We start from the raw sequence: 72089 nt of genomic DNA on the forward strand, positions 1-72089 counted from the left end.
TTGTGGTCTTTTCCAACTCTATGATTCTATACTAATAGGTAGAATAACTCAATGGTGTTTTCATGTTCAGAAACAGAGCACATTTTGTACCAGATGCTGAGAACAAAAACAGTGGTCTTCTTGTGAGTTCCTGAATAACATCTTGCTGTAGAAGCTGAGTTGCAGTCAGTTGAAATCAGAGGGGCATGGTAGTGGCTTTCAGCTGCTCTCCTTTCACCTTTGTTGCTGCTGCTTGTAGAGGAGTAGAGATGAAGCATAAGTGAAGTCGGTGCAGTGCAAATGCACTGGCGGATCCAATCCTGTGCTCATGCCAGTCCATTTATACCATGGTGAACTTGCCACTGCTCACTTCACCCTCTCTACCTCCCGGAAAGCAGCAGTAACACAGGCAATGCAAAGAAAGGTGTGTGTATCATTGCCCCACTCTCTCACCCACTGCTGGCTGCAATGCTATACCCAAATACCTGAGTGTAAGCCCCACTGAATTGTTAATGCTGGACTAGATGGACCTTACTCTGATCCTCAAGACTGTTCATTTGACATAGGCATAGATGTTAAAGTAAACTGTCATATTGATTTTGTCCTTTGAGACAATGGGACTTTCCTTAAGTAACATGAATTTAGGATTTTACTACATTTTGTTGATTCAAGACATCTGACTGAAGCAGTTTAATAGCACAATCCCATGCATGCCTACCCAGTAGTAAGTCCCAATGACTTCAGTGGGGCTTTCTTCAGCATTAAGTGTGCATAGGATTGCAGTCCGTTAAATGTAGCTGCAGATAACTAAAGCAAAAATAACAGATAGAAAGTAGGGGCAGTAACTTCATCTACTGAAGGATTTAATACCCATTTTTGTTGCCAGGCAGTTCTCTATTGATTTTAGTTCATCAAGTATGGTGGGCAGTTCCAACCTCTTCCATTGTGAAAGGCCAGTAGACAATTAATATAACACACTAAACATAATTGGGAAGGCTAGAGAGACAGACAGACAGAGAGAGAACTTGATTGTAGAATCAATGAAAATTAATTAAATACAAAGCAATATGCTCATCTTATCTAGTCTCCATTTTTTTAAAAGGATTGCAACCATTTCTGCAGTCCTTAGTCAACCCACCAGCAATCCATTGAGTATTAATCTGCAAAAGTAACTTGGCTGGGTAGCAAAAATGCTTTGAACCAACCACTTCATGCTTAATAAGCAATGGAAACTGTCAGGCACACTACCCATTAGGTAGAAAACAGACTACATGTTGATGTGTTCTCATGTGTTGTGTATCTTCTTAAATATGAGTTTTCTTTATATAAAGTATCAGTTATTATTATAATCATAGAATTGTAGAGTTGGAAGGGATCCTGCAGATCATCTTGTCCAAACCCCTGCAATGCAGGAATATGCAGCTGTCCCCTACAAGGATCAAACCTGCAACCTTGGTACTATCAGCACCATGCTCTAACCCACTGAGCTATCCATGATTGTTATTTATTAAATTTGTAATGTAAACTGCTCTTCACCCAAAGATCACAGAGTGGTTCAGAGCATAAAAATACAAAATGAGAATATGAAATACATAATAAAGCAAAAACAAAAACAAACCAGTAACGCCATCCCACAAACACATTTTAAAAGCCATTAAGGGAAAACAAGAGTGGATCTGTGCCAGATGCCAAATGGGTGGGCCCCCTCCACCCTCCCTCAACTGGCTGGTAGTAAGAAAGCAAAAGGCAAGACTTGAGAGGGTTGGGTGATATGAGCTAGAATCTAGAAGAGAAGTGGCAGATTGGAGAGATAGAGATTTCTGTAGCCTTTGGGGTGTTAATGATATGAACCCCTCCATTACAAGCTCAAGTTGTATATATGTGTAAATAAACCGTATCCTAAAGAAACCACAATTTTGTCTGTCCCATATTCCAAAGGGGACATGAACCTTGGGTAAGCGCCTGGAACCCCTGGAATCTTGCACACCTTGGAGTTTGGGGTGGCGTATACTACAACAATATATTCGCCCCCTCTCTCTTTCTCTCTCTCTCTAAAAAAAAATATTTTTGACTTCTCAAGTGCAGAACACTAATTTAGAGTTGCTTGTGACATTATGAAGTCTAAATCACACTTCCTTGCCTAACTCTGTCTATAGCCTTGGGATTTACAGATAAGAAAGTAATTGAAGCAGAGTGGGTGGGGACTGACTTTTACTTTATTAGAAGAAAGGTTGATTTTAGCTCAATCTACTAAGGGTTTGGGTTGCTTGTATGTTATTGTTGATTAGATTTTATTTTTTTAAAAAAAATTGCTGGTGATTTTTTTAGGATAGTTTTGATTTATATGTTGTAATCTGCATTGAGGTTTTTTCCCTTTGAAAAATATAATACAAATTACTATTTTAAAAGTATTATCATTTATTATGTCATCTATATACTGTTTATTTTTTTTTATTTTTTTAAAATAATTTTTATTCAATTTCCAATTTATCCGATTAAAATAATAAAAAAAACATTCTTTTATACACAACATTATAAATTTTCATCTAACATTTTGCTCTGCCGAGCTACGACTTCCCCCCCTCCCTTCATGCGGGTTTCTTGTTTACTACATTTTTGCAGTTCCTTTTTGACTGTTTGGTCAATTCATAGGATTTATTTCAATCCTGCAAGTGTTTTTAAAGATCTACAGTTTTTCTCCATATAATCCACATATTTACTCCAGTCTTTTTGAAACCTTGTCTCCCCCTGGTCGCGGATCTTGCAACTCATCCTTGCGAGTTCAGCATAGTCCATCATTTTAATCTGCCACTCCTCAATCGTTGGAATTTCTTGTAATTTCCATTTTTGGGCTAACAAAGTCCTAGCCGCGGTTGTCGCATACATAAACAATACTTGATCTTCTTTTCTAATCTCTCCTCCCATTATTCCTAGTAAAAATGCTTCAGGTTTTTTTGGGAAAGTATATCTAAACATCTTTTTCAACTCATTATATAACATCTCCCAAAATCTTTTTACCTTATCGCATGTCCACCACATATGATAAAATTCACCATCTCTCTCTTTACATTTCCAGCAAGTTTTGTCACTCATTCTATACATTTTGGCTAATTTAACTGGTGTTAAATACCATCTATACATCATCTTATACACATTTTCTTTCAAAGCAGTACATGCTGTAAATCTCAACGTTTGAGTCCATAATTTCAACCACGCGTCATAATCAATATTGTGCCCAAAATCTTTTGCCCACTTGATCATCACTTCTTTTGTCAACTCATCCTTCGTATACCATTCTAATAACAAATTGTACATTTTTGACAGAAGCTTTGTTTTGCCTTCTAGCACTTCTATTTGGAATTTGGACCTTTTGTCCTCAAAACCTATTTTCCTGTCTTCCCTAAGAACATCATTTATTTGATGGTATTGTATCCATCCTGTTAAAACTCCTTTAATTTCTTCATAGGGTTTAAGTCTCCATCCTTTATCAGTTCTTATCAAAATTTCCTCATAAGTGGCCCACCTCCCCTCCATATTTACTTTCTTCACTGTTAATACCTCTGCTGGTGAAACCCACCATGGTTTTTTGGTCTCTAACAGCATTTTATTTCTTTCCCACACCTCGTACAGAGATCTTCTTATCACATGATTGGTAAACCCAGTATGAGACTTCTTTTTGTCATAACATAAATATGCATGCCACCCAAATCTATTGTTAAAACCTTCCAAATCTAGCAGGTCAGTATTCTTCAACGTTATCCACTCTTTAATCCAACACATACAAGACGCTTCATAATAAAGTCTTAAATCTGGCAGGGAGAAACCACCTCTTTCTTTTCTGTCTACCAAGATTTTATGTTTTATTCTAGGTTTTTTCCCCTGCCAGAGAAATCTTGACAAAATCTTTTGCCATTCTTGAAATTGTCTTGTACCCTTCACCACAGGTATAGTTTGAAATAAGAATAACATTTTAGGTAGGATATTCATCTTAATTGCTGCTATTCTTCCTAAGAATGACATGTTCATATTAGTCCACCTTTCCAGGTCTTTCTTTATTTCTCTCCATACTGGTTCATAATTATCACTATATAAGTTAATGTTCTTTGCTGTCATCCATATTCCAAGGTATTTTACTTTTTTTGCCACATCGAACCCATATTTTAGATGTAACTCTTGCTTTTCCTCTTTCGTCATATTCATTGCCATCACCTTTGTTTTCTGTCTATTTAATTTAAATCCTGCTAATTGTCCAAATTTCTCAATTTCTTCTATAGCCGCTGCAACACTTTCATTAGGATTTTCTAGAGTTAAGACCAAATCATCCGCGAAGGCTTTCACTTTAAATTGCTTTGCACCTACTTTAATTCCTCTAATAGTTGAAAGATCTCTTAATCTATTCAGTAGTACTTCCAGGACCATGATGAATAATAAAGGGGATAAGGGACACCCCTGTCTAGTTCCTTTTGTGATGTCAAAATATTCCGTTAATGTGTTATTAATTATCAATCTTGCTTTTTGTTCTGAATATATTGCCTCAATCCCATTCAAAAAAGAATCTTTGCCAACCATTGATTCCAGATTTTTCTTCATAAACTGCCAAGATATATTGTCAAATGCTTTCTCTGCATCCACAAACATTAATACTGCTGGCTTATCTATCTTGGTTTCCAGATATTCTATTACATCTATTATATGTCTGACGTTGTCCTTTAACTGTCTACCAGGAAGAAAACCAGCTTGATCCTTATATATCATTTCATTCAAAACTTCTTTCAATCTCTTGGACATAATGTCTGCAAACAGCTTATAATCGTTGTTCAATAAAGAAATTGGTCTATAATTTCTGACTTCTAAGCCATCCGCTCCTGGTTTTGGAATCAATGTAATATACGCTTCCTTCCATGTATTTGGGATCTTTCCTCCTGCAAGAATATCATTCATCACTTCTTCTAAAATCGGTATCAGCTGTCCGTTTAAAACTTTATAATATTTTGCTGATAATCCATCTGGTCCTGGGGCTTTTCCTACTTTCATTCTCGTTATTGCCTGGTGTACTTCTTGCCTTGTTATCCTATTATTGAGTTTCTTTCTTTCCTCTTCTGGGATTTGTTTCAATCCATGTTTGCTTAAATAATCACTGATCTTCTTCTCCTCTTCTTTCTTTTTACAATACAACTCTTTGTAAAACTTTTGAAAGGCTTTCTTTATTTCCTTTGGCTCCTCAGTCACTTTTCCTTCCATATTTATCTTCACTATCATATTTTGATTTTGACGTTTCCTTAATTGCCATGCCAATAATTTTCCTGTTTTGTTCGCTGATTCAAAATTTTTTTGTCTCATCTGCTTTATTTTCCATTCTATCTCCTGACTGATCAACATAGAGAATTGTGTCTGTAACATCTTTATGTTATGTTTGATTTGTTGATTCTCTGGTTTATCTATCAGGTTTTTCTCATTTTCCATGAGACACTTCAGGATTTCCTCCTTCTTCTTTTCTTTCTTTCGTTTCAGGAAACTATTTTGCTGTATTAGAAAGCCTCTCATTACTGCTTTACTTGCATCCCATACCATATCAAGTCCAGTGTCTTTATGTAGATTCCAATGAAAATAATCTTTCAGGATATTCTTAGCTTTTACTACCACCTCTTTATCTTCGAAAAGCTCCTCATTCATTCTCCACCTAAAGGAATTCTGATCTTTGCTTTTCATTTCCATAAATATTGAATTGTGATCTGATAGTGTTCGTGGTATTATCTCTATTTTACTCACCCTGGGTACTAGTTCTTTGGAGATCCATATATGATCTATTCTTCCAGAACTTTGATTTGGTTCTGAAAAGAATGTAAACTGTTTAAGCGTAGGATGCTTTAACCTCCAAATATCCACTAGGCCCAGGTTTTCTACCAATTCAAAGAAGGATTTTGGTAACTTGCCTTCATTCTTCCTTTTCTTTGTCCTGTCCAATTCTGGTACTGTCACTCCATTGAAATCACCCATAAGCACTATCTTTTGGTCCATATACTCTGCTAACCTTTCTTCCAAATTCTTGTAAAATTCCGCTTTGTTCTCATTCGGTGCATAAATTCCCACCACCAACATTTTTTCTCCTTGGGTCGATATTTGGACCGCTATCACTCTTCCTTCTTCATCTTTAAACATCAGATTTGGGTCCAATTTGTCTTTTATGTACAAAACCACTCCTCTCTTTTTATTTTCTACTGAATTTATAAATTCTTTACCCAACCTTTTATTTCTAAGAATATAATTGTGTTTTTTCGCCACATGTGTTTCCTGAAGACAGATTATATCCAAATTTTTCTTCTTCAGAATATGATCAATTTTATTTCTTTTCGCTTTATTATTCAATCCATGTACATTCCAAGTATGTATCTTCAATGATGCCATTTTACTTCCTAATATCAGGAAGATAGGGTTTTATCTAGTCTTGGTCGGGTTCTTTACTTAAATCTTTATCTTCTTCCTCTTCTTCACTCTCTGACTCTTTATCCTCTTCCTCTTTTTCCTGTTCTTCTTCTTCTGATTTCTCTTCCTCTCCTTCTTTTTTCTTTCTTCTCCTTCTTTGTGGTTTTGGTTCTTCTTCCTCTTCTGCAGTCGCTTCAGCTAGGATAACCAGGTCATCTATATACTGTTTAATCACTGAAGTTTCTAACTGGTGAACAGCAAAACTACAAACAATATAATAAACAATATATAAATAAATGGAACATAGGAGTCAGACTGCTTTTAGGGTCTTTTATTTTTTACTGGAGATGGGATTTCCATTTCCCCATCCTTTCTTCTGCTTCTTATGTGAATACAGACCCAGAATTGAACTTAGTGTTTTATATATATATATAGAATGTTTTGAGGTGGAGAGTGCAACTGAAGTGTTACAGCCATGATTTCTATTTAGCTGATTTCTTTTTTTAAGGTCTCATTAAAAAGTGTTGCCTTTTCATTACTGTTTGACCTAAGGAATTACACTTGGTGATTTGCAATTTCCAGATTCTCAAAGCTTACAAATCTCATCCAGCTTTGTAAATAATGACTGACCAGTAATGGCTCGTGCCCATAAAGTGGTAGGGTGCAAGACTTGCTGGATCTGGCCAGTGGCCCATCTAGTCCAACATCCTGTTCTCACGGTGACCAACCAGATGCCTATAGGAAGCCCACAAGACACAGAGACCAATAGCAGGCCAAGCCAGAGCCAATGACAGACAGAGTCAATCAATTCTAGTTTCCTTCTCCTCTCTGTTGAGTTCTAGAAGAACAACACTAAGACTAAGGAGGAAGCTAATAGGTAGATCTACTTCCTAGTTGTAAATAAGAAGTTAGGAAGATGGAAATTGGCTAGGGGTCGACTGAGGTTGTTGGGCAGTGTCCCATTTTGCTTAAGGAACAAGTCTCCACTGTGACCAGAGCTCCCCCCCCCAGCTGGATTTCACTGGAGTTCAGCTCCGACACCTCTTAGGTGGGCGCCATTGCCATTCTAAGAGAACAAGGGAGAAGTTCGTGGTGAGCTCTGGCACCTCTTTTTCTAAAAAAATAGCACTGATTGTGACTGACACTATAACATTTCTGCAGCCTCAGGAAGTCCTAAACTTCACGAGGGGCATTCCAAAGGGAGAGCTTTTTGGAAAATGGTGTTTGAAATTAGATCTCATACATCTGAATCAAACATACTCACTACTGTACAACAGTGATATGGTGATTTCAGTGTCTGTTGTTGCTGGTCAAGTTTGCTAGCGGAAGCACCATGGAAATGGTTTATGTAGATCTCCTGGAAATAATGACTGACTGGGTTCCATTAAGTAGTTGAGCTAACAAGAGCCAAGGACTACTGCAAGCACAACAGGACTTTCTTCCCCTCCTCACACTTATGCCCCACCACAGTCCCCAAAGTGAGCTCTGGGGGATCAAGAGAACTCTCAAAACATCACACAGGGAGAGGGTAGTAGGAGAGATTCTTCTGTCAGGCAGCTGTAAATGCTTGTGCTGACTGATTGCTTGAGGTAACACAACAAGGAACTCCTCCCCTGATTTCTGACATTCAAGGGATAGAATGCATACCTATTTTGAATATTTTCTATATCAATCTGCCTCGCAGTGCAGGATGTTTCTCAAATCAGTGAAAACCTTTGGGCTAGCTAAGCAGTCAATTTCCCTGCCAATGCAGAGAAAAATCAAGTTAAAAATAGATTGGAGAGGAATACAGCCTCACAAGAACAGGTGTATTGTCTAACATATTGGATCTCAAACCACTGAAAAGCTATATACCCATTTGCAAAGCTAATCTAGCATGTGTTCCTGCTCCACAAACCCACTCAAGTTCATGCAGTTGCCCTTCCTGCAATGTCAGCTGATGGATAACCAAACAGGTGCTCCGGAAGACCATCCCGTCAATGTTGTTGCCACCCCCAGGTTTACCTTTTTATTTTCAGGCTGGATTAAGCAGCTGCTACCATCTCCTCTGTCCCACAGAGTTTGGAAGAGGCAAGAGGAGATGCAGGCAACAAAACAAAGTGGCTAATGAACCATGCCATATTTGCCGGGACTTTCAAGCGGTGCTTCCCATAGGCATCTGGTTCGCCACTGTGGGAACAGAGTTGTGGGAGTGGATGACTATTTGGCCTGATCCAGCCCACTTCTGCTTATGCTGTGAAGTTTGCAGTTTCTGAAGTTAAATCCCAGGAACTTGCTGCCTGAATGGCCACAAATGTATTGCAGAAGAAAAAATATGGAGTTGTATGCAGTATAGAGCTAAGGCTAAAATCCCATCAGTGCAATAATTTTCCTTCTCCCCCTCTCCTCCCCAATAGTCCCCTCTAAATCTGTTCTGGGAATTCCCCTCAACCCTCCAGAGCAGAAGTGGGGATGCCTCAGGGCACCTGTGGGGAAAGTCCCTTTGTGCTCATGGAAATCCTTCAGCCAGCTTCCACTCATGCAACAATTTAGTTGCATATGGCTCATGAACTCTAGATGGGAATCTCTAACTTGGATGAAATCCCCATACTATCACTATTAATTTAACCTTTCCAGGTCTAATGGGCACAGACTGAACAGCAGAATTACAATCTCTTTCAATTTAGAAACCAAAAGTACAAATCATAGTCAAGTACCTCCAGATGAGTTTTCCAGCTGATGGATCCTATCAGATGAGAGTATGATTTAACACAGAAACACACTGGTAGGCATTCTTTCTCTTTCACTCTTTCCCCATCAATGAGGCTTCTCTCTCCCTTCCTCTATTCACTTCCTTACCATTCTCATTTCCTTCCCATTGCTCACCAAGAACTTTCCTGGTAGGATGGATTCGTTCAGCACATAGTTAAAACTATGGAATTTGCTCCTGCAGGAGGCAGTGATGGCCACCCAACTTGGATGGGTTTAAGAGAAGCTCAGACAAATTCATGGAGGAGAGGGCTATCAGTGGCTACCAGGCACAATGGCTGTCTCCACGATCAGAGGCAATACCAGTGGCTGAAAACTGCAGTAGGGGAGGAGCACTCTTGTGCTTAGGTTTTGCTTTTGGGCATCCCATAGGCATTGGGTTGGCTGCTGTGAGAGCAGGATGATGGACAAGACATACCTTTGGTCTGATTCACTATGTTCTTCTTCTGTTCTTATCCTGCTTACAAAGACACGGTCATACACCTCTGCTTAAAAATGTACTGTTGGGAAGTCATACACCTTATAACTGTTTTTCAAAATGGAAAAAGAGCAGGGCCAGCTCTAGGTAAGGTCCCGGTGGCGCGGTGTGCCAGGGCGCCGGGCTGGGAGGCGGGGCGCTGCGAGGGTGGGGGCGCCAGAGCGATCTCTGCGCCTCAGCGCCAGGGCGCCCGACCTGCTGCAGACTGCCCTGAAAAAGAGCTTCAAGTTAAAATGGTAACCACAGACTACAATCCTAGTTTCTAGCTGTGTGCCATCCACTGTTCTGGATATACTTTTTATTTTTAAAGTATAGGCACTCTTTTCAGAAAATCAGTCATAGTGGCACAGCATCCATAGATGTTCAGCTATTCTGAAGTGGCCAAGCAGTTCTGACTTTTCTGAGTCTGGACCTTGATTATATTGACTTTTGGGGGGGGGGGTTCCAAAATGTGACCAAAGCATACCTAATCTTTTATACAACAATACTGAGGTTGAAATGCCTCTGAACAGTGCTTCTCATTTTGAAAATAAACTAAAATAACAAGATAGCTGAAAGGGCGTGTGGAATCTGTGTTGATATATCAATTAGAAAAGATTGCCTGCATATTTGAATTTTGGAGAAGTGACTATCACTGGGTGTTATAAACAGTGATAACAAATGGCAAGGTTGTATTTTTATAGGAGAGAAGACTCTTTTATTTAAGTCTTAATAAGCTTGGCCTATACCAACTTTTTCTCATATCAGTCCAAGTGTCACATTTGGGTTGGGAGAAGCTTGTTAGCAGTAATTACCAGCAGTAGGTTCTATTATTTGCCAAAGTAATTTTCACTGCTAAGTACCACCAAAACTGCCTCAAGCCTTTAATTCCCCTCCCTCCCTCTCTCTCCTTCCTCTTGCCTTACTTTGCTTCCTTTTAAGTTCGTGCATTTTCCCATGATACTGCTCTCTGTGGTGCAGGGCAGGGCATAGACAAGGCGCTGGGTATCAATGTGATCTTGAGAGATGGGGTCAGGTCCAGCGAAAGCCTTTCACAAACAGACCCTGAACTCTATTAGAGATGCAAATCCACTCTCTGAGTGAGGATTGTTGAAGTAATATAATGGAGCCCAAGGAATGCCACAGCAGCCGCTTTTCAGCATAGGCCTTTTGTCTGCATCTTAGCAAATTTCTGCAGCCTGTTTAAACCGCAGCTATTGTCCTCGTGGCCTCACCGATTTCTCTCCCTGCCACTAGCTCACAATGGCTTGATATGGACATCTTTGTTACCTCCTTTGTACTGTATATCAGAGTAATGTTTCAGCAGATTGAGGCCTAGCAGGAAGAATTAAACCTGTACTACACAGCGCATGATGAATCGTGGGATTTACATATCATTTTAAAGGGTGTCTTTTCTGAAGGTTGTTTCTGAATAGTGTTGTGTCTCCAAGGATGTGGTCTGAGGGTGGAGTGACAGAAAAGGAAGTGATTTAGATGCTCACTGACAGCTTAATACACAAGGTGCAGGCAAATAGTGGAAATTCACACATCATCTGCTTCTGCACTTTTCACCGAGAAAAGTTTAGGATTTGCATCGGCTAATGCAGGAAGAAAGATGAAACCAGTCTAATTTATGTAGATGGCAGGTTGCGTGAGAGCAGAAGGCATCAGGGCTCAGCACCCTGGTGCCTTTGATCCCACTGCTTTCTACTAAAACGGAAAGTGCTGATTGAGTCAGGTCTTGACATTACACAGGCAACATATTTCCAGGTCTTGACTGCTGTGCAACACATTCCTGAGAGGAACTGCTGTGCTTGGAGAAGCAGCTTCATGAGGCAAAGGCAGCTGCGGAAGCCTACCAGGAATCATTCTAAGAATTCTAGAAAATTCTTTTTTTAAGGCAAAACAGTCCAAGCCCCTTAAAGCCAATGATATGTCATTATCTGTCAATCTCCAAGAACGAGAAAGAACAGGAAGCAGTTGTGTCTATGTACAAATAGGCAGATTGGCCTTATTTCTTGGCTTCAGGATGGTGGACTTAATTTTCAGATGTTTAAATATACAAACATGAACACCACTAAATCTATTTGTGGTGGATACATGAACTGGCAGTGAAAACTGTCAGCACCAGAGAAAATAAAACAACTTTAGCAGAAGTAAAGTAAGAACACAAGTAATCTCTCTTGTGGTCTACTTTCCAAAGCCTTCTCAGGTGCCCACACTTCCTGAAATACCCATGACAGCCTTGGCTGAGATTTCCTGTAAGTGTGGGAAGGCAGGGAGGCTGTCTATTGTGCACCTGACAGCTGCTCATTGCTTTTTAAAAAACGAAGTCTTTTTTTAAAAAATTCGAAGGGATTTCCCTTAAAACAAAACCAGCCAATCCCACGCACTTGGCAGTCAGGCTTCCTGGCTTCTTACACGAAGGGAAGATGTCATGAGAAAACTCCTCCCATGGGACATTTCAAACCAAGAAGCAGAGGCATCTGGGAAGACTGTAGAACTTCAGAGAAAGTTTAACAGGAAGAAAACCACAAGTCATCCTTGATCATCTTCCAACAAAAGAAGCTCAACGCACACCCACCACCATTCTAAAGGAATTCTAAATCACCCTGCAAATGAGGGAAAATATTGGAAGCCTCTTTCAGGGAGAAATTTTTTGAGAAAGCAGGGCACATGTTTTGCCACAGTACTATAGTGGTGCCTTGGTTTGCGAACGCAATCCGTTCCGCGGAGGCGTTCGCTTGCCAAGGCATTCGCTCGCCTAAGGCACGCTTCTGTGCGTGTGCGAAGTGCCGATAGAGTGCTTCTGTGTGCACACACGCTGTGCAGATCGTGTCTGTGCATGTGCGAGCTGTGCAGATCGCGTCTGCGCATCCGACGCCGCGGAACCCGGATGTAAACACTTCCAGGTCCGCGGCGTTCATAAATGGAGGTTTTTGTAAATGGAGGTAGTCGTAAACCGAGGTTCCACTGTACTGCAGTCCTACACATATACTGGTACAAACTGGTAGTAAGCCATATTAAAAACCACTAGATTTAATTATAGGTTGACTTGCACAAGCTTTAAGTATTACTCCTTGCTTCGTTAGTATCCTTCATGTCTAAAGCGGATTCCTCTACCTTTTTTCCTGGGACAAGAAGATTTATTTAGGGGAACATTCATCGCTTAAAGCATGCACGGTCTTGTCAAACTCTCCATTTGACTTTTCTGGCTTCCCAGCAGTTACATGCAAGTCTGGGTCTTTAATTAGGATTTGAGCAGAAACGTGATTTTCTGCTTGAGTAGCTCTTAAAAATTAATATAGGAGGATTATTTTAAAGAGGTCTAAAGGTGTTAAGTCAATACATATAGTTTTACCAAGTTATTCTCAGGATAGAGATCCAGTATCACTAGGTTAGCTCACAAAACAATTTGCCTCACTCCTTCCTGCCCTGGAAAGAGAGAGATTTCCACAAATCTGTATTTTAGAAGCATTTCTTTCCAATTAAGGAAGGCTAAGGTTCTCCAATGTATAATAATTGCCTAGCTAAGCTTGTCAGAGTTGCAGGATCTTTGTGGTTTAGTACAATGCCATGATATATCTAGAATGCTGGTAGAAGAAATAACTGATTGATACCATACATCAGAAGCTACTTTTCAGTACATAAAGAAAATACAAATTAATTGGGGGGGGGGAGTCTACATTGCCATCATAAAGAAAATATATATCATTGCATTGAACACAGTATATAGTAAACAATAAAATCACAAAATGACTTTACAATGTGATGATTCAAAATACATCACAAATCAGTAGGTCAGATTAAGACATCAACACTGCTAGTTCATTCCTTCAAGGAAAGCCTGTGTGAACAGACCTTGATGGAAGGACTGGATTCAGTGGTCAAACAAAGTTACCTATTTCAATCTTTTCTCTCCCCACCCCACCACTACTTTAGGGCAGAATCACATGCACATATGAATCAATTATAACCTGGGGGGGGGGAATGAATGTTGAAGGCAAAATCTGGTGAAGGTTTAATCTGCATACCTGATAAAATATGGTAAAAAGGTAAAGGGACCCCTGGCCATTAGGTCCAGTCAGGCCAACTCTGGGGTTGCAGCGCTCATCTCATGTTATTGGCCGAGGGAGCTGGCATATAGCTTCCAGGTCATGTGGCCAGCATGACAAAGCTGCTTCTGGTGAACCAGAGCAGCAAACGGAAACACCGTTTACCTTTCCGCTGTAGCGGTACCTATTTATCTACTTGCATTTTGACGTGCTTTCGAACTGCTAGGTTGGCAGGAGCTGGGACCGAGCAGCAGGAGCTCACCCCGTCACAGGGATTCGAACCGCCGACCTTCTGATCAGCAAGCCCTAGGCTCTGTGGTTTAACCCACAGCACCACCTGTGTCCTGAAACAAGGTAGAAGTACACAAATAGGCATGTGTGTAGAAGGGGCTTCCCATCCACATCCTGTTAATTCCTTGGTGGAACTAGTTTGATGCATGTTTTTGTACATGAATGCATGTTCACCAACTTCCTTCCTAGTTTAGTATGACTGGGTTGGCTCAAATACATAGCTGCCAAGTTATCCCTTTTTTACAGGGATTTTCCCTTATGCTGAATAGGCTTCCTCGCGAGAAAAGCGAAAACTTGGCAGCTATGCTCAAATATAATACTAATCTTGGGGTTCAGGTTTTCCACATCGCCAGTGCTCCACTTGACTAGCTACTTCCTGGTTTGCGGAAAACCATAGTTTACCTTTACATACAATACAATTTACTCTCCAAAATGCAATTGCAAAATAGGTTCAAACCATGTTTGCATGGAAGTCAAGTGCAAACTATAGTTTGCTAAAAGTAACAGCAAACCATTGTTTCCAATAAAGCAAGATGTAACCAAGCAGGGCATATTATGGGAAAGCGTTAGGGAAGGATGCATGGGCCTTGTTCCTGTAGCACCAAATCATGGTTTGGTGTTAGATGTGAACTAACTTTCTGTTGATCTGTCCTTCGCTTGCGTTATCTTTGAATACTTGCATGGTGAATTGGCTTTTGAATAGAGGAAGTATCATAGGCTGTAGAAGCTTATGCATTTATCAGCTGCATAAGATAAAATACCCTTTACCATAATAGATAGTCAAATTGGGATGGCCAGGTGAAACTAGGACAGGGATCCTGCTCCTTTAATACTTGTGTACATGAAGGAATTTTTGCAGGCATAAGTTTGTCATACAAATTATAAGTCAGGGCTGGGTGTGACCTTTTGCCCCTCCAGATATTGTTGGATTCCAACTCCCCATCAGTCCCAGCTAGCATGGTCAAAGCTCAGGGGTGATGGAACTGTGGAGTCCCAACACATCTGGCAGACCAAAGGTTCCCCAGGCCTGTTGTATCAGCTCAGATTCGCTCTTCTGTTGTTGTTTAGTCGTTTAGTTGTGTCCGACTCTTCGTGACCCCATGGACCATAGCACGCCAGGCACTCCTGTCTTGCACTGCCTCCCGCAGTTTGGTCAAACTCATGTTCGTAGCTTCGAGAAGACTGTCCAACCATCTCATCCTCTGTCATCCCCTTCTCCTAGTGCCCTCAATCTTTCCCAACATCAGGGTCTTTTCCAAGGATTCTTCTCTTCTCATGAGGTGGCCAAAGTATTGGAGCCTCAACTTCACGATCTGTCCTTCCAGGGAGCACTCAGGGCTGATTTCCTTAAGAATGGATAGGTTTGATCTTCTAGCAGTCCATGGGACTCTCAAGAGTCTCCTCCAGCACCATAATTCAAAAGCATCAATTCTTCGACGATCAGCCTTCTTTATGGTCCAGCTCTCACTTCCATACATCACTACTGGGAAAACCATAGCTTTAACTATACGGACCTTTGTCGGCAAGGTGATGTCTCTGCTTTTTAAGATGCTGTCTAGGTTTGTCATTGCTTTTCTCCCAAGAAGCAGGCGTCTTTTAATTTCGTGACTGCTGTCACCATCTGCAGTGATCAAGGAGCCCAAGAAAGTAAAATCTCTCACTGCCTCGCTCTTCTATCCACGTATTAAAGGCTCAGGACCCCTAGGTTCTTTTACATCTGGCTATCCCATGACAACTCCTTATTGCTTCTTCTTAGTGAGTCTTTGAAAAAGTTAACTTTTTAAAACAGTTAGGAGGTGCTATAGTTTATACAGCCTGTAAACTAATTATTGATTCCCCCCTAAAGACACTGAGCTTATTCCAAGGAAAAGAGATAATCCTCTTAATAAATTTTGCTATGCAAAATTCTAGGGAACATTTAGATAAACCAATGTTACAAAATAGTCATGCACCGAGAATTAATATGTAGTGCAAAGTGGGATTCAGAATAAGCTCCTGGAATAGGTTTTAATAGAAAGCAAGATTCCATAGTAAATATTTTGTTACCTATATAATATCAAATTCTTATCTTATGCTGGGTTGCTCAAATTAAATACACTGGGGTCTGTTTTTTAAAAAAAGCATTGCTTCCTGCTAGATTGCCACCTTCCTGTATGTACTTTTCAAATACAGTTGTACCTTGGTTGTCGAACGCCTTGATACTCAGATGTTTTGGCTCCCGAACACCACAAACATGGAAGTAAGTGTTCTGGTTTGCGAACGTTTTTTGGAAGCTGAATGTCTGCTTTGGTTGTTGGCACTGTTTCCGGAGCCAATCACATAGCTGCCAAGTTATCCCTTTTTTAAAGGGATTTTCCCTTATGCTGAATAGGCTTCCTCGTGAGAAAAGGGAAAACTTGGCAGCTATGGCCCATCAGCCAATCAGAAGCCACACCTTGGTTTGTGAAAGTTTTGGAAGTCAAACAGACTTCCAGAATGGATTCCGTTCGACAACCAAGGTACAACTGTATCTTGCTTAGGAAATGTTTTACTATTCTTTTTTTAAAAAAGCAACTATTAAAATAAAGTTTTAACTATTAAAATAAAGGAAATCTCTTTGTTATTTATTGGCTCTACAGTGGTACCTCGGGTTACAGACACTTCAGGTTACAGACACTTCAGGTTACAGACTCCGTTAACCCAGAAATAGTACCTCAGGTTAAGAACTTTGCTTCAGGATGAGAACAGGAATTGCATGGTAGCGGCGCGACAGCAGCAGGAGGCCACATTAGCTAAAGTGGTACCTCAGGTTAAGAACAGTTTCAGGTTAAGAATGGACCTCCAGAACGAATTAAGTTCTTAACCCGAGGTACCACTGTATTCTATCTTTATGCTTAAATAAAATTTTTGCTTAGATCATGATTATTGGCAAAAATCTATAATTTATCACAGAAAGAATTATTCTACAGAAAGAACTGTGCATTGTAGCATTGTTACAGGCAGATGTATTTCTGTGATTGTCAGTTAGTGGTAAGCAGTTCTGAAACCAAAGTTTCAGCAAAACAAGTTTCTTTCTTATCTTTTTTATTTTATTTTATTTTTTATCTTATTGTATTATTTTATTTATTATTATCTTTTTATTCCATATATTTTTATTATATTCTTATCTTTTTATTTTATCTAAACTTTTCTAAATGCTGAATATTCTCCACTCTTTAAAGCAGGAACAGAACTTCTAAATTATAGTTTCAACAACATTGGCTGCAACCCTAATCCCACTCGCCTGGTGGTAAACCTAACTGAATTCAACAGAGTTTATTTCTGAGTAGACATGATTAGGGTTGCAGCATGGTTAGGATGCAAACACATGTAGGAAAAGGCCCAGTGAATTTCATCGAAGTTATTTATACAGACAGTAAACAACAACAGGCCCAGGAAAGACCCTGTGGCAATCAACTTGTCAATTTTCTCAAAGATGATAAGACGTCATTAGTGATCACTCTTTGGGTTCAATCAGGCAACCAGGTACAAATTCACCTAACAGTTCATTTGCCCAGCCCACATTTTACCAGCTTCTCCACAATATCATGGAGTGTTTTATTAAAACACTTTATTTTTAAATGTCAGTATTATTTTATAACAGAGGTTAAAGAATGTTATTGTATAAAACTTAAAGTACCTTGTTAACAGTTAAGACTGGACATTTAAGCATTTTTGATAGTATATTCAGCTTTAATATTGATCAACGTTATACATAAATATTAGTATTTATTTATTTAATTCATTTTATTCAGTCCTGTCAGTCACTGAATACCAGGCACTAAGGTCAAAGTTCAGATCATGTCTGAATACAGAGTGGTGTTTATCCTCCAAAGCAAAACCTAATCATTGGCATGATCTCATGTACTGTGTATCCATCATGTTAACACTTCTCCAGCATCCTTATCTTGGCAGCCAGGAAAATTGGGTTTATGATATTCTTTCATTACCCAGAAGCAACGGTGTTCAAAGGTGAAAAAGTCCTTGATGAGAATATGGAAACACAATAGGAGGGGGCTCAGGTCCAACAGACATTCAGACTGCCAAATTCTTTGCATAAGTAGCCAAACATCTATCAACAAAACTTTGTCACACTTGATATTCTAAGCAAACTAGAAACAGAATCTTGTTTCTAGTTGAGTATATAGGTTGTGCAATGGATATGGGCTGTGCAATGAAGTACCTATGAGTGCCTGTGGTGTGCCAGCACTGAGAGAAAATATAACATTGTGTGCTCAATGCGAACCTGGAAAGGGACTTCACAGAGAATGTATGCAAAACAACGAGTGAAGCAAGAATGTTACTCAGGAACAGGGCCGTCTTAAGCTTGTGTGTCGAGGCTTACCAGAAATTACCTCAGTTGTGACACCAGAATTATGGTTTGGTTTTTGGCAAATAATTTAGGGCCACAACTTTATTTAAATACACCAATTTTAATCCGAGTGTTGGCTTAGGCTTTTGGTTATGCACTCATCCTTCCTTAAGAAGGACTATCTCCATCTGTCCATTTAGGACAAGACTCAATCAGCTGTCCCCTTTGGACAGGACTCACCTCATCTGCCCAGTTGGGGCAGGACTCACATCAGCTGTCACCATGGGACAGGACTCACCACTGTCCGCTTGGACAGTTCCTGCTCCGACTTCCTGAAGGGAAGTCAAGTAAACATACCTGGGAGAGAGGAGGTGGCTGAGCCCAGTCATTCCCTCCTCTCTTTACCCAAGAATGTTCCCCAAGGCTCTTACTCTTATAATTGGGCCCACCATCCCCGCCAATGGCGGGATGGTAAGGACAAGAGCGTAAGCCCCGAGATTCCTTTAAAGGAATACTTCTATATGGAGCAAACGGAGGTGGGGGTAGGCATCTGTGTGCCACACCCCTCTACCAACCGATTAACCAACCAAAAGCCTAACCGCCAACCTAAGAAGTTGTGGCAATTTGCTAGTGCAGTAGGCAAAAACCAAGAGGCAAAGCCAATCAGCCAATTGGAAAAATTCCTACTGGCCCCTGAATACAGGCGGCCCCGAACGCAATAGCAATGTCGTGCTAACCTGTAAGAAAAAAAAGGGCGGGTGGGAGGGGATTCAAACGCCAAGGCAAAATGTGACTGTAAAATGGAGGGCAAGACTTTAAAAGGGCCCCCCCCAACCAATTAAAACCCTGGGATTTGCATACGCACGCCCCCATTACTCAGCATGACCTGTGGCCTGTACACTAACCAAACCCTGAGCTAAATTTCCTAGCAGCCCTACCACAATCCGCTTTATATTGTATGATATAAAGCACTATATCCGGCGCAGTGGTGCAAATGTCCCCCTTTCCCAGAGTTGACCTTTTTTTAGGGCTGGAGGAGGCAGGCAGCAGCTGGAGGGCAGCTTTTCTGACGGCGGAGAGGCGGAGACTGGACGTGGCACCTCCTGGCTCAGCTGGCCACGGCAGGCAGCACACCGAACGAGAAGGCCTGCGCTGAGTGAGCGGGAGCGCGTGTGCCACTCCCGCCAAGCGTCAGCTCAGGTTTTTTTCCTTTTAACCTTCTGGCACCCCGCAGAATTTGGTGGCTGCAGACTAAAAGGGGAAAAACCGAGCCGACGCTCGGTGGGAGCGGCACATGCACCCTCGCTCACTCAGCGGGCTCATTCGGTGTTCCCTGGACTCTCACATGGCGTTCTCCAGAACTTGGCGCCCCGGCGCCCCGTGCCACTTGCCTCAATGGGTAAGACGGGCCTGCTCAGAAATGAACAATAATAACAAATGATGCACTAGTGAGTGGAAAACTAAACAGATGCAGGGCTGCCAGAAACGGGGGGGGGGGCTTAAAGTGCACATCCCTATCTATCAAAAAAGCTTACATACAGGATGGGGAACCTGCAGCCCTCCAGATGATGTGGGATTGCAACTTCCATCATCCCTGACCACTTGCCAAAGTGGTTGAGGCTGATTGAGGAATCCTTTTCTGTAGTGGCTCCCCATTTGTGGAATGCTCTCCCAGGTACCATCATTATATATCTTTAGGTTCCAGGCAAAAACATGCCTCTTCTCCCAGGTATTGGGCTAATTATAACCTTTAAAGCTGTGTGTTTGGAGGCATTGTTTTTGTTCTTGTTGTTCTTGTTTAGTTGTTTAGTCGTGTCCGACTCTTCATGACCCCATGGACCATAGCATGCCAGGCACTCCTGTCTTCCACTACCTCCCGCAGTTTGGTCAAACTCATGTTGGTAGCTTCGGGAACACTGCTTAACCATCTCGTCCTCTGTCGTCCCCTTCTCCTAGTGCCCTCAATCTTTCCCGACATCAGGGTCTTTTCCAGGGAGTCTTTTCTTCTCATGAGGTGGCCAAAGTATTGGAGCCTCAGCTTCACGATCTGTCCTTCTAGTGAGTACTCAGGGCTGATTTCCCTGTTTTGGTTACTATGGTCTATATTTTTATATTGTAAACCGCCCTGTGATCCCTGGATGAAGGGCAATATAGAAATATCTAACAGTATATTTACAAATAATAGCGAACCCATTCCTGATTTACACCGTGTAAGAAATGTGATACACTTCAAGTTGCACAGAGAACAGAGCTGTCTTGGCTTCTGCTGCATTGTGAATCCTTTTGCTCGGGTATGTTGAGAGATAAATGCAAATGGTTGACAAGCTGTTTCGTTTTGCACCTTGACATATAGAAATGTTGCTATGCTATTAGGATCTGTGTTTGTTTTATATTTCCAGTGTTTACAAAGGTGAGGCATATGCTATTTTCTCATTACATGCTTGAATGTCTTTTTGTGCCTTATTCCCTAGCAGAACTTTACACCTTCTAACCACCTATCTGCACCAGTCTTTTAAATTTTAGTGTGCCATTCCAAAAGTTAACATATGTGCAATGTTTTATGGTGTGCATTCATTTCTTCGAGAGATTCTCTTTCTTGCATGTCATTGAATTTTATTGAAAACTACTACTTCCAGTCACCTTACTTAGCACATCCAACAAGTTCTAAAGACACACATGCCTCTTGGATCTAGTTTAGGTGGGGCTGTCAGTAAATCTATAGATGTGCAGCTATTAAGATTGGCCACCAATGGTTTCTTAAGGTATGAACCTGATGCACTTGTATACCTTTGAATCTTGGGCACTGATATTTCTAAGCAGAGGTGACTATTTCCTATATGGAATAGCTAATAATTTTATGCAGCCTGTATTGGGAGTTAATGCAGATTACCGGAAGGAAAGGTGTGTGTGTGTGTGTGTGTGTGTGTGTGTGTGTGTGTGTGGCAGTGTTGTGATCAGCACAGTGAAAATGCACCAGTGCAGCCAATCTGGAATTCCTGGCAAGGCATTTGTGCCACATTGACTTTTCCATCGTCTCTCACCTCCCTCCCTCCCTAGTAAGCCATAGTGTATAGGAAATAGCTTGGATCCTGTATGTGGGATCCTGTGTGTGGGATCCTGTGTGGCAATTCACATATAGAATTGCTGTTGGATTCTACAGGACAGGGGCGTAGCCAGGATCAAAACTAGGGGGGGGGCAAGCCATGGACGTTCAGGGGCGGGGCCAAGGCACGGGAGGGGAGGGGCCATGAAGTGGGAATGTAGGCGGGGCTACAGGGCCAGCGGGCCTGATGACATCGTGGCGGCAGCGGCAGCGGCCACCTTGTGCTTCTGGGGCTGGCAGCGTTGGCGGCTACCCTGCTTGGCTGGAGAGGACGGGAGGGTCGGGCAGGCGAGAGGGGGTGGCAGGGCGGGCAAGGGCGAGGCAAGGCACGGCCGCAGCCACGACGGCTCTGAGGCGTTGCTGCATATCAGCATAATATTTCAACCATGGTTCAAGCCCCACCTTAGGAAAATATTCCTGCATTGCAGGGGGTTGGACTAGATGACCCTTGTTGTCCCTTCCGACAACAATTCTATGATTCTATTGATATATTACCATAGCATATGCATCATTCTGCTTTCTTGAATTGTCCTACTCCTAGGCATAGCAGCCAACTCCTAGAGGCCTAGGTGCCCCCCCCAATTACTGGTAAATACCATATTTGAAAAAGTCATCCCCCCATGTTGATGGGCTTTCTATGTGGTGCTTATCTGCCCCCCGTATTTTATTAAGGATGGAAGAGGGAGGGAAGGAAGGAAGAAATAGAGAGAGGGATAACTCATATTTGTGGGTGCCTCTGGGTGATGCTGTGATGCTGGAACTCTGCATGTACAGAAGCCTTGTAAGCAGCTTTCTCTCTGCTTGATTTACAGCAGGCACGTCCAACAGGTAGATTGTGATATACCAGTAGATCACTGGATGTCTGTGGTAGATCACTGGTAGGTCACTGGCACCCCTAAAAAAAGCTCACCCAAAATTTTCCTCCTCCCTAAAAAAAGTTGAACTGTGACCTAAACAAAAATGGGCCTCCCTCCCTCCTAAAAGAAGCTCAACAAGTTTGACCTAAACCCCCCAAAACAGGGCTTCCCTTCCTTAAAAAAAACTCAACAGCTTTGACCTGAACCCCCCAAAAGGGGGTAGATCACCCCCCCCCCCGTTTTAAACTCTGTGAGTAGATCAGAGTCTCTTGGGAGGTGGCCCCCCCTGATTTACAGTATACAGATGCAGGAGGAGGGGCAGACTGGAACACCACTGCTTTTTATAAACATCACTGTGTCTGTCAAAGCTACAGCCCCCCCCCTTCTTATTCACTTCCTTTTAGCATTGCAGAGCCACCTTAGTCAAATTGAATCCTCTGAGTCTGCACCCTCATTAAATCGCCAATAGAACTCTTAATGCTCCTGAATGCTCATTAACAACTCTCACTTAAGAACAATAGGGTGAAATGGTCAGCTATCAAATCTTGCCTGGGGATATATGCTCCATTGTCTTAACTGCTTAACTACTGGTAGCCACTTTGCTTTATTTATTTGATGTGTTTTTGTTACAGCTGTGCCCCCCCCCAGCAAGCAGAGACTTAGCTGCTCTTGCTAAAGCAAAGCCCTTTCCACTTCAGTTTTTGGAGGGGGAAAGTGCTGGTTATGGTCTGTAAAATACATTAATTTTTTGCTTCTAGGGGGGCAGCTGCCCCCTCCTGCCCCCCCTGCCTACGCCCATGCTACAGGAAATCAGTCAGTGCATGATGTGACATTCTCTGCAGACTTTGACATCCTGGGAAGTTCGGGTTTTACATTTCTTTAATAATGCCAATTCCATGATGCCAGACAAAGGTTTCAGTAAGCGAATACATGTTGTCACACAGGTGGCTTAAACAAACCAGACTTGCTTTATGCTCTATGAAATCTCTTGTCTTGGATTTAATTTCATCAGCTCCTCGTGTTCATTCATGCCCAACATTTTTACTCTGGCAATGTGCATCCACAAATGTATTGCTTTAAAGAAAGTGTGACTATGCAACAAACGAAAGAAATTGCTTCTTCATATATTTGGAGCCTATGATTATAATCTGCCTCTCGGGAAACCCATGGGAAATATTGCAAAAGAAAGGCAATGGGCTTATGCTGCCTTTAAAGAAAACAGGTCAAAGCTACAGGTTACTTACTGCTCCCTGAAAGGTTCTTGTAGCTGCAGGATAGGCGGATTCCACTTGTCTCGTGATGATTATGCAATGCTGGGAAGTACTGTACCTGTTGAATTTCTGTTTCTCAGAGAGCTGCTGAAGGTGTAGGAAATGTTATTATGCTGAACATGGGTTAAAGCACATAATCCAGAGGGAGCACTTTACTGCTTAGAAGAAGCCACAGTTAGCTGGAAATGATCATCCATAATAATGTAATAGGTGGCTTTTTACAATAAAGATATATTTAACACCTAGCCAACTTCCGTCTCTGCCTCACAGTGCTGGTGCCAAACCAATTAGCATCCCGAGCGTTTGGGGAAGGACAATAACCCAGCAGCCAACATGCCATGGAGCATTGGAGTATGGTAAATAAATAAGCAGAACTGCGATCATTAGGACTTAAGACGCTTGTAGGATGAAAACCACAGCTATAGCATGCAATTCCGGTTTTCTGTGTTGCAGGAAGGAAGGACACAGAGATTGAAAAGGTCAGCCTAAATGATAGTAACTAATTCAGAAGCAAGATGTTAGTGCGGAAGCTGTAGAAGTAAGGATTAGCCAATACGCAATTCAGGAAGACATTTTTATACACAAAGGGTAGTTGAAATGCAGTATGGCGTAAACTGACAAGGTCAGCAGTAACCTGTGCTTTAAGGAGGAAGTCGGTGGAATCTTAAAATGCACACTGGCTATATACATTAAATAAAAACTCACTGCCTTTCTTTAGAGGTGACTGCTGGGAAGAGCACGCAGTGATGCCTTCTTCCCTTAGTCCTTGTGAGTGGTTGCCGCAGGAGTTGCCAGCCCTTCTGGTATAGTGGGCACATCTGGAATTTAGAGAAAGTAGCATGGGTGCTGGTCAGAAAATGGTTGCCATGAGATTATGGCTTGACACAAAACGGCTGCTGCAGCAGAGCAGAAAAGGGACAGGACCACAAAATGGTGTGGGGATGCCCACTTTTAGTCTGCCTCCCCATGAATGGGGAAAAGGCATCTAGAATTTCTAGCTCAATCAGTGCTGAAGCTGCTTGCAAAGACAATGGGAGGGTGGGTTTCCAGTCCTGGCATCCTATGAAATGCTGTTGTGCTAAAAGTAAGAGAGGCTGAACCAGTACAGACAAACCTGAGCAGGAAGAGCAACTCCCACCTGAAACTGCTGTGTGCAGGATTGAACCCCAGTGACCAGCTGGTGGGCAATGGGTTTGAATCTTGCCTCTTGTAGAGATCAACTGTACCCATCAGACCCACCCATCATCCAGCATCACCTGCTCATCAAAGTGGGACAACCTGATTGTCAGGTGGACATGGTTTCATAAAAACAGCTTCACAGGCCAAATTGGAACCCCTGTTGGGTCAATGTTGACCTGTGGGCTTGGGATTCACCACCCCTTGGGAAGGTGGTGCTCATATGGGAGTAGCAATATTTTTGCCTGCCCGAGGTATTAAAATAGGTTGGTCTAAAGGAAGTAGACTGGTCATTTGGTACTGGTTCAAACCAATCATCTTTGTGATTGTGCTATTATTGTGTCAATGAAATGTTAGTAGTCTGAAGGGACCCACAGATCTCTCTCTAACTCATGCAGCCAGCTTTTACTTCCAGTGAATGTTGGAAGCAGAGAGACTAACAGACTCTCCCCAGACAGTCACATAATGCAAAGCAACTCTCCAACCATCCCTATTTTAATGGGACAATCCTGGAATTACAAAAGCCACCCTGATTTCTGATTTGATTCCAGAATGTCCCATGGATGAGCTGGGGCTGGCACTTACAGTGGTGCCATGTGTCTTTTGGTGCCACACTGTGTGTCTCCCCAAAGGTCCAGGCTTCTTGGCTACTCCATCACCCACCCACCCTCCATCTAGTAGGTGGTGCCACCTGTTTGTTACGAGAAAGAAGCAACTTTTAAAATTATTATTCCAAAATTCAAATGCAGTAAACGGAAACTGCATATAACGGTCTCTCCATCAGTTTTATGCAAGTTTGTTTACAAGAAAAAACACATCCAGAGCACAGCCTCCCGTGTGCTCTCATTAAGAGTAGTTGCTCAGTCTGACTCATCGTCCCTCTCCCAACAGGAAGAACGCCGAAATCCTGCCTTTCTTCTCCTTCCCTTACATTGTTTTCTGAGCTTCTCCAGCCTCCTAGTATGGGGACTGAACAGCTGGCCCGTCCCCTCCCCACTCCCAATAAAACACAGACTCAGACTCTGGCTTATCTGCTAGTTGTTTGGCAACACTCGGGTCGACTTCCAACTCCTTCTCTCCTTGGGAGCTAACAGCTTCTTTCCTGGGAACGAGGAGGGCCGGGCTGTCCTCTCTAAACTCTGACAAACATCTCTCATCTGCATAGTTGGCCCCTTGCTCACACAGCTCAGTTTCTGAGGCTGACTCTTCTGCTGCGCTCTGGGTGGGGGAGCCACGTTCCTGACACTGCATTACTTTCAAGTTTTAGGACCAGGAGTTGACGATTTCTAAACTTACTCAAGAAGGGCATCTTCTAAACCTATCTGATTTCCTGCAGCATACGCACTGATGTCCCTTATCACCCTATGGTTTTAGGCCTATTCAGAAGAAATAAGCTCCATTGAGTTCAGTGTGGCTTACTTCCAGATAAGTGGGCCTTACGCTGTAATCCTATGCCCATTTACTTGGTGAGAGTATGACCTACAAAACTCTTTTGAATAGCCATTGTCAACTGCTGTGGGGAAATACAGTATAAATGATTTACTCATGGTCACCCAAGTGTGCTTGTGGCCCCCAAGATTTGCTTACTGTTTGTAGTCTAGTGCAGGGGAAGCCCTCCAGGTGTTGCTAGACTCCAACTCCCCTCAGCCGCAGCCAAAATGGTCAATAGACAATGAGAGTTATAGTGCAGCAATACATGGCGGGCCATAAGTTCCCCATCCATAGTATAGTGTTAACTTGAGCTGTTGTTGCTGTTAAATCAGGATATTTTCATCCTGATAAATCAGAAAACAGCAAGTGAAAATCAAGTACACCTTCAAGGGGAAATCAGTTCTGAGAACTGAGAGCACGGCCTATTTTGGAAAACCAGATGCCTTTTACTACAAAACCTTGAGCAGATTATCTATGCTAAAATTATTCCACCTGTCAAGGTCAGCATCTGTATGACTGAACTAACGAGGTGAAATACTGTAGAGTGTTAAAACAATGAAGTGAGTGGGAGGACCAGATGTGAACTGGCCGAGGCTGAAACACGAGGGTGCCTGGGGGACCCACTCAGGGCCAGGGACAACATTTTCTAAGATGCTTGAATCTGCCATGCCTAATGATTCATTCATCAGTTCAAATTCTACAATATTCGAGTTCTTTGAGTATACTTATTTGAATTACTATTTGTTATTATTAATAGATTGATACCATGTTCCCCCCTGCCCAAAGTAACACAAGGCATGTGTTACATTTTTGTGCTCTCTCTCTCTCTCTCTCTCTCTGTTGTGTGTGCGTGTGTGCTGTTGAAGGCCAGGATAAAGCACATGATGAACACTATATACTATATATATAATAAAGGTGCCAAATGTGGGGTGTCAGGGAAAATGCTCACAGGCCACCCCCTCCCTGTTTTTCTGAGGGCAGCGAAACTACCAAGAACCATTAAAATGGTCCCCTAACACCTATGAGGGTCTTTAGGGTCTCTTTTGCAGTAGTCATTATGTAAATATCAATGTGATAGAAACAAGATAAAATCCACCCTGCTGGGCATGGGGAGCAGAATATACCAAGAGGGTCTTTAAATGGCAGGCTTAAATTGTCTTCACTGCCTGCATAAGAAATAGGCATATTTACCTAGGGAAGGTGTTTCAGATCCTGGGCACCCCTTGTCAAAAAGATTCTCTCCCATATAATCCCGTGTGTTACAGAACACATGAACTCAAAGGAAAGCCTCTCAAATGAGCCTGAAGTTCTGAGGCAGGCTTATATGGTGGGACATCATTCCTGAGATAGTCTCATTACAAACCATTTGGAATTTAAAAGTCAGAATCAGTACCTAGAATCGAGCCTAGCAGCAATTAACCAGTGAAGCCAGTAGAGGAGCAGAGCTGTTTTTTAAAAGCAAAACTTGGTAAAGCAAAGCATTTAAATTCTGTGATTGTAATCCATAATGAAAATGAATATAGCTACCCATCTTTCCATCAATCTTCACCCTTGAAGATGCTGGAAAGATGTCCACACCTGAGCCACTATTCTTTTCTGATAATGCATCTGAAGAATGGTCAAATACATGAAAAGGGAATAAATTTCAGAGCGATGAGATGAGGTGAGCGCAAAGTGATGCATGTTGGAATTTAAATTGGCTGCCATAGATACTTTGCAAAAAATGGGGAAAATCTATTAGTTCATGACTAGACTTAGCTCAATAGTAGAGTGACTGGTTTTGTCACAGAAGATCCAAGGTTGACTCTCCAGTTGAAAAGATCAGGAGGCAGATGGTATAGCCCTATCTGTGCTATGCATTTCGAACATCATCATATCACTTGAAACAGTCATGGCTCCCCCAAAAAGCATATTGAGAACCATATCTTTTTAAAGAGTTCTGGGAGCTGTTAGGAGACCACTATCGTGCCCCCTGCCCCCACAGAGCTACAATTACTAGAGTTCTTTGGGAAAAGGGATAGATTGTTAAATCACTTTGAGAACTGGATAGGTAAATTAAGTAATTTCTCCTAATTGACACATTTCTGCAAAGCAGTTTCCCCTACTGTAATGTATGCAATGCTTTTTTTCTTTTTTGTATGTTAGCATCACAAATATATGCCTTTTTAGGTACCCTTTAACTTCACGGCAAAATTCAGAGTTCAAATTTCATAGGATTGCTGTGTGCGCATTCACACATTCAGGGCCGTCTTAAGCATATCTGGCGCCGTGGTGCTGTGGTGTGAAGATCCCTCTGCCCCCCGTTTCCCAGCGCAGCTGTCTGGCGGGCGCAGCACGGCACCCCCTGGTAGCCCGGCGCCCTGGCGCATTGTGCCACCCAGCCTTGCCTTAGGGCCGGCGCTGCACACATTCTAGTTACAGGTAGGTAGCCGTGTTGGTCTGAGTCGAAGCAAAATAAAAAAATTCCTTCAGTAGCACCTTAAAGACCAACTAAGTTTATATTTTGGTATGAGCTTTCGTGTGCATGCACACTTCTTCAGATACACAATGCACACATTGTTTCAGAAAGTGAAAATGAGGTAGGTTTGCCTGAATCTAACTTTTAGCTCCTAGGGCTAGAGCAGCCTTCACCAGCCTTGTGCTTCCCAGATGCTCTGGACTACAATTGCCATAAAGTCCTGCCAGTATCTGGTCTGCACAAGGTTGACAGAGCCTGACCCAGAGAGACGGATGATTCCAGGCTCTACTGCTGTCAAAAGGGGATCATTTGCAGCATGTAAGAGACACCAGTTCTGTGAGCAGTAATGGCAAGTGTCAAATTGAGAATTCACTTTCCTTGTTTATTTGAATTACCTACAATACCATGTTCCTTATCTGTTGTTGATAAATCCAGCTGTTTGCCAATAGCCTAAAGCATCTAACCCCACATGCCTACTGTTGGCCTCTTAGCCAAGCCTCTAGAGCAGTCATAGGCAACCTCGGCTCTCCAGATGTTTTGGAACTATAACACCCATGATCCCTGACCACTGGCCCTGTTGGCTAGGGATCATGGGAGTTGTAGTTCCAAAACATCTGGAAAGCCAAGGTTGCCTATGGCTGCTCTAGAGAGTCCTACTGCTTTGAATTCAAGTTGGTGGTGGTGGCACTTAATGGGCTATTCCAGGGGTGGCCATTGTGGTGTTTTCCAGATATTGTTGGACTACAACTCCCAGCATCCCCAATCATTGACCAAGCTGGCTTGGGCTGGTGAGAGATGTAGAGCAGCAACATCTGGAGAACATTGAGTTGGCTGATCCTGGACAGTTTTGTTGCCAGTTGAATTCCCGTGCTAAATGGGCTCCGATGCCCATTTAAGTTGGTTTTCCTTGCACAGGGGAAAGACTGGTACAGCAGCAGTCAGCAGGGCACTTAGCCTCCCAATACTGAGTATTGCTGCTGTGTAGCAAGAGAAGGAGGGGTGAGAAGCTCGGCATGGTGACTGATACTTTTGCCAGCATGCCTGCACCACACTGAACTCCCTTGCACCTTTCCACTTGGTAAGTGACAGCAACTGGTGTGCAATGTTGCACTGCCTCTGCTGCCCTGCTGCCCACTGCTGGATGGGCATAAGGATTCTCTGAAAGACTCTACTGTATGTCACAGGGACCCCACATGACCAGGGATTTCATTAACGAAGCGGGTGGTGTAAATGACTCTTTATTTAATCCTAAGTAGTCCCCAGAATGGGACATACGAGTTAAGCATTGTTGAGCTGCTAAGCAACAGTGCTGCGAAACTGTTACAACCAGCAGGGATGTGGGCAGAAAAGCCTATTCTGTTATATTTAACTTTGAAGGGGGAAATTACTAAAAATGAAAGGATTTGTTATCTTTCTGACAGCATGGAAACTATTTTTGAAATGTCTGAAATGGGAGAAATTGGCTGCGATAAAGAGCAGGTATATAAAAAAAATTAATCGGCTGTGTGTGCGCGTGCGTGTGGAATTTGACTGTTCTCAAGGGCATGTTGGCCCTAACCAGGGACCAAAGTATGATATTTTGACAAACATATTATGGTCCTATTCCATACTGACAGGCTCATAAGCCATGAAAGAAAGGTTTGTGTTATAATCCTTAAATGGCATTTTCTACACTTTAGAAATTAATTCATAGACCACACTTCCTTGCCTCTGCCCTTTTTGCCATGTTAATTTAACATAATATAACATAACGAGATTTACAGAGGTTCCTGTTTTGTATATCAGTCCATAAAGGTATGACCCTGTTGGTGTTTAATTGTTTTTATTTATTGGGAAGAACCAATTTGCTTGCAAACATTCTATAAACTGACCAAGGCTGCATTCACACGACAGTTTATTCCATTTGGCTGATGATTCCCTGTTATTTTGTGTATTGAGTTTGAGCTTTCCCATGATGTAAAAGCCACTTGCGGTAAACTAATGGAATATGGTGCATGTTGAGCTCTCGTTTCCGTGTTTTATGATTCCAGAAATAATCTGTTTGCAGCTTCCTTTACACACAAAGTTGTGGGAGTTTTGCGCTTCCGTTCCATATGCCTTTCTCACCAACTCACTATTGCTGTTAAAATTGAAATGTCCATAGAACAGGCAGCTGGTTCACAGGAGCAAGCACCCTGACTCTGCATCCCTTTGCCTCCTTCCTCCGATGCTGCTGGCCATGCTCAGCAAGTTAGGAAATCTAGCTGCAGAGTTTCATTCCCCTCTGATCTTGCAGAGTTCAGAGCCTCACTCTCAATCCTCTGGTTGTGGAGTCTCATCCCCCTCAACAGGACTGCTGTCTGTCTCCCCTCCACAACTGTTGAGCAGAGGGGATGATTATAATGGCAGTGCCTCTGTCCCGATTTCTAACCATAATTTCACACACTGCAATACCTTCTATATGGACAGCAGATCTGCCACCACCAAACCACAGCCCTTCCAGAGACAAATTCAGGAGCGCTGGGATGAGGTGAGTGGTTGTTGGCGTTAGAGCCATACAATGGGTGAAGGCAGCGAAGTCACCACTGATAGCATCTGCACTGGGTGGTAGCTGTCATGGACTAGCTGGACACAGAGGAACCAGCTGGGGAACCAGGCTCAGAGCCATGGGATTGGTGGTGGGATGATGATGAATGGTCAGAGGGAGAAGACTGGGAGGTGTTAGAAGTTGAGTTTAATAGAGTTTAGTGAGCAGGAAGAGGCTATAGCAGAGAGCAGTCTAGAAGCAGAGGCAGAAGCGGAGCCTGGAGAGGAGGGGAGCCAAGAGGTAGAGAAGAATTAGGCTGGTGAAGAAGCCAGGGCATCTGCCCCTCCTGCAGTGACCAGCTCCCTGTCCACCTCCCCCGGTCTCTGAGAACAAGAAGAGGTATGAAGAGGACACGGCAAAGAAGTCCCAAGATTTTTTGAGAAGGACCTGAGGGAGGAGGAGATTTAGGCAATTGTGGGAAGGCGGGTACCTCATAGGGGCAAGGTCTACTGGGGTGAGTTGCTGTGCTCACTAAGCATGGCCTCCTAGGTTGACCTTGTTTCCTTGAATAAAGAGCTGCCTGTAATAAAGAGTGTGATTTATTGCTGACCTGCTCCTGTCTCCTGCTTCTAACAGTAGTGGATCTCCAAGGTTTCAGGCAGGGGATATTTCCTAGCCCTCCTTGGAGGTGGTGGGGATTGAACCCCATTGAGCTCAATGAGTGGGGCAGAACAGCAGTGCTAACTCCCTGGCAGCTGGGTCACTGTTGTTTACTGAGAGGGAGAGGGGTGAGGCGATGAGCAGGTTGGTGCGGTGCAAAAGCAGCAGCAGGAATGTATCTGTCAATGCACTGTGCCAACATCCTTGTTGCCTCACTTTTCCTCCTCCCGGTAATCAACAGCAACCCATCTTCTGGGAAGCTAGCAGAGTAGCTCCACCCCACCCAGCAAGCTGCTTCTGTCAACAAGCATGGATAAGAAATACCCATAATGTCATCTAGCAGGCAAGTTAATTTAAGGTATAGTTTTCACAATCCTTTTTAGCTAGTTGGGCGGCAACTTCAGCAATAGCTACGTAGGTAGGTAAAGTAGTCAAAATATAATTATAAATAACTCCGGACTTAAAGTGAGCCCAAACAAAGATCTGCAGGCACATGATTCCCTTATCTCTATCCCACATAGTTCTTTGAGCCTTTGAATGTATTAAAAATACTTTTCAGAATGTTTCTGAAGTAATTACCTTTCCTGAAGGTTTTCTCACTGTTGATCTCCTGAGACTTCCTCTGTGGCTATTTTCTTGCATGTCCCCTACCCACAAATGAATGGTTTCTGCAAGTGGTGTGGTTATGAAATTTCACATTCTGGACGGAATGCTCTTACAGAAAACGCGCACCGTAGTTCACAATATGTATTGTACTTCATTTACTTCAAAATGTGGAAAGTCTGTCCTACTGCCAGCCCTGCTTATGGGGCTCAAAGTCCTACCCTGACAGTGCCACTGGTTTCTGCCCCTCTGCTATAGAAAATGAATGATGGGTTGGCTGATTTTCAGAGGGAAGACTTCACATTTGTTCAAAGAAACTGTTGCAGTAATTAACCAGTCAGCAACTGTAGCACCACCTGCTGACAAATTATAAGCATTACACCATACAACACATTTAAAGCCGCAAACAAAATAAATGTATTTATTTTATTTATAAAATATATTTATATACCACAAACTCATATAAAATACCACAGTGGTGTACAACCATATATAAAAACAGAAAACATAATAAAACCAATATAAAATAATCATTAAAATTACTGGCTAACCAAGAAAGATTAAACAGAACAAGGGGTCTTGGATGGCATCGGCAGGCCATCCAGGTCATCTATTGGACTGTGGATTCTGCCAATACCACTACTACTTCCATATAAAATTGCCACACAATGGTCATATAAGTAAGGAACCTTATATAGCCTTCAGCCAATTGTGGCGGTGAAGAAGAAGAAGAAGAAGAAGAAGAAGAAGAAGAAGAAGAAGAAGAAGAAGAAGAAGAAGAAGAAGAGTTTGGATTTGATATCCCGCCTTATCACTACCCGAAGGAGTCTCAAAGCGGCTCACAATCTCCTTTCCCCTCCTCCCCCACAACAGACACCCTGTGAGGTGGGTGGGGCTGAGAGACTTCAGAGAAGTGTGACTAGCCCAAGGTCACCCAGCAGCTGCATGTAGAGGAGCGGAGACATGAACCCGGTTCCCCAGATTAGGAGTCTACCGCTCTTAACCACTACACCACACTGAACCACAGTCCATAGCAAGAATATTCTTGCCTTAGGAAGGGTAAATGGGGATGTTAGCAACAACACTGCTGAAATCTGTGACCCCAGGCCCCGAATTATAGAGTGCAAGTGTGTGGTAGGGAGGAAGGTTTCCTTCTGGTCCACTCCCAGGCCCCACTCCTGACAAGCAGGCATAACCCATGACTCGCTGTGACCAGCCAGGCTCAGGGGTTAGGAAAGGGCTCTACAGTGCCAGTCACATATCCTAATTTTCTCCTTCCCTGTTCACCATGTGGACAGCATAGAGGAAAGCCCACCAACAAAGATGGCAGTAGGTCAGAGCCTCTCGACACTAAGAAAATGGGATTCTTGCTGTGTGGAAGCCAAGAGATTTAAGAGGGCTCGAGAGTTTTAATAAAACAGGTAAATTAATAACTGAGTTTTTCTTTCTAGGCTTATTTTTCTCATATTCACCAGGAAAACAATTAAGATGAAAAATGTATTGGGCCGTAATTCAAGACAGAATTAATTATGCTAGATATTAATGGGCTTAAACACACATAACTGTTTTGGACTGTGGGCACTGGAGTCTTTGTCACCTTATCAGATAAATAATGAACTGCATGCTAAAAGAAAAATTATTTCAATGATCTCTACTACATGTTCGATCCGAGCGCTGAAATGCTTTCCAGTTTGCGATGTGTTCTGTTTCTGTATAATGCCAGTCACTCCGATTGACTTTTACTAATGTTACCAAGCTTAATGTTGGCAATTAATGAGACAAGGATTCCAAATGCGAGTGTTTGAGAATACAAATTGCTATTTTCAGCGAGTCCCATGAATCACAGTGTTCAACCTTTTCAAAGCATGATTAGTGTCTATTTTCATCCTAAATATTGTTGTGGTATTTAAAGCTCTAATATTGCTGTTGCAGTAACATCATAAATCATGCAAGACAAAATAGGAATGAGGCACCGTACAGATATTTACACTGATGACTAAGCGTGACAAGGTAAATATCAGCATCACTTCTGCAAACGTTGCTATAAATAGGATTTTTGGTTTTGGTCTTTTAAAGGAAAGTTGGTACCATCACACTGTTTAAAGAGGATCATAGCTGTCAAGTTTTCATTTTTCTTGCAAGGAAGCCTATTCAGCATAAGGGAATTTCCCTTTAAAAAAAGGGAGAACTTGACAGTATTTCTTTCATCTGCTCCCAATCTAAAGACCATTACCAGGAAGTAGATCCCACGGTGATCATTTCTTCTCATCTAATTGTTGGTTTCCAGTGATAATACACCCAAACCTGTGATCATTTTCATGCATGATCTCTCTTTGAATATAGACTGTTCCTTTATTATTTATTTCTAGACCTCTCTCAATTTGTTGCTCATGGGGCAGTATACAATGCTGCATAAAATCATGTATAAACATACATACCACACAAATCTTTACAATAACAAAACCATGTTACTGAAAACACAGCTTATCCAAAATAATATATTATGTCAATGGCTCATTTATAGCCTGGCCCTCTGAGCTGCTTGATGTCATCTCGCATTAAACTGACTGGAGGCAGGTCAATGCCAGCGCTCTAGTTGTTGTGTTTTTTCTTCAATGTTGTACATTAAAGAAGTATGGTGTCATTATTTTCCGTATGTAAGTAGGCAGCTTTTTTGCTCATTCCATAATCATGCGACATTCACCATCGCTCAGCCAAGTGTTTTTTATTGGGTTACTGTTTTACCCATCTTTGCTGTTTTTAATAATAATAATAAAAATAAATTTTTATTTATACCCCGCCCTCCCCAGTCAAAAACCGGGCTCAGGGCGGCTGACACCAACAGAATTACAATAAAACATAAAAACAATTAATTAAAATACAGATTAAAATACAATGTTAAAATTTAAAGTGCAGCCTCATTTCAAGCTGCTCCTTACTGTATTTTGATAGCTCCGCTGCTTGTTTTATTGATTTTGTTGCTCTGTTATTTGTTATGTACTGCCCCACCCTCATATCAGTATTAATGAAGAGGGGGCTTTGTGTGTGTGTGTGTGTGTGTGTGTGTGTGTGTGTGTTTTAATTAGCAAATAAGTTACCTTCATCACTGTGACAGTACCACAGAGTACTTCTTTGCTTTACTATAAATATCATAGATAGCTAAATAGATAAATAATGCCAAGCTAATTTTAGGCACGTTTAGGTAACGGTAATAAATATCTGCTACTAGCTGCATTTTACTGTTGTGATTCTTTTTTTCTTTTGTATGCTGTATTATCTTTTTAAATTCTTGTAATCTACCTGGGAAACCTTGTTGTTCAAAGATGGGGTAGAAATTGTCTACCTTTAATTAACATGACGAGTTTGAGAACCTGAATCTAGTCTTCTTAAAAAACCCCACAATATTTCAGACAGGTAGAAGAACTGCGAAAACAATTAAAAGAAATCTGTGAGCTATTTATTCTATATATTGCATTCCAAATGAAGAAAAGCACATGCTTATGAATAGCCGCTCAGTTGTTATGGGTTATGATGAGATGGATGCATGCGTCTCCGGAGCAAGCCCCATTTAATGAATGAAAGCTTGTGTAACTTCCTTACGTCTCAGTGGGGATTGCACCGGAGAACTTCTCGGGGACTCACTATTGCTCTGTAATCCTTTGAGCAATCCACCAGTAAACTGCTTTGACCTTCCTCGACTTTCTGCTTTGATTCCTGGCAACCTTCTGCTAGGCCCGCACCCCTGGCTCTTTGTTGAACAAATGCAAACATCATTCGGAACACTCATTCCTTTGCTGTCGGTACCCACGCTTAATCTATTCATCTTCATCCCCCACCCTCATTTCATCCCCATTGGCTGGTTTTAAAATATATATATATATATTAAAAGGTATTGTTATTCTTATAGGCTTCCCGATTGCTTTAACAGTGTCCAGGGTCTCATTTATATCCCACTGTGCATTTTGTGTGTGTGTCCCATTTCATTTTTAAAAAACCCCAATCTCTATAGAGTAAGGTCACAAGACCTAGTGACTATTGCGTCTGGCAACACAAAAGATGTAGTCTGCTCTCATAAAAAAAATCTGTGAAGCTTTAGGCAGATGGATTTACATAGCCAAATCCCCAGGCAATAGAATTCATCAGCGGCTGGAATTATTAGAAATGAACAAGGGCATGTGTTTATCAGGGGCATTCCACTTCTCTCCCTGCCCCCAGCCCTGCTAATAGTCTACTTCACCGTCGGTTTAATTCCATCTTCTCCGGATACATCAGGTACGCAGAGCACAGGAATAAATATCACGAAGAGCTGTGTGCAAGTCATTCTTATTCCAATATTTGAACATTTCGTTAAATACATCCACACTTTTGAATTCATTGCAATTATTTCTGATTTGTAACAACAGAGATGAGAATAAGCTTAATGTAAAGGCTCATTTGGGTGAACTACTGTGCAAGCTGTAAGGCAATGAGAAACATCATAGCCAGGAGGGAATATAATATAATTGCACAATTTCACACAACTGATTCTTAAACCAGCCTGCTATATTTTCCTTTTCTTGCAAATTTCAGGTAATGGAAAGAGGCAAGTTGCCATATTCCACACGGGTAGCAATTTCTACCCTGTGCCTTTTGCAAAAGTGTTCAGGTGTATATTCCAAAAGTAATTTCTGTAAATAAATCTAAATGCCCTTATAATAATTCTACAATAATACCCTATTTGAACTTCCCTGGCTACTAAAATAGGCACACTTCATGAGATGTCCCAGTACCAAACACACACACACACACACACACACACACACACACACACACACACACACACACTGGTTATTCACATTGCATAGTTAAAGCTATGAAATTTGCTGCCACAAGATGTATCAATGGCCATCAATTTGGAGGACATTAATAGAGGATAAGATAAATTCATGGACAATAAGACTATCAGTATCTGCTAATTATCATGCCTATGTTCTACATCCAGCATGCTTCTGAATAGCAGTTGTTGGGGAGCACAAGTGGGGGTAGTGCTGTTTCACTCAGGTTCTGTTGGTGTGCTTCCCATAGGTATCTAATTGGCCACTATGAGAACAGGATCCTGGACTAAAAGGGCCTTCGGTTTGATCCAGCAGGGCTTTTTCGTCTGATATTTCCATGAGCTGGATTGAGTGATAGAAAAGCAGACAATTTAAGGTGTCCAATGGGAAATGGGGTCAGGGGCTTTTTATACATTTTGGCATCTTTACCCTAATGTAGTGCAAATTATGGATATAGTGCAAATTATGGATGAAAAATTTAGAGTATTATTGTTGCATATTGTTTTTGCAAATCTCTTCGGGTGTTTTTTTAAAAAATGTAAAGCCATATAGGACTGCTTTGAAGTCATCATAAATAAAAAGTGTGTACAGTTGTACCTTGGATCTCAAATGCCTTGGCTCCCGAACAAATCGACTCCCGAATGATCGAAACCCGGAAGTGAGTGTTTCAGTTTTTGAATGATTTTTGGAAGCCGAACATCTGGTGTGGCTTCTGTGGCTTCCAATAGGCGGCAGGATGCTCCTGCAGCGAATTGGAAGCCACACCTTGGTTTTTAAATGGTTCCGGGAGTCGAACGGACTCCTGGAACGCATTCTGATCGAGAACCAAGGTACGACTGTGCTCAGGTGGTGACCAGCAGGTCTACTGTGACTAAGTCCTCAGATGAGGCACATTTTACTCCTCAAAAACCATCTTGTTGATTCATCCCATACAACTGAATGTGAGGCACTGGAGGTATGCTCCTACCTATAAGCCCTTCCATTTCTTTAGCATAGCTCACCTTCGGTATATATATTTTTTATTTAGTCTCTTTACATGTCACTTTGTGGACTATGTGGCTATACTGTGGCCAACAAGTTATGAATGGTGAAACAAATTCTACAAGAAAGATAAAAGCAACATGATGGCAGGAGATAGCATTAAAAAACCCAGCAGGGTAAAATAAAAATTTATAGAACCAGAAGTGCTGGTATGCACATGGCTTTGAGACATACCCCAAGAGTGTCTGTAAAGCACAATTCAGGTCTTCCCCATCCCTCTGCCAACTTTCATGTTCAGCAAATTAGGCATTTAACCATATTAATGTCCAACTCCCATTTAGCATTTAGGTGTTACTCTCCGCAAAATGCCATGCAATTGACCTGAATACTGAGCAACAAAAAGGAGCTAAAATACTTTAGTACTAATATACTTTGAACCTTGACCTCTTGGTACTGTTTTTTAAAAAAAATACCTAGAAGCTCCAACACATGCTTAAATGAAACCACATGTGTTTTTAAGCTATACCTTGTAAAAATCAGTAACATGGGCATGAAGGAATTAGTTAAAAATGACTTGTGGTTTTATCGTTTTCCAAACTTCATGACGTCCCTGCACTTTGATTTTGAGAGACCATATGTACTGTAAGAGAGGGGAATTACAAGATGCCAATTAACCCCATTTCTGCCATCATAAAACATCATTATTATAAGTGAAGATTAAAGGCACAAAAGCATTATCCTGAAATTAAGTTGCCACCTTCCCCCCCAAAAACTTTTCATGAATCTGAGCTTTTAAAACATCACATGAAGGTCAGAAATTCAACAGGTGCAGGCTTCTGATAATAGCAGCATCATGTAGGAAATATTTCACCCACTTTAATTTCTGGATGCCAGAAGAACACTTTTGTAAATAGCATAGGCACAGAGCTGGCACTGGGAATCTCATAGCCTTTAATACTGTAAAATGTCATTTTTTATTTTTATTAGATCATGACTATTTTCTGATCTTACCTCAGCGCTGTGGGATCCTCTGCAAAGGGTCTTAAGCTTGTGCTGCTTTAAGGTGACATGGGAGGAGTGAGGCTACTTTTAATAAAAGTTTAAAGCCCTCCTGGAAACTAGGGTAATGCTGGTGCAGGAAGGAATTTGGTCGAGGTCATGGATTCCTCTCTTGGGTGACCTGGTACTCCTACCCAGGGCTGGCACCTCCATTTAGGCAAACTAGGCCATGGCCTAGGGCGCCAAAATGGAGGGGGCGCTGTCGAGCCTGCCCGTCGCCTACCGCCTGCCCGCCAACTCCCGGCGCCTCCACGCGCATCGCCGGAGCCTGGCGGGCGGCTGCTCGGCTCCGCCCCTGAAATGGAGGGGACACTGGCGAGCCTGCCCGCCGCCCGGCCGCACTGCCGCCCGCGCCGGGAGCAACAAAATGAGAGCTCAGCGCCCTCCCGCCTATGGAGGGGATGCTGTGCGCTCCTCAGCGGCTGCAATGAGGGACCGGTGGCGGTGGCAGCGCCCGTAGCTGAAGCCTTCAGCTATGGGCGCTGTTGCTGCCAACGCCAACGCTCGCTCGCTGCAGTGGCCGCTGAAGAGCTCACAGCATCTCCTCCATAGGCGGGAGGCGCGCGAGCCAAAATGAGAGCGTCATGAAGCATGTGCCGGGGGGAGGCGCCAGAAGGTGATTTAGCCTAGGGCACAAAAAGCCCTAGCACCGGCGCTGCTCCTACCCTACAGTAACAGTGCAAAAAAGGGAGATCTGCTACAATAGCTCCCATGCCATAAGGACGTGGGTGGCGCTGTGGTGTTAGGTTTAGCACATCTCTCACTCACGACACAGCAAGCAGGCAGTTTAACTCCTTTAGCTTTATTTGGCAATTACAGGCTTACAGCAAACAGAGCCTCCCAAAGCTCATTCTTCACTATCAGAGTCAGTTGAGTTGACTGGCCTCCGGCCCCTTCCAAGGCCAGATATATGCTGAGCCCGCCCCCACTTCCAGCTGGTCTTCACTTGCTCCGCCTCCTACTTCTCGGAGACTCAGGTGCAGCCAATTCCTCCTCCACTGGAGTTGAATCCAACCCCCCTAATCCTGCCTCCTGCTCCTGCATCTCAGTGTTGCTTTGAGAAGTGACAGGCAGCCTTTTGTTTTCCCTCTGCCTCTTTCTCCCCCGCTGCCAATTCCTGTCTGCGGGCAATGTCTCTGACATGTGGCCTAAACCACTGGGCCTCTTGGGCTTGCCGATCGGAAGGTCGGTGGTTCAAATCCCCACGACGGGGTGAGCTCCCGTTGCTCCCAGCTCCTGCCAACCTAGCAGTTCGAAAGCACAACAGTGCAAGATGAATAGGTACTGCTGTGGCGGGAAGGTAAATGGCATTTCCGTGTGCTCTGGTTTCTGTCACGGTGTTCTGTTGCACCAGAAGCGGTTTAGTCATGCTGGCCACATGACCCAGAAAGCTGTCTGTGGACAAACACCGGCTCACTTGGCCTAAAAGTGATATGAGCACCACAACCCCATAGTTGCCTTTGACTGGACTTAACAGTCCAGGAGTCCTTTACCTTTTTTAAAAACATGCCATGTGCAAGAACCACATGCCCTGGGGCAGGTCTGTTAAATATGGATTCCGCTGTATGGGGACATTTTGCACGGGTTCCCCAAAGCTCCTCCTCCAACCATCAATTAAAAGTAGACAGAAGCTCCATTCACATGGCAGTTTATTCCATTTTCTCGACATTTATATCTAGCACAACTTTAGTGCTCATTTACATGTTACTCGTAAACAGATTTTTTCTGGAACCAATAACATAGAAATGAGTGTTAAACTTGTGCTGTATTCCACTGTGTTTCTGGAAGTGCCTTTTGCTTCATGTGAAAGCTCATATATAACACTGAAAATATGTGAGGCCTATAAGGCCATGGAAGGAGCCAGGTATATCTCACATGGATGGGTCCTCTGCCTGCCATTTTTCCCATTTTTATTTCTCTTCTTGAAAATGTGTTTCTGACATTTCCACATAAGTTCTCAAAAACAAGGATATGAAAGCGTACATAATTATACTCGAACAAAACCTAATGGAAGAGTAAGAGTGTCCCCAGAGTGTAAAGTTTTAGATAGGCTTCATTCCTAATGCGTACCAAGGCCATTGAAATAAACATTTGGGAAAGCTTTTTGCTTGTCCAAGAAACCCACTTCTACAGATTGTCAAGTTGGGGTCAGGCTGGGTCTTATTACATATTGGAGTGGCAGGGTTGCCAACTGACCTGAAACAAAATGACAGCTGGCCTTGCCTTCTCCTGTGCTTCTAGCGGCAATTTGACTGGCAGAAATTGGCACATGTTTCTTTTTACATCATGGGAAGAAGCATTTATTGCTTTTTAATGTCCCCAGATCAAACTGCTAAAAGATCACAGGGGTCAGTTAAAAAGGAAAGGAAAGGAAAGCTGGCAACCCTCAAGAGTATACAAATTCTTAAGAATGCACTGGAAAAGTTCCAAAAGAAAGAAAGCCATTGCCTTGGGTGACATCCATATGTGTCATACCTTGCCCGTAAGAGGCATTAATTCTCACATCTCTGATGTGTGCATTAAAGAGTTTCAAGATATCAAGTCATTAGAACAAAAGCTAAAGTGAGCTCACACTGATGATTTGTGAGATGTGACCCTCAAAGCAGTTGATGTGCAAAGCACATAGGCAGGTATAAACTTATAGTTCTGTCACTTCTCCTGGGGAGAGGAGGCAGCCGATGATATCATAGGGAGTATCTGTTGTTGGCAATTGGGGATTTACTGAACTGCATACCGTAGTTCTTTTGATGTGGTCACAAAGGGGCAAGGCAGTTGCTTTTGCTTAGTTTTTACTTTCTACTCTGGTTGCTAGCAGTCACGGATAATATCCAGACAGCAGGACTCCCGAGAAGACCTACCTTGATTCTTCTAATAAAGATGTCTCTTGTGAAATTATTTGTGTGCTATCGAGAAGCAAAACAGCAGGGAGTGGGTAGAAAAGGTAAAGGGTAGAAAAGTTGAGAAGAAAAGCAGAGGTGGTGGGGCCCAGGCCACGTACACACCATACATTTAAAGTGCTATGATACCACTTTAAACAGCCATGGCTTCCTCCAAGGAATTCTGGGAGCTGAGGAAATTGTAGCTCTGTGGGGGAAATAGGGGGTCTCCTAACAACTCTCAGCATCCTTAATGTTTAAAGTGGTGCGACACTGCTCTAAAGCTATTCCTTTTGGAAAATGCAAATTGGGTAGACATGCATTAAAATGTTAACTGAGCCAATTTTTCCCCCTGCCATCCCTAAGGATAATGAGCTTCTTCTCACACCTGACTGGCACATCAGCTAAACCTGGAGTTGAAAAAGAGACAGCCAAAGGTATCGTAAACCGAATGCTTTCAGATTTGGACAGGGAGGGCTGCCAGCCAGGTGCAGCATTTCCCCTTGATGCATATTTGGTTCAAAGTTTTAACCTGACTTGTAATTTAAATGAATAATGTATTTTCAGGCTGGTGACTTTAGTTTTGTGTCATGCTGAGAGGTCCAATGTGTTCTGTACACCAAATACTGTAGAAAGTGCAAGGCTATAGGGGGTAAAAGTCACCAGAGCGGCTGGGGTAACCCAGTCATAGGGGCAGGGTATAAATATTGAATTGTTATTATTTATTATTATCCCTACACCCCTGCTCTTAAGCCAACCATGCCTCACAACCGCAGTGACTCAGCTCAACCGGATGCCCAGCTTACCCAAAGGGTCCCTTTCTCTCCTGCTGGTATGACTGCTATCCTTATCTTAATACAGTGGTACCTCGGTTTAAGAACAGTCCGGTTTAAGAACGATTTGGTTTACAAACTCCGCAAAACTGGAAATAGTGTCTTGGTTTGACAACTTTACCTCGGTCTAAGAACGGAAGCCAAATGGTGGAAGGGCCCCAGCGGCAGGAGGCCTCATTAGGGAAAGCGCGCCTTGATTTAAGAACGGTTTTGGTTTAAGAACAAACTTCCGGAATGGATTAAGTTCGTAAACCAAGGTACCACTGTACTAGCTCACCTTGTTTCATCTGAGCTGGAGACAAGCATCAATCTGCATCATAGCTGCCAAGTTTTCCCTTTTCTCGCGAGGAAGCCTATTCAGCATAAGGGAAAATCCCTTAAAAAAAGGGATAACTTGGCAGCTATGATCTGCATTACCCAGTACCTTCTACCAAAGATGCTGAGAAGTCCAATATACCTGAAACATTTGTTGCTGGATTGATCTCAATTTTACATCTAAGGAAACTATATAGTTTCTGTATATATAGGGTGGCTGCTTTAAAATCCACTTTCTTTGTTCTTGACTCAAGTTCGTTGTCATCATTCACAATATCAGAAAAGAAAAACAATCCTTTTATCTGACTCCACTAATCTTTCCAATTGCCAGCCTAAAATTTAACTGCCACATTGATTCAATTGTATACCTGCCTACTTTTGGGTCACCCTGTATTCTAAGGCAATTTTTCCGTTGCTTGGGTTGTATAGCACTTACTGGGTGATTTTAACCAAAGACTGCTATTGAGCTAGTTCAGGATTTCAAGACCTTTGTGGCAGTTATGGAACTGTTGCAAATGTTCCTTGGGCCAACAAATCAAACAAGCACATATCTTTGATGTCATCTTTGCCCTGAGTAATGTGAGGCATGAATGGAAGGTGTGTGTGTACATGCAGTTCACAACTGTGTAATGCTCTGGTAAAATTAGAATGGGTGGCTGCAATTCTCCCCCCCCCCCCGCGCGCGTGCGTTCGCAGGATCTGCCAACATATCACACCTATGCTCGGAGATCTGCACTGCCTGCTTATTTGTTCAAGGCATTACTGCTGATTTATAAAGCCTTCAGAGTTTGGAACCAGTTTGCTTAACAGATTGCCTTAGCCCCTATCACTTTCTACTTGAACTTTAACAAGTCCATTCCACATTTGCAAGGAGCCATTCCTTTAGTATGGCAGCACCTGTGCTCTGGAATGCCCTGCCCATTCGCATTAAGCAGGTACTTTTACTAGTCTGTTTTAGACACCAGATAAAAATTTCTATGTTTTGGCAGGCCTAGCCAGACACATGGTTTTGTTATATTTGTTTTAAACATTTTCTTGAGCTTGTCTTTGTTTTAATGTAGGTTTTACATGTATTTGTTTTTAATCGATCCATGGGTTTTAGTCATGCTTTCTATATAATTTAACTTTTACATCACCAGGAGAGGGCGTGGTTTTTTTGAACTAGCGGTTTATAAATTGTCTAACTAAAAATAAAATTATTCTACCAGTGCGGAATTAAGCCTCATAAAATGTGAAACTGTATTCAATTCAACGCGGGTGGCGCTGTGGTCTAAGCCACTGAGCCTTGGGTTTACCGATCAGAAGGTCGGCAGTTTGAATCCCTGCGATGGGGTGAGCTCCTGTTGCTTGGTCCCAGCTCCTGCCAATCTAGCAGTTCGAAAGCATGCCAGTGCAAGTAGATAAATAGGTACTGCTGCGGCGGGAAGGCAAACGGTGTTTCCATGAGCTGCTCTGGTTTCACCAGAAGCGGCTTAGTCATGCTGGCCACATGACCCAGAAAAACTGTCTGCAGACAAACGCTGGCTCCCTCGGCCAGTAAAGTGAGATGAGCGCCACAACCCAGAGTCGTTCGTGACTGGACTTAACTGTCAGTGTTCCTTTACCTTTTTTACAATGCGAAAAGCATGAAATGCAATGTGAATGATGGAGATCCTATTTTGGAGTCAAGCAAATCAGTTTTAGAAAGCCAAATCACTTGAATGGCAGAACCAAGGCAACAGGTTCTTGGCTAATTCTCTTTACATAGGCAGCATGGTTGAGGTCTGGTTTTCATAATGGATCTGACAAACACTTTGGAAATACACTGTAAAACAAAATGACTTGTACTTCTGCTAAGCAGGTGGATTTTAAAATCTTGCACTTTAACAGATGTCTCCCACCCCTCGATGTCATTTTTGCTCACTATCATTCAGTTCTGTTAAAGGACATCAGATGATTCGCATTAACCTGTACAAGAACTGCAGTAAACAGAAAATTAGGCTTTTTCTTCTTCCATATAGCACACTGTTCGTCTATTTCCAAAATATAATTGTCTGAACGGATAGATAGATCCCTGTGAGATTTTTGTTTTTAAATTCCATATGTGTATTGTTTGTGGGATGGGTGGCAGCATCATGCATTGTGAAGTTCTCATCACAACTAATTCTGAAGTGTTTTACTGCATTGCATATCACAGGAACAAATGAATACTCTGGTACTTCATAGGTCAGTGGCCAAACTTGGAAAGGCAGGTGGCCAAACTTGGCCCTCCAGCTGTTTTGGGACTACAACTCCCATCACCCCTACCTAACAGGACCAGTGGTCAGGGATAATGGGAATTGTAGTCCCAAAACAGCTGGAGGGCCAAGGTTGGCCACCACTGTGATAGATGATCAAATGAAGGGGTGTGTGAGGGAAATAAGGCCATTAAGCTGCTTTTGACAGTAAAGTAAGTGAAAAGGGACCAGAGGAAGCTCCTACAGCTCAGAGTTGTAGTAGACTTCTATCAACCCCAACGGCTGACTTTTTGTTAAAAGTGCCACGGACAGTTGCATTTTGTCATGCATCTGCCAATCATGTTTTATGGCTTTGTGTCTTATTTTGTATGCAATTTGGGGAGTTGTCATTTTTTTTAGAAGGGGGACTTGCAACAAGAAATGAAGTCTTAAGTGCCATCGGCTATATAACAGAAGGCCAATCAGTCAAACCAGCAATTATTGTGGCCTTGAGGAAATGCTGAGCTCATATGAACCTGTGTGCATACAAAAGGTGTAGTTCAGTAGCTGTTTGAAACTACTAAGACTAACTCTTAATAATCCTCATAAAGCAATGCCTTTAAAGAACCAGGTGAAGGTTAAAGCAACTCATGTCAAGAGTAAAATGGGGGACAATAGACAGGAAACAGCATTCAGATGTTGCCGCTCTCTCTGTGTGTTTTTCATCTGCCAGAGCTTCTGTTTGTCCAGACGCTATAAGGAGAGGCCAAAGGTAAGCTGAGGCTCCCACTTTCAAGTGAGACAGCTGTCAGATATCTCAATTTTTCAAGAGCTGACCTAAAGACAGTGTGAATAGAGCAATGCATTAGGAACATTCACAGGTATGACATAAGTGGCATGGAAGAAAGGCATCTTTACACATCTCACAGCCAAACTTGCTGCCACAGAATGAGGTAAACACCACCGTTATATTATAACCACCCTCAGATCTGTCGCGCGTCACGAAGGGAAGCAGCAATGCTAGAAAGAGCACTCTGGCTGCCGAATTGAGAGGCGCTCCCCTGCTGCAGCACAACTACGGTAGCTAACTGTGCTTCTGGTTTCAATGTTGGGATTCGTTTTTAAAAAATCTCCTCAGCTCAGAACATGACAACCACTCCTTAAATGCAAGACGTGAGTGAGCAGAACAGGGCAAGCCCAAGGGTTCAGGGGGCCAAAAATCCAAATAATAATACCCATGGTGGTACAAGTATTGCAATAATAAGCAAAACGATTGGCAATGTGCTGCTTCGGTGGTACTTCAAAATGTGCACCTAGGATGGGACACTTTATCAGAATAGTTCTCATCCTTAGTTTCATCCATTCATGTAATAATATGGCCAGAAAAGTATAACAAGTAAATAATATAGAATATAGAAATAATATAGAATATAAATAATATAAAATATAATATAGAAGGGAAACTCTTTTAAGCATGCTAAATGAATAAAAATAGGAAAAAAGATCCCATAGAAACATTCACTTTTCTGGTACACTAATACAAATTAAGTCATTCTGGAGTGATAATAACTAGTTTTCTCTCCCTGTCCCACGCTTTTGAAGATGTAGGGCTCCCCTACATGACCTGTGTATTATTTATCCTGATTTGCTTGCACAAAGCATATATGGAGGTTGAGCTATGTCCAGACTTTATTGAGTATTCATTCTAGAGGACAATGAGCAGTCGTCCTGCATTCGCCCTGATTTGCTTCTGTGATTGATGGCTATATGCCTTTCCATTAATTCTTCATTCATCTCACACTTTCTACTGCATCTCCCCATCACTTTCCTTACTGCAAAAGGGCAATTTTGGTTAAAAAGTGGATTTGTTGCGCCGGGGGGGCGGGCGAGCATTTTAATCCACATTCCTTGTAGACATTTAAATTTCCAATATGCACTACAATCCTTCCTGCAAAATAGGGGACAGTAGTGGCACTTGTTTGGGCATTAGGTAAGGAAAATGGCAGAAATCCAGGCAATGATCAGCTGTAGCTATGAGACAGTGTTAAGTCAGCCCCCCACCTGAAACTCCTTCCCAAAGTAGCCAAAATAGCCTCCAATTTTGCCTCCCATAAAGGGGATGCCAAATTGGGGTGGAGATAATTTCAGCTCACCTCTTGCAGCTTTAAGAAATGTGTTTCAGCTGAACTTGAATCCCAGTAACACTCATTTTAGAAGACAAAGAACTGCACACAAATGAGCTAGAAAAACCATTCATTAGCCTTTTGCTGTTAATTTTATTATGAACCTCCTTTTGCCCCCTTTAACAAAAAGCAACAATATATTCCTCTGTGCGTGATGCTCGCACTTTAGCAACTAAATGTTAATCCATACATCCTCTGTAATGATACCATGTGTTGCCTCTGAGCAAATACAAGTTTTATTGGGGCTATTATTATTAGCAAATCCTTAGTCCTCTAGGACAGCAATATTATAATAACTTTTTCTACACATGGGAAAACTGAGGAAATTACCATAACAGTCATTTTGTAAGGCATTGAAACCAATCTTTTCCAGAGGTGTTAGATGATGAATGGAAAAATTCAGCATTCAACAGCAGTGTCATAAGCTTATTTAGTGCCTACTTGGGCATACCTTCATGATTGTCATTAAAGAAGGCAGATAATATTGGAAGGAAAGAACAGATTGTTGCTTGTTAGTAGCCAATATGTTTCAGCAAGGCAGCTAAGCCTGTGTCTCATTACTTTTTATCATTTTTAAGGACTTTTTTTGTCTTTTCAGAGAATATATCTGTATTGATAATACTTTTTTTTCAGATTATATTCTGCCGGGATATAATTTTGAAACCACTTTTTTTTTTTAGGAAGCTAGACTAATAGCTGTGGGACTACTCTGCCTTCAGTAAATTTATGGCATACCCACCAAGATTTGCAGTAGAATACAATCCTACAGCTTGTATAAAGATACAGCCCTAATGGGAGCAACTTAAACATGTCTGTGACTGAGCTCACTTTACAAAGGTTAGTTCTTGCTGGGCAACACAGGCAGCACAGAATGAAGCTCTAACATGCAGCAATGAAACACACTGAGCTGAAATTACTTGTATTAAACTTGGGACTCTCCTTCATTGGATATTTTTAAGCAGAGGCTGGGTAGTCATCTATCTGGGAATCTTTAGTTGTGAATCCTGCATTGCAGAGGGGTTGGACTATTATTATTCTATGGGTTGACAGTCTTCAGTTGCCAAGCTTGAGGCTGGACCAAATATTGTAGTTCTGGGACAAGACCAGAGACTGCTGCATGACTATTTTGCCGCTCTGGGTGGTCAAGCATGGGAGATCACTGGATTGGGAAATCCGAGGGTTCAGGTATTCCTTACAAGAGAATTTGTCCCTTTTGGAGTGCCAAATTATTGTGACAAGTGAAGCTGGAGCAATGGGAGGGCACTAACTAGGAGAAATGCCAGTACCTTATGAAACCATTCAGAAAAGAGAGGCAATTGATTAAAACAGAACAGAGAAGGGAAAGTACTAGGGATGGAAGTGAATTGATCAAGCATGCCCATAGAATCTAGGAGTTTTTCTTTCTTACTTTTTATGTTTCCATGCCTTCAAGAGTTGAACAATCCTTGAGAACATTTTGCTCCCTCCTCCAAGATTTAAATGTGGATTTAAAATGGATCACTTCGAGTCCTGCAATAATTGATTATTGCAGTTAGTGATTTACTTGATTATATATATATATATATATATATATATATATATATATATATATATGGTAAAGGGACCCCTGACCATCAGGTCCAGTCGTGACCGACTCTGGGGTTGCGCGCTCATCTCGCATTATTGGCCGAGGGAGCCGGCGTATAGCTTCCAGGTCATGTGGCCAGCATGACAAAGCTGCTTCTGGCAAACCAGAGCAGCACACGGAAACACCGTTTACCTTCCCGCTGTAGCGGTTCCTATTTATCTACTTGCATTTTAACGTGCTTTTGAACTGCTAGGTTGGCAGGAGCTGGGACTGAGGAACGGGAGCTCACCCCGTCACAGGGATTCGAACTGCCGACCTTCTGATCAGCAAGCCCTAGGCTCAGTGGTTTAACCACAGCGCCACCTGGGTCATATATATATATATATATATATATATATATATATATATATATATATATAGTCTGACCCTTAATTGACTCATCACTGGGACTGCAAAGTGCTCTAAGAGTTTAAAATGAGAAAACAGTTTTTAGGGCTCTAGAATGTGTTAAGACCTCAGGTGTGAACAGATTGCAGTAAGGCAATTCTCACCATTTATTCTCTCTCTCTCTCTCTCTCTCTCTCTCTCTCTCTCTCACACACACACAGCCAAAATAGCTCTAAGAAATTATCTCTTCAACAGGAGATCAAAGCTTCAATGGGATGTTTTAAAATGGTTTCAGCTTGTTTTTGTTTGTCTCTGAATCCAGTTAATAGGGCCATCATCTTAGATGTCACATAACCCTTCATCACTGATTTTGTTAAACAGAAACTATGTATGTGCTTATTCAGATGATGATACTGTACTGGGGAATCCAAAAGCTGCTTCTGTTACAAGCTTGATTATAGTGGTGAGGTATTAGTTATTGTTATTAACAATGATTGAGCTTTCATAGCCAACACCTGGAGGCTATAAACAGCAGATGAGATTCTTATCTTAGAATTCCATGAGGATATATTTCCAACAGCTTGGTTTTGCAGCAGCAAATACCAAGAATCACCTGTGTGATCTAACCTAAATGCACAGATAAATGTACAAGCTAGAAGTTCATTTAAATTTCCATTGGATTTCTGACCCCCTAGACAGATATTTCCTTAATGAGTAGAGTATTGGCATCACTGCAGAGCAATGACATCATCACGTTCCATGGGCAATTTGAGCCTTTGCTTCAAGCATGTTAGAAAAGTGAGACAGAAACCACCCTAGATTCGAGTAGGCTCCTGGCAGTTCACCATGGCCATACATTTAAAGCACATACTCCAATAATCCTGGGAACTGTAGTTTTGTTAAGGGTCCTGGAAATGTTAGCTCTGTGAACTATAGTTCCAAAGATTCTGTGTGTGCTTTCTGTATGCAGCCTAAGTTTTCATCTCTAGATCTGGCCACCCCTTGAGAGGCAATAGTTTACACAAACAATGTCTACGAGTCTAGCAGGCATAAGTTGCACAAGGATATTTTTACACTGGGGTATTTTTTAAAACTTATGAATGGAATCCTGTGTTCTGCTTCTACAAGGAAGTTTGGAAGCAATCCTGTTCTGCCCTGTGTGCATAAGCGAAGGACAGAATCACAACTATTCATTTGTTAAGTCCCATTAAAATCAATGATGCAAGGCAATCATAGCTAACTTAAGCCCTATCGATTTCAGTAGGAGTTTGGCTGGATAAAAGCCAGAGTGTGCATGTGTCAATTATGCCTAATTATTGAAGAATGTTGGGAGCTGGAAAAATAAATAAACAAATGTGTATACCTACACATGTATAAATAAAAAAAAGCTTTACATGCATGGTTTTAGCATTGCTCATTCTAATAGTATGTGTAAGAATGGAAAATAAGAAATAAACTCACTTGGGCATCTATTTTCCTACACTTTTTATATGCTTTTTTTTAAAAAAAATTTTTTTGCCCAGATGCTATTTTGGCATTGTTCTTTCCTAGTTGGGATCCTGAATCTATTTGTTCCCTAACAGTTCCATCTAAACTTCAACAGCTGCTCCATAGGAAGCAGTTTATGGATTGCAGTCTTAATAAGTAATGCTAGAAGTCCAAGGGAAAAATAAACCAAGTAATGAAAACATTGATTTGGGAACTTGTTAGAAGCAAAAGCACTTGGAAAGGAGGATCATAAGCACTAACAAAAGCGCTGGCACAAAATAAAAGTTTTCAAAGGCACCGACCTCTGCTCGGAGGTGAGTCTACAAAAGACATCCAAATGAGCAGGATGGTGATCGAATCTGAGGTCCTTTGCAGTGAGCATGATGCTTCTTTTAAGAAGAAAGTCATCCTTTGCCAAATTGTTTGCCTTCCTCTGCCAGGAATTTTTTTAAAAAAACAACAACATCTTTTTGATATCCTGCCTTTTAGTCCCCATATAGAATACTTCACTGCTTATGTACTTCCTGACTGATACAGGATGCTATTTCACACAGCAGTAAAGAAAGTGATATCCTCTGTTATACGTGCATAACTAGCATTAATAAAATAAGGAGTATGTAATAATAACCAGAGCCATATGAAATATGTACTTCATGAACCTAAATTAAATGGGAAGAATGACTAAATACGAAAGGTCAGGACTTAAAATGGAACTTAATCTCCTGTGTTTCGTACGCCCCTCCCCTCCCAACAAATGAAATTTTAATAGTTTTTGGAAGCTCTGACTACTTCCTATCCAGAAATATGTCCTCCAACCTTCTGTGTGAGTGGTGCATTAAACAGTGGGGAAGTGAAACCAGCTTCATGGGCCTTTACATCATGCCTTTGTGTTGTCCAACTGTCATCAATGTGCTATACCATTTTAACAGAGCTATGGAATAAACAGGGACCTCTTATAGGGTACTCAGAAGGCAGCGAGTGAGAAACGATCAGTGGCTGTAACGTGTGAGAGGGGCTTACAATGTAGATATTCCCTGCCTCATGCTCATAACCTGTCGGTGGCCTTCGTGTAGCATCTGACTCCACCGCTGTGAGAACCGGACGCTGGACTAGATAAGCATTTGGCTTGCTCCTGAAGGACTTTCCTTGTGTTCTTATGAGTTCCGAGTGCATGATTTCCAAGTTAGCAGTTTATCAGTGTTGCCTGGTTGCAAGTGCACACGTGCTCTCTTTCTCCTATTCATCATAGGAAAGATAGGAGGGAAGTACCTAACGCCTACCAGGTTGTCAAAGATGTACAAAAATCTATTGAATGCATGCTGGAGGTGTGGGACAAGCGGTGCTGATTTATATCCTATGTGGTGGACTTCTGGGAAGATTAAGATATTCTAGTTACTAATATATAATGAGTTGAAGAAAATGTTGGGCATCACTTTTCTTAAAAGACCTGAGGCTTTTTTTGCTAAGCATTGTGGGGAAAGATGTGCCGGATTCAGCAAAAGAAATCTTCCTTTACACAACAGTGGCGGCTAGGTTATTGGTGGCTAAGGACTGGAAAGAACAGGAGACCCCTTCAATAATTGAATGGCAGGGTAAAATGCAGGAATTAGCAGAAATGGCATATTTAACAAACTCCTTAAGAGGCAAGTCAAAAGAGAAATTTATGGAAAACTGGGGAAGATATAAACTATATGTGCAAACATACAGTAAAGGTTTGTTGCCTATGCAAGCATTTGAATGACTTTGGAGAACAAACCAACTATGATAGAACCTTTGTTTTATCCGGGATGCGCCAAGAGAAAATAATGTATTAGACGTTGGATACAGAAAATTTTATTGAGTTATGTACATTTGTGTTACAACATAGATTATATATCAGGAACTGACAGGAAGTCCAATGGGGGGAGTAGAGGGATTAGGGTGAGAAAAAGAGGGGGGGGAAAGGGGATGGGGGGTTCCTTTGGTTATTTGCTTTAAGATGTGGAATACTATATATGTTTTGTTTTGCTTTGCTTTGCTTTGTTTTGAAATAAATTCTTTTTTAAAAAAAAAAGGAGGGAAGGGACAATTGAACCACAATACTATTACAAATTGTCATAAAGAGTGTTTCTACCTAAGGGGAAAGAAGAGCTAAGTGGTAACATCATAATTATAGAAGACATTAGACACTAACATTTCTGAGCAAAATAATAACTGCATGCAACATCAGTGCACATGGAGTCAAGGCTGCTGGGGCTTCATGGTTCTCAATATAGTGGCACCTCAGGTTACAGACACTTCAGGTTACAGACTCTGCTAACCCAGAAATAGTACCTTGGGTTAAGAACTTTGCTTCAGGATGAGAACAGAAATCGTGCGGTGGCGGCATAGCTGTCAACTTCCAGATTGGAAAATAATAGATCAGCAGTGGCGTGGCACCGGAAGTTGCTCTGCCCATGTCTGGGCACCAGAAATAGGGCAGAGGTGGCACCGGAAGTCGTTTCTGTACATGTCCAGATATGCGCAGAAGCGACTTCCGGTGCTGCGCCGCTGCTGATCCCTTATTTTCCAATCCGGAAGTTGACAGCTATGCCACCGCCGCATGATGCCGTGCCACTGCTGATCCCTTATTTTCCAATGTATGCCTTCTTGGAAAGATCCTCGGTTGTGGTTATCTGACAGACAGACTGTGTTCATACTTCAAAACTGTACCATAACATTATTATCATGAATATTCAGACGGAAACCAATCACTGACAGAGTTTAGGAATCTTGGCATATCATTTGGGAGTCTGTGTCCAGTGAAGTCCTACACCAGATTGACAGAAGGAATGTTCCAGCCTCCAGTTTGCTTGTATTGGATAAAGCAGTGTTTGCTAACCTGGTGCCCTCCAAGCTACATCTGGACTACTTCTCCCACTAGGCCCCAGCCAGCTGGTGAGCACCAGGTTGGTGAAGGTTGGGTTAAAGGCTTGTGCTTGTCAAATAATATATCACATGTGCAATATTCCTTTTGCATATACTGGGTTAAAGTGTGCATAAATATTAGTATAAATAAAGAATAATAATATTAAAAGAATTTTTCACTGCAATGTTGAATAATTTTCACAATATTTTTTAAATCAAGAATTGCTGCGGAAATGTGAAGAGGAGAACAATGAGAAACTTGGAGACCTAAAATTGACAGATTTGTCTATCACTACCTGACAAGGCTAGTGATTGAACCTGAGGTCTTATGTGGGAAAGACACACAACACTGATTTGCATCCCCTCCATTCATACCCAATTTGCCTGATACAAACTCAAGAGAAGATTTTTGTTCTGTTCTGTTCAGGTGCTTCCACGAAGTATATATGAAAACCAAACTAATGGTGTTAATTAGTTTGCCAATGTTAGGATGTTTGTGTTGTTATCAACACTGCTTTGTGAATGGTCACTGTAACTATTTTGCATACATTTAAGCTTTAACACAATTATCACCACCTGTATTATTCTCACCATTCGTTTCCTTCTGACCTCACTGCTAACGTTGCTTTTTCTCTTCCTACACCCACCTGCCAACTGAGGAGAATACATTGTACATCCAATGAAGTGGCCTCTGGTCCACAAAAGTTTATGTGCCATAACAAACTTGTTAGTCTTTTAAGGCGCCACAAAAATTTCTTGCTCTTTTTGCTGCAGCAGACTAAGTAGCTAGACTTATGGAAAGAAATGACATTTGTCACTTTAGGTGAAAACTTATGGCTTCAACAATTTCATGTTAAAGATATGAAGGTGCTATAGTCCAGCCATCATTTAATCCATGTTGTAGAAAGGTGTCTTTTCGGTTGGCTTGTCAGATTAAGGCAGGGCTTGGAAGAAAAAGCATAGCTAAGTAGTACATGCTGTCCAGTGTGGTTGCTATATATGATTGGATGGGGGCTATGGTCTTCTTTCAGTCTTTGCCATAGCATAAGTACATAAGAAGAGCCTGCTGAATCAGGCCGATGGCCCATCTAGTCCCGCATCTTGTTCCCACAGTGGCCAACCGGATGCCTGTGGGAAGCCCACAAGCAGGACATAAACACAACAACACTCTACCCATCTATGATTCTGAGCAACTGGTATTCAGAGGCACCCAACCTCTGACAGTGGAGGTCAAGTGTAACCATTGTGGCTAGTTGCTTAAGACAAACCCATCTTCCATGGGTTTTTCTTATTGTTTAATCCAGTGATTCCCAACTGGGAGTCCAGATAACCCACCCAGGGGATCTGTGGCACCATTCACAAAACAAAAACTACCATAGAAATATCAAAGTTTTCAAAAGTAGGGGGAGCACATCTTGGCTTTTGAAAAACAGGAGGTTTTCAGTACTTTGCTAATTAGGAACCACTGCTTTAAACCATTGAACCTCATTGGACTCATTTCTGGAATATGTATTCAAATCCCTGTTATCTCCACATTTTTTATTTAAAGGATCAAGTAGCTGCTGATGTGAAAACCATCTGCCTGAGAGTTTGGAGAACTGCTGTCAGAGTAGACCAGGGTAGTCATCATGAGGCTTTCCAAATGCTGACAGACTACAACTCCCATCATCCCTGACCTCTGGCCACACTGCCAAGGAGGGGTGAGGTCCGACACCATTCAGAGGGCACCATGTTGACTGCCTTGGAGTAGACAGTGGTGAGCTATATAGAGACAGAGTCTGATATAAACATAAGGCAGCTGCCTCTGCCCTATTGATTGTTTAAGAGATCTACCACTGATCATAATCCTGGCGGAGCTTATGACTCACGGAATGACCTTGAGCAAATCGTTTGCCCTCTTTGTGCCTCAGTCAAGTGTTCAACAACAACCTCTTTACCCTTATCAAATACTTCATCTGTGATGAGCTTAACTGGATAAATAAATTACATGATAAAAATAGCCAGCAGGGGTTTTTTTTGGGGGGGGGGGGTTGTGTGCCTTTGAAAGGGTGACATGCCCTTCTGCCTTTACTGAACTTGGCTATTTGGTGTTGTTGTTTTTTTAATAATAAAAAAATTGGCCTAAGACTGGGTTGCTTTCAGGGTTGCAGCTAAATAAATGACTCATAGCCACGGGGTTAATGTTATGTATTGCTGAAAAATGAGATGCCTGGATTTTATTTCTAGATTGGAGTTGACTAGCATTAAAAGGCTTTCACTAGGTTATGTGCTATATGAACTCTGTCCAAAAAGGAATGCTGGCAAAAGAGGGAAAGGCTGGAGAGGTTAGCGATGACGTGGGGAGAATGTGCTCAATAACAAGTTGAAATGCTGGAACCTTATTCATCCAAACAGTCTGGGAATTTCCAGAACAAAAAAGTCGGACAGCTCTATGTATGATGCTGTCCCGACAGGGCTATGCACTGCATTCAGCCGACACACAAATCAGGCCTATCTGAAGAGATTGGGGCATCAGTTGAGTTGGGTTCAGACAGCCACAGATTGCTATGGGTCAGGTTAGATGGTCCAGAATGATCTGGACTGTCTGGGGATGGGGCAGCAGGCAGCAGGAGAGTCGGGCATCAGGCAAAAGTAGCTCAGAAAGGAAGAGAAGGGATACAGGTTCAAAGAGCAGCCCTGGGCTGTCCGAAAGTTCTTTCTCAAATAACCCAGGTGCCATTTTTATTTTAGTTTTAGTTTTAAGGAGCACCACAGGGCCTTCAAGTTTAAAGAGCAACGTTTACAAAGGAAAATGCTGCACTTTGAAGTACCACAATAGAGGATTTGAAGTTCTCACAGCGGCTTCAGAGCACATTATCACCTGACACTACTTTGACATTGGGTCAAAGTTATCGGAATTGGTCACAAGGGGAGGGGACTTTAAGATCCGTCCCACTAGCTAGATACGTCCTGCATCCCTGCATTAGCAGAACTTGCAATGAAATAGCTTGTATCTGAGTTGGCTTATTTCCTCCTCCCTCCTGTTCCATTTCCCCCTTTTGACTTGTCTTTTTAGGTTACAGCCTGAGAGCAGGGCTCTCTTTATCAATGACATTTGTTAGCCATTCTGAGAGCCTTTTGGATGGAAAAAACAAAAAACAGGGAAACAATGATTTAAATAAGTAAATAAACTGCATTGCTCAAGTGTCAATCAGTGCAGATTTACTGAGTGGTTTCGGGGCATGCCCAAATTTGACCCGCAGAGGATATGAAAGAGTTCTCAGAAGCATATTATGGCATATTTATTGAACACTTTAAGAGCAAAAATGTTCACATATGTCTAGTTTCTTTCAAGCCTAATTTCAGCAACGGGAGGGAAGGAGACGGGTCCTTGAGGACTCTGTGGGTGCCACACTAGAGATGTTGCTATAACAGGTTGTTGTTGCTGCTGCTGCTGCTGCTTCTTTTAATGATGAGACATTTTTGCCTTTCTGTGTACAGTATCCTTGTCAATTACCCTGGAAACATCATTGAAGACCATCTTGTAATAAAATAAAATAAAATAATAAAAAGAAGCTTCAATGGAGGCCTGCTGAATGTATCACCATAAAATGCTTTGTGAAATGACTTATATCAACCCTAATAGATATGATCACTCACACCCCACACTTGTGTAGAACTGCGCTCATTGAATGTGAGATCATTGGCACCAGGTGAGTTAATAGATACAATATAAATCACTGGTGTACCAGTTTGGATAGCATGTTTGGAGACGTAATAGGCATATACATACAAATTTGGTATTATTTGGGAATTATTATTTTATAGCAGTGTCTTCTAATGATAACACCAGACAAGCAGCCATTTAAAAAGCCTTCCAAGATCACCTTGTAGTCATATCCCTTTGGTTGAGTGTTTTGAGTTTGCTAAATTTGGACTGCTGATCACTTCTTAGGGAGACTTTCCACTTTTCAGAATATAGGTTTAGAACTCAGCAGCATAATGAGCCTAGTTGCTATCTTATGAGATTGAACTCTTTTGAAGTGAGGGGTTCTTGGGCATCCCTTTAAGAATACACTGCTCAGTGCAGTGTTTACACAATCTTTCCATCCCAATACCTCTGTATAACTCAGCCCTTTAACCCATGTCATCGCTTGATGGCTTACGGAATACTTTTCAGATGTATAAAAGGGTTGACAGAGATTGATGCCATTGAGAGAAATATACTTTGTGCAAAAATGGGTAATCGGTTTTTCAGCCAAGAAAGCAGACCAAGGGGCTTTTTATGTACAAAGAGAATTCTCTCTAATGAACTCCACAAACCTTTACTCTAACAATGCTCTACCTGCTGCTTTCAGCTGTTTGTGAAGGCTGAAGAATTGCTTTATTTCTTCATATGTAATACAATAGATTGCTTTGGGAAAAGGTTGACCTTACAGTGGGTGTCTGCTATAGACTGCCAAGCCAGACTGAACATTTGGATGATGCCTTACTAGAGCAGATTACCAAACATTCAAAAAGGAGAGAAATAGTAATCATGGGGACTTCAACTTCCCCAATATCTGTTGGGATTCAAACTCTACCAAGAGTGTAAAGTCTGACAAATTCCTCCGTTGCCTCACTGCCAATTTCATTTCCCAGAAGGTGGAACAACCAACAAGGGGATCATCTATCTTGGACCTGGTCCTCTCCAATAGGGAAGAACTGATTGATGAAGTGGAAGTGCTCAGAAACTTGGGAGAAAATGATCATGCTCTCCTGGGTTTCAGGATACAGAAGCAAGGGAAAGCTGAGTGTAGTCAGACACACACTCTGAACTTTGAGAAGGCTAATTTCGAAAAGCTGAATGAGCTACTGGTTGTGATTGCATGGTCATAAATACTCAATGAGAAGGGAGCCCAAGAAGGATGGGAGTTTCTAAAAGGAGAAATATTGAAGGCCCAAATGCAGACAATACCAACAAGAAAAAAAAAAGTGGGAAGCATCTAATAAGGAAACTGCTGTGGCTGCATAAGGAGCTTACAGATGAGCTGAGAGTTAAGAAGCACATGTATAAGAAATGGAAGAAAGGGGAAATCACAAAAGAGGAATATACACGAGTAGGCAAGAGTTGCAGGGGGAAAGTCAGGCTGGCTAAAGCTCAGAATGAGCTCAGTCTTGTAAGAGAGGTTAAAAATAATAAAAAGGTTTATTCAGCTATGTCTGAAGTAAGAGGAAGAACAAACAAGTGGTAGGTCCTCTGCCTGGGGAACATGGAAAAATGCTATTGGGTGACAGAGAAAAGGAGGAGCTACTCAGTACCTACTTTGCCTCTGTATTCACCCAAAAGGAAAGTGATGCCCAACCTGGTGATAACAGAATAAATGATGGAAGGAGGGAGCTAAAGCCCAAGATAGGAAAAGAGGTGGTAGGGGAACACCTAGCTACTTTAAATGAATTCAAATCTCCAGGGCCTGATGAGCTGCACCCAAGGGTACTAAAGAAGCTTGCAGGTGTAATTTCAGAGCCTTTGTCTATTATTATTGTTTAGAATTCTTGGAGAACAGGTGAGGTCCCTACAGAGGCGGGCAAATGTTGTTCCCGTCTTCAAAAAGGAGGAAAAGGAAGACCCAGGTAACTATCAACCGGTGAGCTTGTCATTTATTCCTGGGAAGGTCCTAGAACAAATAATTCAACAATCGATCTGTGAACATTTAGAAAAGGATGCTGTGATTACTAAGACCCAGCATGGGTTCCTTTAAAAAAGAAAGTCATGCCAGACCAATCTGATTTCCTATTTTGATGGAATTACAAACTTGAGGGATCAGGGAAATGCGGTGGACATAGTGTATTGACAAAGTCTCCCATGATATTCTCAGGAGGAAGCTGGTAAAATGTAGGTTCAACGAGGTAACTGTTAGGTGGATTTGTAGCTGGTTGACTGACCAAACCCAAAGAATACTCACTAATGGTTCCTTGTCATCCTGGGAAAAAAGTGACAAGTGGGGTGCCACAGGGTTCTGTCCAGGGCCCGTTGTTCCAAATGACTTGGAAGAAGGAATAGAGGGGATGCTCATCAAATTTGCAGATGACCCCAAACTGGGAGGGGTAGCTAATGCCGCAGAAGATAGAATCAGAATTCAAAATGTCCTTGACAGATTGGAGAACTGGACACAAGCTAACAAAATGAATTTCAACAGGGACAAATGTAAGGTCCTGCACTTCGGCAAAAAGAACCAGCTGCACAAATACAGGATGGGGGACACCTTTCTTACTAGTAGTACAAGTGAAAAGGATCTAGGGGTCTTGGTGGACCACAAGCTTAACATGTGTCAACACTGTGATGCAGCAGCAAAAAAAACCTAATGCTATTCGAGGCTGCATCAACAGACGTATAGTGTCCAGATAAAGGGAAGTAATAGTACCACTCTATTCTGCCTTAGTCAGACCACACTTGGAATACTGTGTCCAATTCTGGGCACCACCATTTAAGAAGGATGTTGACAAGCTGAAGCATGCGCAGAGGAGGGTAACCAAGATGATCAAGGGTCTGGAAACTAAGCCTTATGTGGAGTGCTTGAAGGAGCTGAGTATGCCTGGAAAAGTGGAGACTGAGAGGAGATATGATAGCCATCTTCAAATATCTTAACGGCTGTCATTTGGAGGAGGGAGCATGCTTGTTTTCTCCTGCTCTGGAGGGTAGGACTTGAACCAATGGCTTCAAGTTGCAAGAAAGGAGATTCCAACTAAACATTCAGAAAGTTTTTCTGACAGTAAGAGCTATTCAGCAGTGGAACAGACTTCCACGAGAGGTGGTAGACTCTCCTTCCTTGGAGGTTTTTAAACAGAGGTTGGATGGCCATCTGTCATGGATGCTTTAGTTGAGATTCCTGCATTGCAGGGGGTTGGACTAGATGACCCTTGGGGTCCGTTCCAACTCTAAGCCTCTAAGATTCAATGAAATAAGCACACTCCTGGGTTTTTAAAAATCTTCCTTCTTAGTGTCCTTTCACTAGCAACTAGGAATTGGTCTTTTGTTCATTTTAATGGGAACTCCTCGGCTCTGTGCTGTGAAACTGAACCAGAAGGTTTTGTGGATTCTTTTTCAAATCAACAACAAAAACTATGCAACTATGATTTACAGTCAGGGTGTCAAACTCAACATGTCTATTGTTGTTCCTTCCATTTATCCTATTGGTACATAATACCCAGTGCAATATTTTTCCTCCTCCAGGAATAGGTTTGTTTCTCCCCCCACCCCCCATAGCATTCAGATGCTCTTGTCTTTCTTGATGACACATTTGAAAGGATGCTGACTTGATCAATGGTCTGTCAGTACACTGGTGCCAGTAGAGCTGAGAAGCCTGCCTTAAAAGACTCCAAAAGATAAGCAAATATTGATGAATAAATGTCTATCCACTCCAAGCCCAGATTGAGGGAGGTGATGGGGGGGGGGCAGAACTGCCCCAGGGGGCAGGTTATAGGGGCAGCAAACAGCATCCAATCTTCTCCCTTTCTCATGTATTCTGCTGCTGAAACAATGCAGAAGCACGTCCTTTAGAATGGGCATCTTTACAGGGTTTGTTCTCTGCTCAGAGGAAGAGGAGGAGGAGGAACCAGCTAACTAAGAAATTAAGTCATGGGGGGGAGGAGTGACTTTCATGTAAGTGTTCAACTCTCTGTGGAAAAGGCATTGCTTTTTTCTGCAGGTTTTGCAGAGAGAAGCAGATGTTTGTCAGCCATTTGGGCCTGGTGGCTGAGGGGGTGTCAGATTACCCTATTAAACAAATGGGGTGGCTGGCTGAGTGGTATGTGGCCACATTATCAAGGAAGGAAGTGCTATTGATGTGTAAACCATTGGTAGAAGAGCCCTACACTACAATGTAGTCAGGGCCGTCTTGAGCAGATCGCGCGCCCTGGTGCTGAGGGGCGGAGATCGCTCCTCCGCCCGCCCCGCCCTCACTTACCAGCCCCGCGCCATGGTGCACTGCGCCACCGGGGGTCTATGAAGAGCTGGCCCTGAATGTAGTTATGCAGGAGGAGTTGTTTTTTTTTAAGCTACAAGTAAAAAGACCACTTGGCCACGTGCTTGTTTAACATGGTAAGCAGGTACCCTTGCATCTTCTGACATTGTGTCTTCACAGGACACTTCAATTCATCGTGTCCTCCCTCAAAGAGGGCACGTGTTGCAGTGAGACCTGGCAACCCAACCCTGTGTTGTGGGTGGGTATGATTGATTAGCCACAACACCCTATTGGTAGGTCCCTTGATGCAGTTTTCAACCAGGCCAATGGGACGCAGGCTAAACGGATCAAGGGACCTATACCATATATACCTATGCGCATGATCCAGAGCCTCCTCTTTCGGTGTGTGCATCGGAACACCCGCCCACCTCTCCCTATATTTAGGGCTTGTACGCTTAACCTTGCTATGCCGTCGTGTGTCGTCTGTCGTTGGGACAGGGGAACAGCAGGAATTTTCCCCACTTGGCTGATGCCATTTGGGTTTCACCTACCACGTAGCAAATTGTCACAACTTGTAAGGTTGCGGATAGGCTCTGGTTTAGGTGATAGGGATGGGGGAACGCTCTTGCCATCCCTATGTGAAGGGTATTCCGTTAAAGGAATCCAGGGACTCAATGGTTTGGTCAACCCTGTGAGGAGGTTGTGCCCGTGCCAGAGTCCAGAGGGACATCTGGGTGGTGGACATAGCCTGTTTCTGGCTTTCCACCTATCCAGGTGTTTACCCTAGGCTGACCTATGCTGGTGCTCTGGGTCAATGCTACCTGCAAGGGTGCAGGGAGCTAGTTGTACCAGAGCCTATGCAACCACTCACCTGCTGTAATCAATAAAGTTGTGGACTAAATTCTGCCAAAAACCAAACCAAAATTTGAGTCTGTGTGAATTTATTTAAGGGGGAGGTTTAAATGTCTGAACACACAAATGCCTATGTACCTTCAATAGCCTGGATATCTACCTATTTACTTAACAAAGGGGTATCTGCTTAACAGAAGAAATAGAATGGTGATTACTCATATAATGAAAGCACGATGAAGATGTCTAAATGTGAGCATGAAGAACAGCACAAAAACAACATATAGTTCATTGTGCAGGGAAAAATGGACTGGGGAAAAATCTACTTTTGCATGTATAATGGTAGAAGTGAGGAGAATTTGGGCCATAGCTGTCAAGTTCTCCCTTTTTTTAAGGGAAATTCCCTCATGCCGAATAGGATTCCTCACGAGAAAAGGGAAAACTTGACAGCTATGATTTGGGCTACATGTAGGATGACAAATTAAGGATTCACCTGTGGCCCTTCAAAGGTTGTTAGGCCCAGACAGCATTGCCAATAGTTAGGGATAGGAGTCGTAGCAACTTTTTGAGAACCACCCCTGCCCTAGATAGAGCAAACCAAGTAAGTGTGTTATGCATTAAATTCAGCTCAGCAGGCCAACATTCAGCCATCTTGGGTCTTGGACCAGGATTTCCAGTGTGCTAATTACTATAAACACATCACAAAGGAATAGTTCAAGACCCATATTAAATCAGCATGTAAGGGGAAGTAGCAAACCTCAAGACACAGACGAGAAAACTTACTTAGTCCTATGATTCACAAGATTCTAGCTCATATCATATATCTGTGGTTAGTGAGCAAAAATCATTTGGAACTTTTATAAAAGCCTTACAGTTATGCCAAGAAATACAGTATTTCCTGATTTCTTTATTATTGTAAACCTGGCAAATTTATATATCCTCATGAATACCATAAACATCCAATATCTAACTGGTGTCTATGAAAGTGCTTTCCATCAATTTTTGACTTCTTAAGAAATTGTGTAATCTGCGGATGCTTTGTAATGACTTTCTAAACTCAGTGACCTCTTTCAAAGGGTCATAGTAAACCATAGTTAATATTTTTGCTGTGAATGTTATTGTTATTGTTGTTACTGTTATTATTAATTTAATCTGTATACCGCCCTTCATCTGAAGGTCCCTGGGCAGTTCACAACAGAATACATCTGTGGCATAGCTGCCAATGTATCCCTTTTTTTACGGGATTTTCCCTTATGCTGAATAGGCTTCCTCGCGAGAAAAGGGAAAACTTGGCAGCTATGATCTGTGGCAGTATGGGCCACTTCGCTCCTTCCTTCTAGTGCCCTGAAGAAATAAACCATGTTCTCTCGTTTAGTGCCATATCCACACTGGGAATTGTAGTTTGTATCATTCCAAACAAACCATGATGTGTAGCCAAGATTTCTTCCAGTTCATGAGTTGTTTGAAACAAACAAACCGTAATCCCTGGTCCAGACACAATGCTAAACCAGGAATCATGGTTTATTTCTTCTTCACGCTAGTTATAAGGAATAAAGAGGTTCAGATCATTGTGTTCACAGTAAACCACTAACTATAGTTTACCAAAGTTGTAGAGAACCTTAGGCCTAGGGAATAAATTGTGGCCCTCCAGGCCTCTGTAAACAGTAATTGGGACTCTGAAGGCCACACACCTCTGCCCAAGACACACCCTTCACCAGCTAGCCCTGCTTTGTGACTTCAGCACTTTCTTGTATTGAAAAAGTTTCTCAACCTCTGGTTTTCTGTGGTACTGTATGTATATTGGGGCCAAAACTAACAAAATGGGTTGGGTGGTATGACGCTGCTGCAAAAATATTTGAATGCCCTCCTGTGTTATTCTGCTTACACGAGTGGGCCGTTTATGTCAGCTGCTAAATACAAAAATCGCAGGGCAGTTCTCAACATGCTTACTCAGAAGTGAGGCCCTTTGATTTCAATGAGCCATGCTCCTAACTCTGCATAACATGGCAGTCTTACGCGTAACATGTGAATTGCCCTCTCAGCTATCATCAAGACATTGCTAGAAGTCACAAAGCTTCTGCCAATTAAATTACAATTTCCTCACCCTGCAAAGGAAGTGGTATTTTTAGTTTAATTACATCTGCCAAGAGTACAGGAGAAAGCTCCGCTTTCCATTACCCAGGTTTTCTTTTTGACTTTTTATGCATTGTAGCTGCCTTTACCAGTTAATTGAATTCTAAAGCCTATTGGCTGACAGCCTGTGGTCAAACCCTAATGGCAAAATAAGAATTCTCAGGTTAGGTTTCCTCCTCTCTGTAGTAGCAGAATCTGCTAAAGGGCTATCCAACCCAAATGCCATAATCAGATGCCTTGAAGGAAGTGCATAGCTGCCAAGTTTTCCCTTTTCTCGCAAGGAAGCCTATTCAGCATAAGGGAAAATCCCTTTTAAAAAGGGATAACTTGGCAGCTATGAGGAAGTGGGGTGGGATATGTTGCAATTATCCTTGCCTTAAAAATAATAATAAGATGTTTCTGAACTGCATAGTGTAGTCACACACATCATATACAATTATAGATTAAAAAAAACAAAGTATGTCTGGGGAACAGACATAGCCTAGTGGTAGGTCACATATTTGATAATGTACTATGGTCTGCCATGTGAACCATAACGTTTTCATGCAGAAGGGTTTAGATTCAACCTCAGTGATCTTCTACCCTTCAGAATATCAGCTGACGAGAAAGCCTGAGATGCTAGAAAGTAACCGACAGCCTGAGAAAATAATACTGAAATAGATGGGCCAATGGTCTGGCTCAGTGTTTGCAACACTAAGCTATGGTTAACCAAGGTGTCTCTGTGTGATTATTTTCTTGTTGATCTTTCATTAGGAAGTCATTCATCGGTTGAATTTGGAAGCGTCCTGTAGAAAAGGCTTCTTTTGGGATTTGTTCATTGCTGTTCAGAGTGTCTGCTTGAGTTTTGCCTAAGTGGAGGTGTGTGTGTGTGTGTCTGTGGGAAGGTCTATAGTCATAGAAGGAAAAATCCTTGCAATTGCTTATTGAGTGCTATTTCGCTTTGACACATCCAAGGGTCATGCACGCAGCCTTCCAATCACTCTGGGTCAAACCTCATTTCTGTTTTGGTAAAACATACCGAGTGTGACTTTGCTGCATGTTGCAGCCTGTCCCACACCTCTCCGCTTTGTCAGCCATCTAAATTAAAGAGCAAACACCTCAAATGTTTAAAGAATGGGTGTTTTTTTGTTTTTTTGCTGTGTCTTATATTTCCACAGTACAGCTCAGAAGCCCGTGGCGAGTTCCTGTTTTGTATTAAAATGGAAGGAATAAAGGCTTCTGAGGAGTACTGGAAATAACGTGGAACAAAAGTGATGGCTAAGCAGAATTGGTCATTGCTTCATAGTGAAGAAAAAGCGCCTCTCCCTTGCCCCGATAAAGCGTTCCATAGTAATGCCCTGTCTTCTTGCAAATTGCAACATTTTGGGTTTGGGAAAGATGGGGCTTTAAAAAAAAATTTCCCAGTAGGCCTATGCAGATCAGCTTGCATCCTAAGCAGGATAGCACTCGCTTTCCCGCTCCTCCCCACCCCACACTCAAGTAATGATGGGAGGGAGATAATGAGAGGAGGAATGGGCAGCTTGTTCCCGTTTGGGAGACTAATGAGGCTCTTCATTTGGTCTCATTATAAATGTGCCACCTCTGGCACTGGTCTTTGGTTCAGCTCCTGGTTACATCAGCAGCAATTTCCAGGCACACTGATGCATTACAAACATCCTCAGAAGCCAAATCTCTCTCTTTTGCCCCTACTTTTGTTATATTATCCAAGACCTTCTACTTTTCATTGCCACCTCCCTCCCCCAAAGGAGCACCATTTTCGCTAGAAAGTAATTAGACTATTAATTAGAGTCTCTCCAACGAAGGGCAGCTCTGCCTGCGTGTTGTCTGTGTCTGTCTCTCTCTTTGTTCCAGGCATGTTCCGTGAGATTAATTCCTGTTTACACAGATTACACAAGAAGTGAATATCTTCAGATAAGGAAGAGGGAGGGGAGATGCCAGCCTGCAACAAAAGAGGAGCTGTGCGGTGACTTCATTCTTTTTGTCTGGTGGACATTTTAAATATAACTATCTAAAAGTTGCCCTTTCTTTTTTTCTTTTCTTTTTTAAAAAAATACATATTAATCATGGCACTAGATTTGCCAGTTCCACTTTCTCTCAATCTGTCATTTGTCCAGTCTTAAGTTAAGACACTTTCCACCACAAATTGTGATTAAAAAAAAAAAGTAGATAGGAAAATTCATATTCATTTTTGTACCTATTTTGTAAATGGCTTTGCTGAATATGCACATATTTGCAAGCAATTGTCCCTTTAATAGATTTTTGTACATTACTTTTACTAGTATACCTGCACACTTTCCCCATGATATATGCATTTTTGTACCTATTGTTTTGGTCAGACAAGCATATAGCAAAATTCACAAATTTTGAAGGACACCTGTGTTCGGTTCGTGTATTGGTTATGGAAGTGCAAACCAGGTAGGTTCAAATGCAAACCCAATAAATTTGTCCATAATTCTTACTAATCCAAGAATAAAATAATAATAATAATAATCAGGGGACTGAGTGAAAAGTATTACTGTACATGGTTATCGTTCTTGAAATGATCATGCTCATATCTGTGCTTAATATTAAACTTAGGCAGATACTTGAGTAACAAATCACTAGTTTTAAGCATGAACACTGCAGTTCTATATACATATATCCCAGAGTAAATCCCATTGAATCCTAAGGGGTTTTATTCTGATTAGACTTGTATAGAATTGGACTGTTAAAATAATCTTTGAAATTGTCTGTAGTGTGCTGGGTAAATTGTCACAAAAACTAAATAGACTGTGTTAATATTTTCCATTTGTATACTTCTTCATTTTAAAGCACCATTATTATTAGAAAGTGACCAGATTGTTCTAATCATGCATAATAACCAAACTTCCTTCTAGGCTAGTGGTCTGTCTAGAACAAGAAATTACCCCAGGAAACTCAAAAGAAAGTCAACATGGTGATGGTCCCCTGCATTATTTAATTAGAAGTATATTCCGTTTAAAATGTCTTTTGTGTGTGCATGCATATAATGGCCGATGTGTGTGCCAAGCTGAAACTGGATTCCTTGAGGATCTTTTAATCAGTTTATCTAATGATTAGATTCTAATCTATTTTAAAACCACCCTTCTTTGTAGACATTCCCATATGCTGTGACAATTACTTCCACAAACTATTTCTGTCTTGCATGAAGTCTTACATTTCCTTATTCTCTAGTCTCTCTTCCTATTCACTCTGTCTGTACAGTTAATCACTTAATAAACTTCCATCAAGTGCTGCTTCAAATACCCCGGGTTCTCAAGCTACAAAATATTCCCTTTCTAAAACCCAGTAGAGCAGGCATCCCCAAACTTCAGCCCTCCAGAAGTTTTGGACTACAATTCCCATCTTCCCCGACCACTGGTCCTGTTAGCTAGGGATCATGGGAGTTGTAGGCCAAAACATCTGGAGGGCCGCAGTTTGGGGATGCCTGCTGTAGAGCCACTGCCAGTCAATGAAGACAATACTGAGGTAGATAGGACATTGGTCTGCCTCAGTATATCTAATTGCTATATAATTCATCTCTGTGTGAGAGAACTCTGTATTCACACAATTCAGTAGAATTGCTGTTTGTTTCAGTTGTTTTTCAGCCCCCTTCAAGCATGACATTGCTGTATCCTGATAGCAAAACCTAGCATTTTTCAGTTTACTCCCATTAATGTCTGCACATCACAGATGTGCAACCAATAGTGGGATGATGCTACTTTGTGATGCTCTCTGTATATCACCATGAAACATACCTTCAATGAATATACCTCAACAAGTGAGCTGCTAATTCCAATAAGCAATGCAATAATGTGCTGGTAACAACAAGCCACAAATTATTCAGACTGGGGCGACTCCTCACATCACTAGACCATGCATCCCCAAACTTCGGCCCTCCAGATGTTTTGGACTACAATTCCCATCATCCCTGACCACTGGTCCTGTTAGCTAGGGATCATGGGAGTTGTAGGCCAAAACATCTGGAGGGCTACAGTTTGGGGGTGCCTGCACTAGACTGAAGCTCACTACTCAAACCTCTTCTGTATGGAGCCTTCACCCCTTTTCCTATCAGCAGACATACCCCTTCAAATACCACATTACCCTGTAAGTCCTGGCCTGAGATGGAAATATTTCCATAACTCATATAGTGACATTGCAGCATAAGACTCTGAACTACCAGTCTTCATTTAAATAACAGTTTGTAGTTAAACGACAAGACTTAGTTCAGCGATGGAGAAGCTATGGCCCGACAGGTGCTGTTGGACCACATCATATCATCATCTCCAACAATCAGCTGGATTTATGGGAGATGGGAGATGGAGTCCAACAGCAACTGGAGGACCAAAAGTTCCCTCTCCCTGGCTTAGATAGTGAGCTGGCTAACTTTAATACTCAATAGCTCTGGCTATTGCCAGGGCAAAGCCTGTGCTTTATAGGAGCTCTCCTAGGTCCTGAAGATTTGCTTCTCACTCCTGTGAACCAGTCATCTGCCACTGCTGCACTGCTGCTTCCTAGAGGACCAAACCTAGAGAAATTTCAAAATAAGCAAAACAGTGTTGTTCTGTTTCTGCCCTCCCCCCACTTTCTTATGCAGTTGCTATAAAATAATAGCATCAGCCTTCAACCTTGGCTCAAACTCCTCAAGGAATCCAGTTTTAGCTTGGCACACTCATCAGCCTCTGTTTGCTGTTCCACTAGCCAAGCCATCACACTGGCACATTAGTAATTAATGAGAGATTACAGATCCTAGGGACAGGAAATGCTAAAGTGGCTGATGGTCCCTAATCTTTAAACTTTTGACTATTACCTTCTTCCTGCTTAGTAAAGGAAAAATTAGACATAGAATCATAGAATCATAAAGCACATCCTCTGCTTTTAAAAAAGTAATGGAGGTGTTGGCTTATTTTTAACTCCTGCCTCCCCTTAAATCTAGTTCTGTGCAAAGCAGTCTCATTTATTCCTGAATTCTGTGAAATGATCCTATTCACCAGAACCACAATTCTCCAGGTTTAAAGAGAGCGTTTCTTAAAGATGCTGAGACAGATGTTTTGGCAGGTGTGAGCTTTCATTTATTTTCCACTCTGTCTGTATTAATCCAGGAAGTAAAATTGCTTATTTGCCCACTTATTTCAATATCAGCTTTATTGGTTTGTTGGTTTGTTTTTTATTTGCATTTATAGATCATTTACTGTTGGAAGAACTTGAAGCAGTTTTCAATAGGTAAACATACTATATATAAGTACAATAAAAACACATGAAATTGTTTTCATAATAATAGAACAAATGTATAAACAATATCCATATGTATAAACAATATCAAAATAAATAAAATCAGAGAATTGAAAATTAGATGGTAGCATAATGTAAAATTCAACCAACCTAATACACATTATTCACATGAGCACCCAATCTCAGTCACTATCCATTCCACACAACCCAACAATCATTCACTATCTCAAACATTCTATCAGCCAAACGCTCAGAAATAAACCACTCACATGCAGCAATATTACCAACGTACAAAGGATTGCTGTTAAGCATGCATATGTAAGATACTCTCCCCATCTCTGATCATCCTCTTCTCAGAAAACCACCAAGGAACCCTAGGGCTATATCTAGAGTTTTCGAGGGTTAGCATGTACAGGGTAGATGAGAAAGAGCACAGGTCACTTGTTAACTTGTTATGGAGATCTCACCATCATTGTGACAAAGCTTGAGAAGCGGGGTAAGGGAGCTTCAAGGATTGTCAATAATAATAATAATAATAATAATAATAATAATAATAATAATCAGCGGTTTCCCCAGCCGCTCTGGGTGGCTTCCAACAAAATATTAAAATACAATAGTCCTTCAGATATTAAAAGCTTCCCTAAACAGGCCCACCTTCAGATGTCTCACTGGGCTATGAGCCTCTGCAGGTACTTGATAACATTAACCTTGACAGCTGAGGCCCTGAGTATTCTGAGTGGATGGCTACCAGGGGGGAGTATTTTCTGTTGTGGCACTCTGGGTATGTCATTCCTACTTGTATATATGTGATGCCTTTTTTAAAAAAATACATTAAAATTGTGGATCAGTGACTATATGGGATTTCAGAGTTACAATAAAAGTGAATGTGTTATATTATATACCTTTATACCATGGCACTTTCTGGTGCCTTCTTCAACACACTTTTGTTGCCAGCTGAACAGGGGAAGCTTGGGGTGGCATTTAATTCTTGCTAGTCTTTGTATATCTGCTTTGTTGCTGGTGGTGGTCTGGCTTATATTAGATTTGTGCATGTTCCCTGCATAAAAAAAAAACCCCAAGAATTTTATTTAAGTTACCTTGGCCATTAATATATCAAGGAAGTGGGATTGGAATATAGATTTTTAAATAAATAAAACAAATGGCCTCTGAATAATAGAGCTTTTCAAAGCACAATGGTAGGAAGACACCATAATAGCCAGATATGTTGTTGTTTAGTCATTTAGTTGTGTCCGATTCTTTGTGACCCCCTGGACCAGAGCATGCCAGGCACTCCTGTCTTCCACTGCCTCCCACAGTTTGGTCAAACTCATGTTGGTAGCTTCGAGAACACTCTCCAACCATCTTGTCCTCTGTCGTCCCCTTCTCCTTGTGCCCTCAATCTTCCCAGCATCAGGGTCTTTTCCAGGGAGTCTTCTCTTCTCATGAGGTGGCCAAAGTATTGGAGCCTCAGCTTCAGGATCTGTCCTTCCAGTGAGCACTCAGGGCTGATTTCCTTCAGAATGGATAGGTTTGATTGTCTTGCAGTCCATGGGACTCTCAAGAGTCTCCTCCAGCACCATAGTTCAAAAGCATCAATTCTTCGGTGATCAGCCTTCTTTATGGTCCAGCTCTCACTTCCATACATCACTACTGGGGAAACCATAGCTTTAACTATACGGACCTTTGTTGGCAAAGTGATGTCTCTGCTTTTTAAGATGCTGTCTAGGTTTGTCATTGCTTTTCTCCCAAGAAGCAGGCCTCTTTTAATTTCGTGACTGCTGTCACCATCTGCAGTGATCATGGAACCCAAGAAAGCCAGATATGTACTTTGTCTAAATCATTACACTTGGTGAAATATTGACAATGTTTTCCCCTTCTACAAGCACACAGCACAGAAGCTCTTCCCACAAGGGCACAGATGTTTTGGACTTCCTTTCGGAAATTGGCATTTGCACTGGGGTCATGTTCATGCAATAGTACATCATCACACAATGACAAGTTATAGGAAGAAAGTAAATTCTATA

Source organism: Zootoca vivipara, chromosome 4 (genome assembly GCF_963506605.1).
Source record: "Zootoca vivipara chromosome 4, rZooViv1.1, whole genome shotgun sequence".
Taxonomy (NCBI): Eukaryota; Metazoa; Chordata; class Lepidosauria; order Squamata; family Lacertidae; genus Zootoca; species Zootoca vivipara.